This window comes from Nicotiana tabacum, chromosome 19, assembly GCF_000715075.1.
Source record: "Nicotiana tabacum cultivar K326 chromosome 19, ASM71507v2, whole genome shotgun sequence".
Taxonomy (NCBI): Eukaryota; Viridiplantae; Streptophyta; class Magnoliopsida; order Solanales; family Solanaceae; genus Nicotiana; species Nicotiana tabacum.
Genome location: NC_134098.1, coordinates 129,546,118 through 129,618,206, shown reverse-complemented (window position 1 = coordinate 129,618,206; position 72,089 = coordinate 129,546,118). Strand labels below are relative to the sequence as shown.

The 72,089-nt window shown below is 36.9% G+C and overlaps 2 protein-coding genes and 1 pseudogene across 2 annotated transcripts; 1 reads left to right on the top strand and 2 right to left on the bottom strand.

Moving 5' to 3' along the window:
• Positions 1-8,493: 8,493 nt before the first annotated feature.
• LOC142173301 (germin-like protein subfamily 1 member 17) lies at positions 8,494-9,530 on the bottom strand. The gene is made up of 2 exons (XM_075238626.1): positions 9,332-9,530; positions 8,494-9,228 (listed from the first exon to the last, which is right to left on the bottom strand). Exons 1-2 carry the CDS (start codon positions 9,453-9,455, stop codon positions 8,666-8,668), a joined length of 687 nt encoding a protein of 228 aa, XP_075094727.1. The 5' UTR covers positions 9,456-9,530; the 3' UTR covers positions 8,494-8,665.
• Positions 9,531-17,192: 7,662 nt separating this feature from the next.
• Positions 17,193-18,188, top strand: LOC107805836 (germin-like protein subfamily 1 member 14). The gene is made up of 2 exons (XM_016629925.2): positions 17,193-17,372; positions 17,458-18,188. Exons 1-2 carry the CDS (start codon positions 17,249-17,251, stop codon positions 18,018-18,020), a joined length of 687 nt encoding a protein of 228 aa, XP_016485411.2. The 5' UTR covers positions 17,193-17,248; the 3' UTR covers positions 18,021-18,188.
• Positions 18,189-40,190: 22,002 nt separating this feature from the next.
• Positions 40,191-42,657, bottom strand: LOC107805837 (germin-like protein subfamily 1 member 7; annotated as a pseudogene).
• Positions 42,658-72,089: the final 29,432 nt, after the last annotated feature.

Here is a 72,089-nt window from a genome sequence, read left to right as displayed (position 1 = left end):
AACTGATACATTATGAAGATTATCCGAAGGCCCTATGGGTAGTGGGAGCGGTGCCTGTCCATTCACCCAGACATGGATATCTCTATCAATTGTTGCTTCAATACTCTTACTTCTTCAACCAGTCCCGAACCTTATTCGACCAATTGTCCATGGACATCATCATTATCTGACTCATTCTCACTATTGTTTGCCATTCTACTTTTTCCTTTTGATCTCGTGTTGTAAGGGTGAGTCGCCAGTTTAAACCACAAACCAACAACCTCTGTTTAACTTTATCTCAAATGACAAACAACAAACGTGTTAGAGTTAGGCATTTTGCAGATATTAATCACACGTTGTATGTCATGCATCTAATGCCATTTTCATTTCTAAAATGAGCTTGAAAGGCTTCATGCTTCATCCTGGCTTATTGGTTTATTTCCTCTTGAATTTAACGCTCTTTTTTCTTTCCTCTTTTTTTTTAAGTTTCTCTCTATTTGTTTTTCAGATTAATTATGACTTTGATCGCATCCGATGGGGATTGCCTACGTATCATGATGTCGCACAAATCAGAGCATTACGTAGTTTAGGGAGATCAAAATAAAGTAAATAAACTAACTTTGTTTTTTGTGGGAATTTTTAAAAGAAAGACTTCTAAAGAAGAAATAATTTTTTTTTTAAATTGGGGGCCGGACCCGATGAATGTTGCTTACGTATCTCACATCCGGTGAGAATCATACCCGCGTAGTTCGGTAATACCGAGAACAAAGAACATGAGCTAGTTCTTTTTTTATTTGGGAATTTTGGAAAGAAGACTTCTTAAAGGAGAAAGAAAATATTTTTTGGGATTTTGATTGATTTTTCTTTGAATTTTTGGAAGACAGACTTCTAAAGAAGGAAAAAACATATTTTTGGATTTTGATTTGCAAATTTATTTTTATTTATTTTTTTTTTATGAAAGACTTCGGAAAAAATATTTTTGGATTTAATTTTTTTTTTTTTGAATTTTCTAAGGAAAGAATTCTAAGAAGGAATTAAGAAAAGGAAAAATATTTTTGAAGTTTTTAAAAATTGGGGGTCGGAACCGATGAGGTTTGCCTACGTATCTCACATCCAGTGAGAATTAGACTCGCGTAGTTTGGTTTAAATAAATGATATATAAAATAACCATTTTGAAAATAGTGATTTTACACATTAGAACCCTTCAAACGTTTATTAAAAAAATGAGTACTTTATGAAATTTTGAAGAAATTTTCTCTTTCTCTCTCCCTTGTTCAATCAATCTATCGTAAAGCCGGTCAACATTTGAGTAAAGCCTATCAAATAATATTACATGTAGCACAGAAAAATGAACATGTTAGTCTGAAAAATTGGTACATGTTCTAGACGGGCCCAGGCCCTGTGCCGAGTCCCGCTAAGTCCAATGCACATGATGCAAATAAAGCGTAGCCTACTAGGGATATTCATTGCTTGTGGCTCTTCTAAGTTTTCAAACCCTAAAGGAGATGGTATCTAGACTTGGCTTACCCGGGTGGACGACCCGAGCCGAGGAGCGTCAAGTGTCACCAGTAGTAGAACAATACTGGCTAGCTAACTGCTCTCCCGCCTAAATATTTGTGACTAAATCCTTCACCATAAACTGGTATGCTAACTGGCTTTATCTCAAGACAGAAATTTTGTAATGTTGGTAGGCAAACACAACATAACTACCTATCAGAAGACTCAGAGGGGTGCGAGAGAGGATACAATTTATATCACAGTTCAAATAAATATTAAAACGGTAAATAAGCGACAAATAGCACATTAGGCTCCTAAACACAATAATATCCAAAACATGATAAAAGCCAAATAAGAATCAATGTACAAAGCTCGAATTCTTATTAATTGTCCCCAGCAGAGTCGCCAGAGCTGTCACACCTCTTTTTTCCCACGCAGCCCTATTACGAGGTTGAGTTAGAAGAGTTTTTCCAATTGAAGTGACGTTTTGAAAAGGGATAATTTATTATTTAGAGTCGCCACTTGGAATTGAGTTTTGGTGTTCCAGGTAACCTTTTATTTGAATCCCTCATCAAATGAAAGGTTTGACTCCTAATTTATGATCTACAGAAACAGAAGAATGAGTAAGGAATTCTGTTGACCGAGGGGAAGGTGTAAGGCATCCCTCGAGTCTCGTGGTTCTAACGCGGTCACTTTTATTGACTAATGTCAGACTTAAATCAATTCTTGACTATTCTTGTATTTTATTAATTATGATTTGTCTATCTATTACCACTTCCCTTAATTTATTATATTTTTATTTACTGTTTTGACCTAGATGCGGTATGCACACAAGGTATTTATTTTTTTTGGATGTTAAACTAAGGTATGGAAATGTACACATGGTTAAAACATAATTATTGTAAATTTAAAAGTATCAAGACGCGAAATGCGCACATGGTCCTTTTATTATTTAAGCATATTAATCCAAAGTTCGGGCATGAACACATGGACTAATATTGAAAGTGCGTCTAAACTTTTTCTAGTGTATTTAGAGTTATTCTAATTTGAGATTGTGGGGAGGTCGTGATTTATGGAAGTTTTTACTGAGAAGTGTATGATTTATTGAATTATTCAAGAATTTAAGCGAAACAATGTTGGTAGTAAAAGAGAAATGGGTCGACCTGATCATTCACACCAAGACTTGAACGACCAAATTCATTTAATAAAATAACATAAAATTAAGCACCTTGGACCTTTCTCGTTTATTAGGCCAATTATTAAGTGTTGCATCAAAATCAATAAGAGCCCAAACTATAAGCGGATATGAAAATAATACTGCCTTACAGAGTGTTAGAACCAAATAAACTAATTTTGCATTATCTAATCAGATTACATCTAAGTCCACCCCATAATGTATTTTCTTTCTTTATTTATATTATTTAAGACTAAAAGAGAAACTACAAACCAAGGCAGTAGAACCAAATTCACGAATTTCAGATGATCATGCAATAATATTCAAATATAAAATGCCATAGCAATATTTAAATAAAATTAGATAAGAGGATAAAAGATGAACCTTTGAATAAGCTTTCCAATATATTAACAAGAGAAGTTCAAATGTACAGCAACAAATCATTTGGAAATTGCGAACTGCGTACGAAGACCTCAACGAACTTTGAACCTCGACTCAACTGTTTTTATCCCGGACTAAACTACCAAAAGAATCGATTTTTCTGCAGTTGTTTTTTATAGTTTTTGCACCTGATTTTGCTGTGTTTCAGTAGTGTTTTGGGGCTATTTTGGCTGCATTTTGATGTGAATAGTAGCTGATTTTGGGTGGCTCTAATGGCTGGGTTTGGGATTGTTCTGAGGCTGATTTCAATTGGTGTTTGTGGTGGGGGAGAGCTGGTTCTAATGGTGAGATGATGATGAAAAAGAAAAGCTGAAATGATGGAGTTAGCGGCGAAACAGAGAAGATGACGGAGCTCACACGGTGTATATGAGGAGGAGACAAGCTTTTGTTTTTGATTTGTTAAGATGAAAGAGCTACAATGCTGCTAGCTCCTCTTCTTTTCCTCCCTTTTTTTTTTCAGTTTCGTTGTCCTCCTTAAAATATTGGACCCCCCACCCCACCCCTCTTTGATTAAAGCTTTTACTCTATATATATGAGTATGTCTAGTAGTGAGGATAAAGATGCGCAGATAGTTTTAAAATAAATGTGTGTGATCATGTGTGTGCTAGTGAGACGTGAAAGGTGAGGGGAGTTAGAGGAATGGGACGTGAGATGGTCATTGGGGAAGTTTTGTTAAACAAAACTTTATCTATTTTGACCTATTTTAACTTTTTTATTTTTATTTTTTGTCATTTATTTTGAAAGATAAGGTAGATTATGAAAATGATAATATTGATCAACCACTTTTTACACCAAGAAAAGAAAAAAAAATATAAGAAAATAAATATTTACATATAATTTAAATAATACTAAAAATGCCATAGCTTACTTATTAAAATACTAATTAAAATAAACCAACTATTCTTTGTAAATTTTTATTTTCTCTTTAAAAGTAGAAATGAACTATATTCTATAAGTATGTGAATTTTTTTTTTTAATATAATAATTTTTTTCAAAAAAATAGTACTATTAAAAGAAAGACAAAAGTTTAAAATTTCAAGATTAGACCTAAAAGAAATATTTACACTAAAATAGTATAGAATTTGGTGTGGTCAAAAATTAATTGTTCACACATATTGCCATAAATCCAGTTTTCCATGAGCGTACCAAACACATTGAAGTGGATTGCCATTATGTTATGGATGTTCTTTCTTCTAGGTTGATTTCTCTTCAGCATGTGCACACTTCTGCCCAACTGGCTGATATGCTTATCAAGGTCTTAACAGGTGTTCCTCATCATAGACTTCTCTGTAAGCTTGGTGTTCACTCACCCTCCAGGTTCACTCACCCTCCAGCTTGAAGAGGGGTGATAGACCCTTAATGCTAAGCCCAGAACCTGGCTGAGCTTCTACAGTTTGGGCCTATTCCTTACTGGGCTAGTTTTCATTTTATCATACAGGGACTCGGCCCTTGTCCGGTTAAATTACAATTTTAGCTACTATTACTTGTACATATAAATAGAGTTAGTTGACTCTATTCTTAATTAAGAGATTAGATTTTATTTAGCCCAATCTCTCTCATGTCTTCTCTCTCACCGACTTAGACGATTAGGGTTTACTTTTCGATCCAATCTCAAATTTCTCGATAATTTTCATGGCTTAACATAGGGTTATATGTTACTTAATAGAGAAGAGAAATCTCATCTTAAATTGGGATGAATTATAACTTGTGGTATTAATGATTTTTTTTTTTTGCAAACCCTGATAGTAGTATTGAGCTATGGTTAAGTTAGATTCTTTTTTGTTTGTTTTGTTGAGAAGAATTAGGGAACAGTAAAATTCTTTGGTGGGCTTTCTGCGGCACACATCGGGATAAGTTAGATTAGTCGGACTAGTGGGTACCTGACACCTGATAGTTAGACCAAGGGAGGGAGGGAAGGACAAACAATCATGCAAATATTTAGTATTAAATTGAAAGGGGCCCAAATAGAGCAGAAGTTTGGGATTGATGCACATGTGATTGAGTTATAAGGTTTCAACTCCAGGGGAAGAATGTGGACAGGAAAGGCAGGACTTTGAGGACTTGCATTTAGCTATCATAACCAAAAGAAGAAAGAAAAAAGGATGAAAAATTGATCCCTCCCCTGCATCTATGGCTCCGTGGAGCGAGGACCAAAAAGCTTATGTTTGGCAGCAGAATCATTAGCTATCATTGGTAATGGGTCGTAATCTTGTATATCACCGTATACCTAGTTAGTAGATCTTTTAAGACCTGTATATCTTCTTCGTAGCATTATGCTTGATGGGAATTGAAGATGGTGCAATACCAGTTATCTGAATCAGGAATTGCATATTTCTGTATTTTCACAAACAGGGATAAATTGGTAATATGCTGCTGACTAGTGAGCTTCAAAATAAGGCTTGAAAAGCCCTATAAAACCTTAGTCCAATAAATCTTGCAATTATAAATGTTATACAATGTTAGGCTACATGTACGAAGGGTACATGGAGTTGTGTGGAAGCATCTATAGTTTTCTGAGCGGACTTGTATATATCTAGTATGAGCGGATAAATTATCTTATACATAGTAAGAAAATTAATATGAGCAGAAAATTATCTAATATATCTGCAATGCCACTTAATTCGATACAATGCCGAGCATTCTCAGCTTCAACTTATCTGAGATTGCAGTTGCTATATTTTTCTCAGTTGACAGTGATAGGTGTTGATCATATCGACCATTATAGCAAGGGTGAACTGGGCATGAGGACAACATAACATTTGAATCCCCTAAACTAGATCATGTATCTACCATCTACTCTGTTTATCTGCCAAATTTAGTCTTATTAATGGTCCAATTAATTTTTTTTTCAGTTGTAGCCAGATCTTTTCTTCAAAAGTTATTCAAGTATTCGGCTCAATTGAATACTTATATTCTCACCAATTGAAATGTTTACTCTTCCGCACAAATATATCCTTTTATTTTATCGTGTTTACTTTTCTTCGGGAAATAAGCTTGGGAGAAGTTAGCGGCTATGAACACTGAACATGGGATTTTATGTGAGAATCAAGCTTGTACTCCATATATTCGACTTTAGATTTCATCTACAAGTAAAAATAACTTGCTAAAAGAAAAAAGAAAAGAAGAGGCTATGAAGCCAAATAAATGATATGAGAGGAAAAGAAGTTGCTCGTTATATATATGTGTGTGTATACCAAGTTTATGACATAAGATATCAACATAGTTATTAGATGCTTAATTTGTTGTATTCTAATTCCTGACAACACCTCTTACGATTGCTGCAAATTGTGTTTCTTATCATGATTTAAATATTCTCTAATGCATTTATTCTATTCTTCTGATTTTGTTCAGTTCCGAGGCCTTATAAAGGCACGCAGGCCTTGAGAAAGATATGTGTTGTTTAAATTTGATTGATATCGTCATACATGTGCTCTGTTAAAATATTGCACTCTTTTTAAAATTCAAAAAAATAACTCTTTTTGTGATATTAAACCATAAGAAGTGGATAAAGGGTTAAACTTTAATCTGATTCTCTTTTCATCTGGATGTAGGTGTGATGCCCTTTTCTGCTACAACTGTGGAAGGAAGACGAGTTAGCGGGTACAGGTGTGATTGTGATTCTAGGCACTCCAAATTTTTGATTTGTTCTCTGTTTTCATTTGTTATCCTGTTTCTCCTTTTCGTATGCTTGAATGCCTGGAATGTCTATCACTATACTAGTACAAGGCTTAAAAACTAGACTTGTGTATAGGCATTTACCTTTGAGGTTCAGTGAGAAATATTAGAAAATTTGCACCGTGTGTGCAATTGAGACACAGAAAACAACATAAACAAGAAAACAGAAACCGCAAGGAAGTTTGGACAGATGGAATCTAAGTAGAGTTAAGTTCTCACCGATTATTGACTTGCTAATTCAGATTGTTTCAAAAGCCAGCTATGGTTTTCTGGTTGCTACATGTTTGCAGCTATTGCATCCCTTAATTCAAACCACATTTTAGGGGTGCATATAGGTCGGATTGGTTCGAATTTTTCAATTATCAAACCAAACCAATAGTGTCGGGTTTTTAAATTTATAAACCAAACCAAACCAACAAAGTCGGATTTTTCAATCTTGAGTTTTTCGAGTTTTCGGGTTTTTTTCCGGTAAAGTCTTCATAGCTATGTAACTTGTGCTCCAAATATTTCTTAAGTCCTAGTAAAATACAACTATATAGTAATGTATTTTCCAAGAAACTAACACGATAATATGAGATAATTCATAGCATTATACTAAAATATTCAATAACAAAGATAAAATAATAAAATTACATAAAATAAATATTGCTAATTAATAAGCCATAATGAAAATTAACATAATCTAAAAATTCTATATAGGTCATGCCAAAATAAGTATAGCTAATAAGTACTAATATTAATTACATAACTAAGCACTAAAGAAAAAGATAAACTAAGTTATGCATTTTCATTATAAATCAATGTAAAACTAAAATAATTATCCAACACTATCGTCATTCCTAGTATTGAATTAATTTCTTTTGTTAACATTAGTATTGATTTGAACTTTGTTTGATTTACTACATTTATGGGCTTTAAAATTTATTTACCATTCAAGAATGTTAAGTCTAAACTTGAAATAATACGTTAAAAGATAAAACTGTAAAAAAGTTTAAAAAATATTTATAAATTACATTACAATAAATATTTATATGTATAAAATATTTTTAAAAACTATATAAATGTACTATCGGGTTGGTTTAGTTTCGGTTTGACTTTTTTTTAGTTAAAACCAAACCAAACCAATTATGACCGGGTTTTATTTTCCAATACCAACCACATCGAATTTTTTTTTCCGGTTTGATTCGAATTATTGATTTGATGCGGTTTATCGGTTTTATTTGTACACCCCACCACATTTTATGAGAATTTCCAAGTTTCTTCCAAGCTTCCAGAATTCCGTCCAGGGTTAATTTACTGTTCAAGTAACGTCAACATACACTACTTGTGATTATTTTTTGCAGAATACAATCTGAAATAACACATGTATAAGCTACATCTAAATAACAACACGTAAAATGTCCAAACCCTTTTTAACTTGTTTAGTTTACCATCTCTTAAGTTGTTATTTCTCATGTGTTTCTAGTGCTCCCTATCATAATTTTTTCATTCCCAAGACTCAAACATGATACCTCAGGTTAAGAATGAATAAATCTTATCTATCATCCCACCTAAAAAAAAAAAAAAGAATTCTTTTATGTGTATAGATTGCGACAAATAAAGTAGTCTTTCTTTAAGCAAAGAAAAAGTGGATAGTGACAGTTAATGGTAAGGATACCACTCCCGCTGCCGCAAGAACTAAGCAATTTGTTTTTTTTCGCTTGTACTTTGTTCCAAAGAGGGATGAATATCACAAACAGTAAACTTATTTTTATTCCATAACGAGCCATAACATATCCTCATCCAATACACCACACTAAAATGGAGAGGAAAACCAGTCGGAAACATTACTTATTTATGTGACACAAGTAGTTCACATAACCATAACTATTTGTAGATTGATAGTTTGCTACTATTCTTTTAGTTGTTATCCCACCAGAATTGTGATTGGAGGTAATCCACAACTTTCTTTTCAACTTGGAATGCTTTCGTAAGAACATCAGGATTGATTGGTGGGTCTGAACCAAATACTGCATTCGCGATAGTGATGACTCCTGGATTTTGACTACTGAGTCCGGCAAATGCAACAGCCTTAGTCTTTCCCACATTAAACTGAAAATGAATGAGACCTATTGGGAAAACGAACACATCTCCAGGATTTAAAATCTTGGTAAAGAGCTTGTTCTTCATATTTGGACCAGGGTTTGAAAGGACAAAGCCAACGTATAGTGTACCCTCAAGAACAGCAAGAATCTCAGTTCCTCGGGGGTGTGTATGAGGTGGGTTGAGACCATATGGTGCATAATCGATGCGCGCTAATGAAATGCCCAGAGTGTTGAGTCCAGGTAAGTTGCCTACGTTCACAGCAGTTACAGCAGATCCAAGTTGATTTGAGGTATTTCCAGGTATGTTTAGACCCGATTTAAAGAAATCATTTGCCATAACCTGCTTTGGATCCTTGCAAATTTTTCCGTTCACAAAAACTGCAAAGGAAGTTTTAATTAATTAAAAAAACACATAAAACTTCATGAAAATTGCTAAGAGCAGATTGATTTTTGAGTTTAAAGTAATTATTTGATCATATACCAGCAGCCATGGAGTCATCAACAGCAACACAAATATCCTGCAAAGGACTAGGATCAAATGCATGGCTCATTGAAAATAACACAGCCATTGTTGCAATGGTTAATATCAATACTTTGAGAGCCATTTCTACTAGAAACTATCTTATGAAACTATTCAAATGATCTTTTTCCGTTGTTGATTTGTGACAAACATAATAAGAAAACATTTCGTATTTATAGATGAATATTTTGTTTGAATTGGTCGTCAATTTCCCCTAATCAAATTGTGGATTAGACTTCTGCATTACCAAGTCATCAATGGTAAATTTATTAAACACTTGAATACTGAAGCTTCCTTCAACAACTACACAGACCAAATCTTATTCACCTAGCAGTAGCAGGTAGAGAAATTAAGATTTGATAGAAACTTCCCAAGGAAAAAAAAAGAACGTTTATAACCCCCACTAGATGTATACTGAGATGCCTTATATTGCACAGACGACCAAATAACGTGTACACAATAATCGGAAATGATTTGTTCTAAATCTTCATTGACGTCAGTTAATTACTAAATTACTGATATCCTTGTTAAGTTTGAAAATTATTAGATCAACCACTACATTGATTTATTAAACTACTGTATTAAATTCAAAGTCAAGTAAACCGATGACTACATTGTTCTGCACGTGAGAGGACAATTCATTCATCTCCAACATGACAACCTTGAAATTTCTTATTTTTAAACTAGCACTACGTATTAACAACCTTATCATTGTTATTTTAAAAATGGAGTAACAGAACTAATGAGTGAAAATAAATATTCACGGAATAATATAAAGTTGTTTCTTTGTACGGTCTAGAACATAATTTCCCTTGTCAGAGACTCAGAACATGCAGTTTTTGAGTCCTATATAATACCCAAAAAACAAAATATAGGAAAAAAGAAAGAAAGATACAGTAGTAATTAAACCAACAGAAGTCTTCCTCCTTTTTCTTCACCTGCTAATGTTTTAGTATTCAAAATATAACAGTTACTTTGATGACTTTGAGGTGGAGGCTTCTAATAACACACACTGCAACACACAAATGCGTGTGTGTATGTACATCTAAATTATTAAATCCAAAGGTCTTCTATTGTTTGGTTGCGCTTGCGTATACAATCACAAGTGTTTCAGAAAGTAATTAATAATATAACAAAGAACCAAAAAAGAAATGGTTATTAATTAGTTTCTGCCATCTTGCCACCTTTGTACCTGTAACCCATGTATTCCAACATTTCATTATTCTAGTAAATCGTTTACCATTTTACGCATAAGAGGGTCGGCATTAATTTTTCAGCTTTCTGTTTGTAGTTACGAATTACGATTATCAGCATATTACAATGTCACGACCCAAAATCTCAACTTGTCGTGATGACGCCTATCTCGATACTAGGCAAGCCGATAATCTCGATAAAACCACAATTTCTCTTAAGTTTGAAAATACAATAATTTAATACAATATAAAATCTCATAAATACTAACACGAACAATCCCCAAAACCTGGTGTCACTGAGTACATGAGCATCTAATATGGATACAAATCTGGAACATAAGGTCTATAATAGTCTAAGTCCAAAATACAGTAAACAAGGAGATAGGGAAAGAGAGACAAGGTCTGCGAAATACGGCAGCTACCTCTAAATCTCCTGAAAATCAACTGCGCAAAATGATCAACACCTGCTATGTCCGGGAATACCTGGATCTGCACATGAAGTGTAGGGTATAGTATGAGTACAACCAACTCAGCAAGTAACAGTAATAACTAAGGAATTGAAGATAATGACGAGCTACACAGTTACAGTTCACTTTTAGTAATTCCAGCAAAGAATAGACATACTTTCAAATCCGGCAGTTTAAGTCAAATCAATTTTATACAGTTCAATTTTATGTAATCCGGATATAAAATCTTTCAGAGATTTTACAACAATGACAGATAGCAATCAAGTGCAATAACAAATGCAAAGCAAGTACAACCTCTCAGGCAACCGTCACTCAACTCATCACTCGGCTCTCAGCCCTCAGCACTCACACTCAATGGGTACCCGTGCTCACTGGGGGTGTACAGACTCCGGAGAGGCTCCTACAGCCCAAGCGCCATAATCTGCACGGACAACTCACGTGCTATAATATCCTGCACGGACAACTCACGTGCCATAATATCCTTACCTCACCGACAGGCCCTCGGCCTTACTCAGTCCTCAACCTCTCTAGTCTTTCGGGCTCTCAGAAATCACAAAGATCAGCCCAATAACATAATGCATCGACAAATATCAAGAAAGACTGAGATATGATACGCAAGTAAAATCATGACTAAGCACAAGATAGAAATTAGCAATTAATTCAATAAGTACGTGCCCTCTATGGGTCCCAACACTACTATCACATAGCCTAAGCATGATTTCTAATATGATTTATAGTCAAATTTCTTCAACACATAGAGAGCATATAGCTAACAATAAATTATTCAACTTTACAATTTCACGGGACGAACCAAGTCATAATTTTCTCGGTGCACGCCCACACGCCCGTCACCTAGCATGTGCGTAACCTCCAAAATAATCACATGACACAAAATTCTGGGGTTTCATACCCTCAAGACCAAATTTAAAACTATTACTTACCTCAAAGCATGAAATTCTTTACTCTACTACGCCTTTGCCTCGCAAATCGGCCTCTGAATGCCTCGAATCTAGTCACAAATAATTCGTTTCAGTCAATAAAATTTATTGAAATTAATTCCATAAGAAAATGCTAATTTTTCGTAAAAATCTAAATTTTTAGCTCAAAATTTGCATGGGGCCCCCACATCTTGGAACTCGACAAAAGTTATAAAATCTGAATGCCCATTCAACCACGAGTCTAACCATACCAATTTTATCAAAATTCGACCCCAACTTGACCCTCAAATCTTCAATTTAAACTAAAAGGGCTTTCAAACTTTTCCAACTTAATTCACCAATTATATGATAAAAACAACCATAGATTCGAGTAATTTAACCAATATTTAGTTAAGAACACTTACCCCGTTGTTTTTCTTGAAAAACTCTCGAAAATCGCCTCTTCCCGAGCTCCAATCCGTCAAAAACTGAAAATGGGACGAAATCCCATTTACAGAACTTTAACTCTCTGTCCAGACCTCTCCTCTTCGCAAACGCGACAGGTCCCTCGTGTTCGCGAAGCACAAAATGTGCTTCCCAATATTTGCTTTTAGCTAACGCGAGACATTGCTCTCGAACGTGATGCTTTACGGAGCCCTTCTTCGCGAACGCGAAGGAAAAAATCCATGGCCGCTATTTTTCCCTTCGCGAACGTGATACCCCAAACGCGAACGCGATGCACAACCCAGCTCCTCTTCGCGAACATGAGATCCCCTCGTGAACGCGAAGAGTAAATCCTGCCTGCCTGAAATTCTTCTTCGCGAACGCGAGGGCCCACTCACGAACGCGAAAGAGAAAATCCGAAAAATGCAGCAACACATATCAGCAATCTCACCAAGGCCACAAATGATCCGTTAACCATCCAAAACTCACCTTAGCCCCTCGGAACCTCAACCAAATATACCAACAAGTTCTAAAATATCATACAAACTTAGTCGAACCCTCAAATCACCTAAAACAATGTTAAAACCATGAATTACACCCCAATTCAAGCCTAATGAACTTTGAAATTTCTAATTTCTATAAACGACTCCGGAACCTATCAAATCACGTCCGATTGACCTCAAATTTTGCACACAAGTCATAAATGACATAACAGAGGTATTTCAATTTTCAGAATCGGATTTTGACCCAAATATCAAAAAGTCAATCCCCAGCCAAACTTTCCAAAAATTAAACTTTCGGTATTTCAAGCCAAATTCCTCTACGGACCTCCAAATAATATTCCGGACACGCTCCTAAGTCCAAAATCACCATACAGAGCTATTGAAATCATTAAAATTCAAATCCGAGGTCGTTTACACATAGTTTCATATCCGGTCCACTTTTCTAACTTAAATTTTTAATTATGAGACTAAGTGTCTCATTTCACTCAGAATCCCTGCCGGACCCGAACCAACTAACCCGGTAAGTCATAAAATAACTATAGAGCATAAATTAAACAGTAAATGGAGGAACGGGGATATAATACTCAAAACGAGCGGTCGGATCGTTACATACAATTTTATAAATGACGATCAAGTTGTACCCTAACATCTACCCATTAATTATATCTGATCATATTTTATGTAATTAATTGACTATTATTCGCGAATGAAATCATTTTCTTCCGTAATAATTTTTCAAAAGTTAAACTGGAGATTTTAATGTTAATGATTCAAAATGGATGTTGTTTTTATTAAGAAGAATTAACCTGAATAGCCGTTTATTCAATCTCTTAAATTAAAAATAGCCTTCAAATATATAGTATATGTATAGTTTATGTGTAATATGTGTATAACCATGTATAATTAGTATATAATCCATGCATACCGGCTACGAAAACCAAATAGTGAATTTGGTCGGCTTTGTGGAAGCCAGAAGTAGGGGTGGATTTACATTGAGTGAAGTGGTGTCACGTAACACCGCTTCGTCAGAAAAATTAACCAAATATATGTGTCAAAATGATATCTGAACATTCAGACGGAATGAAATAATTTAGGTGACACCACTGAGGAAGTAAGTAGTTTCCAGCGCAGCGGTAAAGACTCTAACCTTACTTCGAAAGGTTCGCGGGTTCTATCTTTTGGGCTGAATAATTTGGTTATTTTTTATTTTAGCAAATCAATGTAAAAATGGTTGGTTTGGTCACCGCTCTTCAATACACTGCCCTAGCCTGAAAATGAACATATCGTGCTAAATTCATCTCTACTTATTTGAGACAAAGGTAGCTTTTTGTTTAGCCTTTTTTCTGAAATATTTTTTTCACTTTTTTTGTGTTTCTCTTTTGAACATTAAAATGACATCAATGCATTTAACTTTATTTTTATTTGTATAATATTATAATAATTTATTTATGTGTTCATTTATTTAAGTGTGACACCGCTTGCAAAAAGTTTTGCGTAGCCGGAAGGTGACAGACTTTGCATGGGAATTAATGTTGGCTATTTATAAATGAAATTTCTTGAATTAGTCCTCAAATCTCCCTCAAATAAACAACGAATTAAGCTTCTTAATTACCAAGTCTTCCAGGATTAGTTTATAATAAACCAAAATCGTGAACGCTTCTTCAACAACGTAACTACACAGACTAAATCTTACTTTCCCTAGGCATCCACCCTGCTAATGCCCCGGGCTAAGGGTGTACGCAGACCGGAGTGGTTCGGACTTTTTAATTACCAAATCAAACCAATTGTCTCGAATTTTTAAATTTATAAACCAAACCAAACCAACAAAAGTCAGATTTTTCAATCACGTTTTTTCTCGGGTTTTTCGGTTTTCTCGAGTTTTTCGGATTTTTTTCGGACAAAATCTTCGTAGCATAAAATTTATAATTTGTTCTCTAATAGTTCTTAGGTCCTAATAGGATAAAACTATATAAGATGTTACCCAATAAACTAATACAAAATAATGTGAGATGAGTCATAATTATACTAAAATACTCAACAAATCGGATAAGATAAATATTGCTAATTAATAAGTCATAATAAAAATAAACATAATCTAAAAGTACTAATTCATATTAAAATAAGTACGACTAATAAGTACTAAGTATTAATTACATGACTAACTAATATTAAAAGTGAGTTATGCATCTTCACTATCTAAATCAATGCAAAACTAAAAAAAATAAATATCCAATACTATTGTCATTTCTAGTATTAAATTGATTTTCTTTTTTTAGCATTAGGTATTAATTTAATTTTGCTTTGGGCTATATTTGAGTTACTAACATTTATAGGCTATAAAACATATTTGATTATTCAAAGGTTCTAAGTCTAAGCTTGAAATAATATACTAAAATATAGAATTATTAAAGAGTTTAAATTATATTTATAAATTACATTACAATAATTATTTTTATGTATAAAATATTTTTAAAACTTGTATACATGTAATGTCGGGTTGGTTTGATTTCGGTTTGACTTTTTTTAGTTAAAACCAAACCAAACCAATTTTGTTTTTTTTTTTTTTCTAAACACCAAACTATAGTCTGGTTTTTTTTCTCGATTTGACTCGGATTATCAGTTTGGTGCGGTTTGTCAGTTTTTTTTGTACACTCCTGCCCAGGGCCAATGGAAATGTTCAGTATTAGAAGAGTAAGAAAGTAAAACTTTGAAATAAGAAAATTAGGAGTTAGAGATAGTAAGTTAAGGGAAGGGTGTTGCTTGTTGTTGCTTGTTGGCGGAGCCATACTAGCTAGTTAGTCTGTAAGGGAGAGAAATATTTTACTAATTCAAATAATTCACATTTATTTACCAATTCAAACTTCCCCATACTTGGCCAATTTCTTTTTACTACTAACATAATATGCAAGTATAATCAATTTCTAATTCTCCAAAGTAATAACCAGCCTATGTTACGTATTTATTCAGTTACACCTAATGGTGAGAAGAAAAGAAAGCACAAACATGTTAAGCTGAGAAGCACCACCCGAACCATACTTGAAAAATTAAAAACGGTATAGTCGCAATCTGTCCATCCATGAAAGTGAAAGACAAAAACACAAAAAAGAAAAAAAACGAGGAAACAAAGTTAAGAATAATTGATTCATATAAGCATATTGGAGTATTGGTACGTTGTTTTTAAGGGAGTTGGTACTTATATTACCAATTCTTCGAAACCCCCACTTTAGAAAATATAGTAAACATTTTTTCTTCAAAATAACATTGAAAAGAAATTTAACTCTTCATTAATTATCTTTAGTTTTAATAAAAGTTGTATGATTATCATGAAAGTAGATTTGCAAACCCCGGCCTGAAAGGCTTTTGTTAAGAACATTACGTTATAGAGTCACAGCAGACAATATAAGGTGGTCTGTATCACCTTCAGCGAATAAACCTTGCGGTTGGAAGGAAAAAAATTAACCTTGCCGTACAAATTTATTTACACTTGTTTATATCAAAATCGACAAATGTACGAAGAGTTTGCACATTTATCTCTTAGTCATGTTTAATTAATATATATTCTCACCTCATTACGTTTATTTAAATAACGCACTCCTGTGATTTAGTGTAAACACAAGTGTTCTTGATTGTAGAGGAGAGAGAGTAAGAAAGAAAATAACATAATTAAGTACAGATAAACACAAGTGTGTTGAAAGAGTAATATTTCTACACAAATTTTTGTACCATCAAAATTTTATTAATTTTAAGAATGCAATAATCGATCCAGTTATTGATTTGATAAATTTCAAATTTACCAAAATGAATACTATCAGATTTGAATGTTAATTAGGAGTTAGGGATAGTAAGTTCAAGTTCAGATATTCCTGTATTCTTTTGGCTGCTAATATGTTGTTTATAACGTCTACATATTGTGTCGATTCAATTCTTATTATTTCTATAGTTAGAAAGTTTCTATCATATCTCAACTGCTCTTCCTATTATTGTTTTCTTTTTTCTTTTTTTTTCCCATCATTGTCATGACCATTAATCCCAAACTGGTCTGGAGGATTTAACTTTTAATTAAGCCATCGAAAAATATGATTAAGTCTTTGATAATAGTTGCTAACTGTTTGTACAATCTAAGAAAATTTAAGATTTAGTCGTAATTGTTGTTGACAGAACATCATGACACAAATATTTAAAAATTCACCATTGATAACTTGGTAATGCAGAAGCCTAATCCACACTTTGTTTAGGGGAAGTTTGAAGACTGATTCAAACAAATTTTCGTCTATAAATAGGCACACCTCTCTAATCATATTTCTTACAGATAAACAAATTGTTTCAATATATACAGAGTTGTTTCTAATTTGCAATGGCTCTCAAGTCCTTTATATTAACCATTGCCATTTTGGCTGTTGTCTCTTCAATAAGCCATGCATCTGATCCTAGTCCTTTACAAGATTTTTGTGTTGCTGTTAACGACTCTATGGCTGCTGGTAAATTACCGAACTACAAATTTGATTGTTTGTTTTCACTTGTACTTGTTGTTATTTTCACTTTCTAATAATTATTTTTACGCAGTTTTCGTGAATGGAAAAATATGCAAGGATCCAAAGGTTGTCAATGCCGATGACTTCTTCAAATCAGGCCTAAACATACCTGGAAATACTTCAAATCAAGTCGGATCAGCTGTAACTGCAGTGAACGTCGGCAACTTACCTGGACTTAACACTCTAGGCATTTCATTAGTTCGTATTGATTATGCACCATATGGTCTCAACCCACCTCATACTCACCCTAGAGCAACTGAGGTTCTTGTTGTACTCGAGGGTACTCTCTATGTCGGTTTTGTCCTTTCAAATCCCGGACCAAATATGAAGAACAAACTCTTTACAAAGATTCTAAAACCTGGAGATGTGTTTGTTTTTCCAATAGGTCTCATTCATTTTCAGTTTAACATTGGAAAGACGACGGCTGTTGCATTTGCTGGACTCAGCAGCCAAAATCCAGGAGTTATCACTATTGCTAATGCAGTTTTTGGCTCAGATCCACCAATTAATGTTGATGTCCTCGCCAAAGCATTCCAAGTTGATAAGAAAGTGATCGATTATCTCCAATCTCAATTCTGGTGGGACAACAACTAAATTTAGTACAAAGACAAATAATACTATGATGTTTCTGCTTGTTTTTTGAATTTAAGAAATCATAAATAAAATTCAGGATCTAGTCCTTTGGACTGGTTTTCCTTGATCTTTGTATTGGATGTACTAAAGTAGGAATGTTTTAGTAAAAGTTATGTTTTCTGACCCACACACCATTTTATTTTGCTCTACACTATTATTTGCATGCTTATGCTAAAAACAACTGAGGCGTTTCTGAATACAATCGATTAGCTCTCAATTATTTGCCAAAAAAATTAGAAAAAGATACAGTAAGCAAGTGTTATTTAAGTCCTTTATTTTTGTTGTGTTTATTCATTCAAAGATGGAAAGTAAGAAAAAATGAATTAATCAAGCCAGACGCTACGTAAAAAATTAAAAAGGACAGTTGTTGACTTTACTGTCAGCATAGGTTGACTGCTTTAAAAATACAAATGTATACCAAATCAAGTAGTAGCAGTTGTACAACGAAGGTTGATATCAACATCACGTGCTAAGAAACAAGGCAGGAGTTTTCAGTGGCAAAAGTAAGACTATATATCGCCAGCTCCGGTGGCGACCTATCTTTAATTTAATTTCTGGCATATTTGTTTTACTTTTGTGGCGAGGTTAATTAATCGCCAGAAAACCTAATAATAAAATAAATTAGCCTATGTGATGAAGAATTTGACCACAAAAAGTAAACAAAATATGTTACAAATAGATTTGACGGAGCCATTACTTAAAAAAAACAGCATATAATTCGGCAACGTGGTGCTTACTTTTGGTGTCGACTAAAATGGTCGCTATCATCGTCATTGAAAACTCTCGGTGTGGATTGCATTTCATGCAAATGCTCTTTTGCCATTTCCAAGATTCGAGTTTATGGACTTGCACACATATTTTGTATTAAGAATAATTGTATATTGGTTGCTATCATTAAAAGGTTGATCACCCAAATTAAAAGTGATCTGCTAAGGTTTTGTTAACTAACTATATTTGTAAGATAATTCTTGAGAAGATAAAATAACATATAAATAGAAATGTAAAAGAAACAGGATTTAATCCAAGCCCACTGAATTCACAGTGATTCCTTAAGGAATTTAATCCCCTTCTAATACCCAAGGTTGTGGATTATTTCCTCCCAGGATAGAACGAATTACACACTGGTGTAGCGATACTTCAAACACCAGTGTTTCAGCGAACACAAAGATCGGTAGCAAATCACACTTACTGTTGCTTTGTTTGTAGTTAAAACAGTGCAGAAGAAAGGAGGAGAAGTCAGAAATTCGTATGGAAAATCTGAGAGAATGGACTGGTATTTATAACCAATATTGAGCTCAAACTGAAGAGGTGCAACTCTTCAAAACTTAAGAGGTGCAACTCTTCAAATCCGAAGAGGTGCCAACTGTTTCTTCAAATCTGAAGAGGTGCAAACTGTTCTTCAAATCCGAAGAGGTGCAAACTGTTTCGGTCATATTGTAAATGTCTTTTACAAAAGCGAAGGGCATATGCTATTACATTGGATTTAATATTAATATTCCTTTTACAAAAAACCGGATATTTAATAATATTTATGGTAATATTTACTATTAATAAATAAATTTGGTCCAAAAAAATTAATCAATCAATCAATCATTTAACCGAAGCCGTAACCGAAGCCGAGCCGAGCGAGCAAGCAACGACGACGGCGCGAGGCTTGCCTTATTCTTAACTCTTTAAGAGCTAGAAGAAGTGCAATTGTATATATACCCATCAAAATCTTTTCCTCTTCCAATATGGGACAATGTCCCTTTGTCAAGGAGGGAAACTCAAATATTTTTAATTTTTCTCCATTTTCCATTCACCCTCTTTTAAGCTACATTTAAGCTTAAAATCCAATAATTTTAAGTTACATTTAAGTTTAAAAACCAAACAATCCCCCACATGAATGGGGAATGGCTATATCACCGAAATATGCATGAAAAAACTGTGTGATTCGCAAGCAAGGATTAATTGCATCTGTATAAGTAGGTTTCCCTTTGAACTTTCCGTAGTGAACTTATGTTGGATATACTCGGTCAATCGGTAGATTTGATATCTTTCAACCGTCGAACTTTGGTGTATACCTAGACAACCATAAGTCACACAACCAACCCTTAACCGTCTTTGGCTCTCATTGTTGTGTTCGTTTCAGCCATGAACACCGCCTGATTTAATAAGTGCGTAGAGAATTGGCCTTACAAAATTCCCCCTGAAGCGGCTAACACTTCACACTTACATAGGTGATTCCTAAATGTGTCATCCCGTAGATACACTATTTGATATACCCCGTATCAAATTTAAAAATTATTAAAAAGCCTTAATGCTTTATCCTTGGTACTGAACATTGTCACATCACGAGAATGGACCAAGCTTTTAGTTGACAATGTTGAACCATCATTAATGACTTTGTTTGATCTCCTTGAACCTAGATATTGGGATCTCCAGTTTTTTAGGTAGAGTTACAACCACAATGGCTTGTTCTCGGCCATAGTCATATTCCCTTCGATGATTTCTCAACTACCTCTCTAGTTAGGCCTTTTGTAAGTGGATCTGATACATTATCGCTTGACTTTACGTAGTCAATCGTGATAATTCCTCTAGAGAGTAATTGCCTAACAGTTTTATGTCTTCGTCGTATATGACGAGATTTACCGTTATACATCACGCTCCCAGCCTTTCCAATTGCCGCTTGACTATTGCAATGTATACATATTGGTGCCAATGGTTTGGGCCAAAATAGAATGTCTTCCAAGAAATTCCAGAGCCATTCAACTTCTTCACCGGCTTTATCTAAGGTTATGAACTCAGCTTCCATTGTAGAGCGGGCAATACAAGTTTGCTTGGATGACTTCCAAGATACTGCTCCTCCACCAATAGTGAATATATATCCACTAGTGGACTTAGAATCAGTTGAACCGGTGATCCAATTTTCATCACAATATCCCTCAATCACCACAGGATATTTATTGTAGTGCAAAGCAAAGTCCTGGGAATGTTCTAAATATCCCAAAACTCGTTTCATTGTCATCCAATGAGATTGACCTGGATTTCTCGTGTATCGGCTCAATTTGCTTATAGCACAAGCTATATCTGGTCGTGTACAATTCATGATATACATTAAGCATCCCAACACACGAGCATAATTCATTTGTGATATGCTTTGGCCTTTGTTCTTTGCTAATGCAAGATTCACGTCAATTGGAGTCTTTGCAACTTTAAACCCTAAGTGCTTGAATTTTCCAAGTAATGTCTTAATATAATGAGATTGTGACAATGCCAGACCTTGAGGAATCTTATTGATCTTAATCCCCAGAATTAAATCAGCAACTCCCAAGTCCTTCATATCAAACTTGCTAGTAAGCATACGCTTAGTTGCATTTATGTTGGCAATGTCATTACTCATTATCAGCATATCATCCACATATAAGCAAATAATGACTATGTGATTTGGAATATTTTTAATGTACACACATTTATCACATTCATTTATCTTAAAATCATTTGACAATATGGTCTAGTCAAATTTCGTAGGTGCTTGTTTTAGTCCGTAAAGAGACTTAACAAGTCTACATACCTTCTTTTCCTTACCTGGAACCATAAACCCTTCAGGTTGTTCCATGTAGATTTTTTCCTCCAAATCTCCATTTAAGAAGGCCGTCTTAACGTCCATTTGATGAATTTCAAGACCATAAACTGCAGCTAATGCTACTAACATTTGTATGGACGTAATTCTTGTAACTCGAGAGTATGTATCAAAATAATCAAGACCTTCTCGATGTCTATACCCTTTGACTACTAGTCTTGTCTTATATTTATCAATAGTGCCATCATCTTTTATTTTCCTTTTAAAAATCAATTTATAACCCAAAGGTTTATTTTCAGGAGGAAGATCAACCAATTCCCATGTATAGTTGTTCAATATGGATTCTATTTCACTATTGGCTACTTCTTTCAAAAATAATGATTCCGAAGAAGACATAGCTTCTTTAAATGTTCGAGTCATATTTTCCAATAAGAAAGTCACAAAATCTTATCCAAATGAAGTAAACATTCTTTGACGTTTACTACGTCTTGGATCCTCCTGATTAAATGTACTTTCTTTTTGTTTCTTCCCGAGGTCGTTTAGATACTTCACCAATCGACTCACATTCCTTTTTATACGGGTATATATTTTCAAAGAATTCAGCATTATCTCATTCTATAACCGTATTATTATGAATGTCAGGATTTTTTGATTTATGAACCAGAAATCGATATGCTTTACCATTGGTCGCATATCCTATGAAAACACAATCAATGGTTTTCAGTCCTATTTTTACTCTTTTGGGTTTAGGAACTTGCACTTTTGCCAAACACCCCCACACTTTAAAATAATTCAAGTTGGGCTTCCTTCCTTTCCATTTTTCATATTGAATGGATTGTGTTTTGCTCTGGGGTACTCGATTTAGTATCTGGTTAGCCGCAAGAACGGCTTCCCCCCACAAGTTCTGTAGCAAACCAGAACTTATCAACAATGTGTTCATCATCTCTTTTAATGAACGATTGTTTCTTTTCGCAATCCCATTGGATTGGGGCATGCAAGGGGCCATTGTTTGATGAATTATTCCATATTCTAAACATATTTCTTCAAAAGGAGATTCATATTCGCCACCCCTATCACTTCTTATCATTTTAATTTTCTTGTTAAGTTGTGTTTCAAGTTCATTTTTGTATTGCCTTAATGCATCTATTGCTTCATCTTTACTATTAAGTAAGTAAACATAGCAATATCGAGTACTGTCGTCAATAAAAGTTATGAAATACTTTTTTCCACTGCGAGATGGTATTGACTTCATGTCACAAATATCTGTGCGAATTAAGTCTAAAGGATTTGAATTCCTTTCAACTGACTTATAAGGATGTTTAACATACTTAGATTCCACACATATTTGACATTTTGATTTGTCGTATTCAAACATAGGCAATACTTCCAAATTAATCATTTTCCGCAAGGTTTTGTAATTGACATGACCCAAATGTATATGCCATAATTCATCTGACTCAAGTAAGTAAGAAGAAGCTGAAATTTTATTATTATTCTCAATAACCATTACATTCAGCTTGAAAAGGCCCTCAGTGAAGTAACATTTTTCCTACAAACATTTTATTCTTACTTATTACAATCTTATCGGATACAAAAACACACTTAAACCCATTCTTAACAAGAAGTCCAGCAGAGACTAAGTTCTTTCTAATCTCGGGAACATGAAGGACTTTGTTCAAGGTCACCACCTTACCAGAAGTCATTTTCATAAATATCTTTCCAGATCCTTCAATTTTGGCCATTGCAGAATTTACCATAGAAAGCGTCTCTTCGGGTCCAACAAGAGCATATATAGCAAACGCTTCTCTAACAGCACAAACATGGCGAGTGGCTCCAGAATCAATCCACCACTCCTTAGGATTTCCCACCAGGTTGCATTCAGAAAGCATAGCACACAAGTCATCGATATCTTTGTGCTTTTCAACTATGTTTGCTTGACCCTTCTTCTTGTCATTCTTTGGAGCACGACAATCTGCAGATCTGTGTCCATATTTTCCACAGTTGTAGCAATTTCTGTTGAACCGCTTCTTGCTTAGGTTGCTTTTCGGTCCATAAGCCTTCTTCCTCTTTCTATCTTCAACAATGTTTGCTCCCATTATTGTTGAGTTTCCATGGCCTTTCTTTTCAGCAGCTTTGTTATCCTCTTCGGTTCTCAACCGAACAATGAGATCTTCAAGGGACATCTCTTTTCGTTTGTGTTTCAAGTATTTTTTGAAGTCCTTCCACAAAGGAGGCAACTTCTCATTTATTGCTGCAACTTGGAACGCTTCATTGATGACAAGACCTTCAGCGAAACTTTTGTTAGTAGAAACAATATAATTAATACTTTCAACATTAGTATTAATTTGACTTATACCTTCAGTAAGGAGATCGTGAATAATCACTTTTAATTCTTGGATTTGGGTAATAACAGACTTGCTATCTACCATTTTATAGTCCAAACATTTAGCGGCAATGAATTTCTTTAACCCGACATCTTCTGTTTGTATTTCCTTTCAAGCGCTATCCACAGTTGTTTTGACGTCTCCATATTACTATAGACGTTATACAGATCGTTCTCTAGTCCGCTAAGAATGTAATTCTTGCATAGAAAATCATAATGCTTCCACGACTCAGTCACGAGAAAGCGTTCATTTTCTGGAGTTTCGTCAGGCAAAACAGGAACATCTTCCTTAATGAACTTCTGCATACTTAAAGTCGTCAAGTAGAAGAACATCTTCTGCTGCCAGCGCTTGAAATCAATCCCAAAAAATTTTTCGGGTATTTCTGTCGGTGCCAATGCCGGTGTTGTTCGGCTTGTCGATGCATTGGTAGTTACCATAGGAACAGTCTGGTTTCCATTGTTATTCGTTATTTCTGTAAAAGAATGACACAAACAAACGTTAAAATCACGTAGATTTTAATCTCCACTGGAGTAGAAAACCACATAGGTTTTAGTCTCCAGAAACAGTGAGTATAACACAAATATAGAAAATATTAAATTCCTTAAGTTTGTTAACGAACTGTATTTGTAAAATAATTCTGGAGAAGATAAAATAACATATAAACAGAAATGTAAAAGAAACAGAATTTAATCCGAGCCCACTGAATTCATAGTGTTTCCTTAAGGAATTTAATCCCCTCCTAGTACCCAAGGTTGTGGATTATTTTCTCCCAGGATAGAACGAATTACACACTGGTGTAGCGATACTTTAAACACCAGTGTTTCAGCGAACACAAAGATCGGTAGCAAATAACACTTATTGTTGCTTTGTCTGTAGTTAAAACAGTGCAAAAGAAAGGAGGAGAAGTCAGAAATTCGTATGGAAAATTTGAGAGAATGGACTAGTATTTATAGCCAATGTTGAGCTCAAACTAAAGAGGTGCAACTCTTCAAATCCTAAGAGGTGCCAACTGTTTCTTCAAATCTGAAGAGGTGCAAACTGTTCTTCAAATCCGAAGAGGTGCAAACTATTTCGGCCATATTGTAAATATCTTTTACAAAAAGCGAAGGGCATATACTATTACATTGGATTTAATATTAATATTCAGTTTACAAAAACCCGGATATTTAATAATATTTCTGTTAATATTTACTATTAACAAATAAATTTGGTCCAAAAAATTAATAAATCAATCGATCATTTGACCAAATTCGAATCTGAAGCCGTAGCCGAAGCCGAGCCGAGTGACGACGACGACGGCGCGAGGCTTGCCTTCTTCTTAACTCTTTAAGAGCTAGAAGAAGTGCAATTGTATACATACCTATCAAAATCTTTACCTCTTCCAATATGGGACAATGTCCCTTTGTCAAGGAGGGAAACTCAAATATTTTCAATTTCCCTCCATTTCCCATTCACCCTCTTTTAAGCTACATTTAAGCTTAAAAACCCAATAATTTTAAGCTACATTTAAGATTAAAAACCCACAATCCCCCACATGAATGGGGAATGGCTATATCAAGGAAATATGCATGAAAAATCTGTGTGATTCGCAAGCAAGGATTAATTGCATCTGTATAAGTAGGTTTCCCTTTGAACTTTCCGTAGTGAACTTATGTCGGATATACTCGGTCAATCGGTAGATTTGATATCTTTCAACCGTCGAACTTTGGTGTATACCTAGACAACCATAAGTCACACAACCAACCCTTAACCGTCTTTGGCTCTCATTGTTGTGTTCGTTTCAGCCATGAACACCGCCTGGTTTAATAAGTGCGTAGAGAATTGGCCTTACAAAATTCCCCTTGAAGCGGCTAACACTTCACACTTACATAGGTGATTCCTAAACGTATCATCCCTTAGATAAAATATTTGATATACCCCGTATCAAATTTAAAAATCATTAAAAAGCCTTAATGCTTTATCCTTGGTATTGAACATTGTCTCATCACGAGAATGGACCAAACTTTTAGTTGACAATGTTGAACCGTCATTAATGACTTTGTTTGATCTCCTTGAACCTAGATCTTGGGATCTCTAGTCTTCTAGGTAGAGTTACCGCCACAATGGCTTGTTCTCGGCCATAGTCCCATTCCCCTCGATGATTTCTCAACTACCTCTCTAGTTAGGACTTTTGTAAGTGGATCCGATACATTATCACTTGACTTTACATAGTCAATCGTGATAATTCATCTAGAGAGTAATTGCCTAACGGTTTTATGTCTTCTTCGTATATGACGAGATTTACCGTTATACATCACGCTCCCAGCCCTTCCAATTTTCGCTTGACTATCGCAATGTATACATATTAGTGCCAACGGTTTGGGCCAAAATAGAATGTCTTCCAAGAAACTCCGGAGCCATTCAACTTCTTCACCGGCTTTATCTAAGGTTATGAACTCAGCTTCCATTGTAGAGCGGGCAATACAAGTTTGCTTGGATGACTTCCAAGATACTGCTCCTCCACCAATAGTGAATATATATCCACTTGTGGACTTAGAATCAGTTGAACCGGTGATCCAATTTTCATCACAATATCCCTCAATCACCACAGGATATTTATTGTAGTGCAAAGCAAAGTCCTGGGTATGTTCTAAATATCCCAAAACTCGTTTCATTGCCATCCAATGAGATTGACCTGGATTTCTCGTGTATCAACTCAATTTGCTTATAGAACAAGTTATATCTGGTCGTGTACAATTCATGATATACATTAAGCATCCCAACACACGAGCATAATCCAATTGTTATATGCTTTGGCCTTTGTTCTTTGCTAATGCAAGATTCATGTCAATTGGAGTCTTTGCAACTTTAAACCCTAAGTGCTTGAATTTTCCAAGTACTGTCTTAATATAATGAGATTGTGACAATGCCAAACCTTGAGGAGTCTTATTGATCTTAATCCCCAGAATTAAATCAGCAACTCCCAAGTCCTTCATATCAAACTTGCTAGTTAGCATACGCTTAGTTGCATTTATGTTGAAAATATCATTACTCATTATCAGCATATCATCCACATATAAGCAAACAATTACTATGTGATTTGGAACATTTTTAATGTACACACATTTATCACTTTTATTTATCTTAAAACCATTTGACAATATGGTGTGGTCAAATTTCGCATGCCATTGTTTAGGTGCTTGCTTTAGTCCGTAAAGAGACTTAACAAGTCTACATACCTTCTTTTCTTTACCTGGAACCACAAACCCTTCAGGTTGGTCCATGTAGATTTCTTCCTCCAAATCTCCATTTAAGAAGGCCGTCTTAACGTCTATTTGATGAATTTCAAGGCCATAAACTACAGCTAATGCTACTAACATTCGTATGGACGTAATTTTTGTAACTCGAGAGTATGTATCAAAATAATCAAGACCTTCTCGCTGTCTATACCCTTTGACTACAAGCCTTGTCTTATATTTATCAATAGTTCCATCATCTTTCATTTTCCTTTTAAAAATCCATTTAGAACCCAAAGGTTTATTTCCAGGAGGAAGATCTACCAATTCCCATGTATGGTTGTTCAATATGGATTCTATTTCACTATTGATTGTTTCTTTCCAAAACAATGATTCCGAAGAAGACATAGCTTATTTAAATGTTCGAGGCTCATTTTCCAATAAGAAAGTCACAAAATCTTGTCCAAATGAAGTAGACGTTCTTTGACATTTACTACGACTTGGATCCTCCTGATTAAATGTACTTTCTTTTGTTTCTTCCCGAGGTCATTTAGATCCTTCACCAATCGACTCACATTCCTTTTTATACGGGTAAATATTTTCAAAGAATTCAGCATTATCTGATTCTATAACCGTATTATTATGAATGTCGGGATTTTCTGATTTATGAACCAGAAATCGATATGCTTTACCATTGATCTCATATCCTATGAAAACACAATCAACGGTTTTCGGTCCTATTTTTACTCTTTTGGGTTTAGGAACTTGCACTTTTGACAAACACCCCCACACTTTAAAATAATTCAAGTTGGGCTTCCTTCCTTTCCATTTTCATATGGAATGGATTGTGTTTTGCTATGGGGTACTCGATTTAGTATCCGGTTAGCCATAAGAACGGCTTCCCCCCACAAGTTCGGTGGCAAACCAGAACTTATCAACATTGCGTTCATCATCCCTTCAGGTTGTTCCATGTGGATTTCTTCCTCCAAATCCGAAGCCGAATCCGAATCCGAAGCCGTAGCCGAAGCCGAGTGAGCGACAACGACGACAGCGCGAGGCTTTCCTTCTTCTTAAATCTTTAAGAGCTAGAAGAAGTGCAATTGTATATATACCCGTCAAAATCATTTCCTCTTCCAATAAGGGACAATGTCCCTTTGTCAAGGAGGGAAACACAAATATTTTTAATTTCGCTCCATTTCCCATTCACCCTCTTTTAAGCTACATTTAAGCTTAAAACCCAATAATTTTAAGCTACATTTAAGCTTAAAAATCCAACAAGTTTAAAGTTAAATGGGTCTATAAGACACCTCCTAAAGTATGAGGTATTATGTGTAGATACTCATATATAATTTCTAATTTAATGATGGGCTAAATTAGAATTACATAAATATGTACAACTATAAATGGGTTATGGTCCCCAAATCAGACATAAGGTTTTCTTTTCTAAATATCCCATCATTGGAAAAGTACGTCTTGATTTGGAAGACCCCTAACCGCAAGACGAGGTGTTTCATCCGTTCTTTTGGATTTAGGTATGCTTCCGCATCTAGTTTTTATTCTCGATGATTTGACATGATAGTTCTTGGGTAAAAGATGATATTTTTCATCTTTAAAGTAAATTGGTTCTAACAATTGGTATCACGAGCCTCTGTCATGTTAAATTATTGAAAACTTTTACATAAAAATATATTGAGAAATCAAAAAAGAAAAAGTTTGTACTGGCGGCGCTACTTTAGGAAAATGATTTTTGTATTCTACAAACTACAAAGTAAGGTCTTGTTTTGGTTGATTAATTGATATTTTTATCTAAATTTTGTTTATTAAATCCGAGACTCAAAACTCAAAAATGAGTAAAAATGATTAACTTCCGATTTTATGGGTTCTGTCCGAGCATTTTCGCATTTGTGGACACTTAACTGCATCTGTGGTTTCCTCTTCTGCGAGGCATGGCTCGCTTCTATGAGCCCGCATCTGCGATCTATAATCCGCAGGTGCGATTACACCAGAAGGCCAAAATTTCAGATTTTTCTTAAGTCCAAATTTTGATCCGTTAACCATCCGGAATCCACTCGAGGCCCCCAGGACCTCAACCAAATACACCAACAAGTCCTAAAATATCATACGAACTTAGTTGAGATCTCAAATCACATCAAACAACACTAAAACCATGAATCATACTCCAATTCAAGCTTAAGGAACTTAAGAATTTTCAACTTCTACATTCGATGTTGAAACATATCAAATCAAGTTCGATTGACCTAAAATTTTGCACACAAGTCATAAATGACATAACAGACCTATTCAAATTTCCAGAATTGAATTCCAACCCCGATATCAAAAAGTCAAATCCGTGGTCAAACTTTGAAAATCTTTAGCCCTTAAATTTCTAGTTTCCGTTAAATGGCCATAACTTGAGTTAGGGACCTCCAAATTACATTCTGGGGATACGCCCAAGTCCCAAATTATGATACGGAGCTACCGGAACTGTCAAATTAATGATTCGGATCCGTTTGCTAAAAATATTGACCAAAGTCAACTTAATTAAGTTTTAAAGCTCTATTTCACCTTTTAATTATTCTTTTCACATAAACACTTTCTGGAGAATTATACGGACTGCGCACGCAAGTTGAGGAATGATAAATAGTGTTATTTGAGGTCTCAGAATACAAAAATAATTATTAAATTTAAAGAAGACCTTTTGGGTCATCACATTCTCCACCTCTAAAACAAATGTTCGTCCTCGAACGAAATTAGAAAAGTACCTGAGCTGGTGAAAAGGTGTGGATATTTACTTCGCATGTCCGACTCGGACTCACAATGACCCATACTGCATCGAACTTTCTCTGAGTTTATGGTAGCCCAACAATAAAATCCATAGTGATACGCTCCCACATCCACTCAGGAGTTTCTAACTTTTGAAGCAAACCACCAGGTCTCTCATGCTCGTACTTGACTTGTTAGTAGTTTAGACATCGTGATACATATGCAACTATATCCTTCTTCATTCTCCTCCACCAATAATGTTGCCGTAAATCTTGATACATTTTGACGCCACCTGGATGAATAGAATACCTGAAACCGTGTGCCTCCTCAAGAATTAATTCACGAAGCCCATCTACATTAGGCACACAAATACGACCCTACATTCGCAGAACTCCATCTTCCCCCCACAACAACCTGTTTGGCATCACCGTGCCGCACCGTGTCCTTAAGGACAAGCAAATGAGGATCATCATATTGTCGCTCTCTGATACGCTCATATAAAGAAGATCGAGCGACTGTGCAAGCTAGAACCCGACTGGGTTTCAAAACATCTAACCTTACAAACTGATTAGCCAAAGTCTGGACATCTGCTGCTAACGGTCTCTCATCAACCGGAATATAAGCAAGGCTTCCCATACTCACAACCTTTCTACTCAAAGCATCGGCCACCACATTAGCCTTTCCAGGGTGATACAAAATGGTGATATCATAGTCTTTCAACAACTCCAACCATCTTATCAAATTGAGATCTTTTTGTCTGAACAAATACTGAAGGCTATGATGATCAGTAAATACCTCACACGAGACACCGTAAAGGTAATGCCTCCAATTCTTCAATGCATGAATAATGACTGCCAATTCTAAGTCATGAACAGGATAATTCTTCTCGTGAACTTTCAACTGCCATGACGCATATGCAATCACCCTGCCATCTTGCATCAATACTGCACCAAGCCCAACGCGAGATGCATCACAATATACCGTATAAGATCCTGAACTTGTGGGTAATACCAACACTGATGTTGTAGTCAAAGCGGTCTTGAGCTTCTGAAAGCTCAACTCACATTCGTCTGACCATCTAAACGGGGCACCCTTCTAGGTCAATTTGGTCAATGGAGATGCTATAGATGAAAACCCCTCAACAAGTCAGCGATAATAATCTGCCAATCCCAGGAAGCTCCAGATCTCTATAGCTGAAGTAAGTCTAGGCCAATTCTGAACTGCCTTAATCTTCTTAGGATCCACTTTTAGGCCTTCAGTAGATACAACATGCCCCAAAAAGGCAACTGGGCCTAACCAAAATTCACATTTTAAAAATTTAGCATATAACTGATTATTCTTCAAAATCTGAAGCACAAATCGAAAATGCTGCTCATGTCCTCTCGACTGCTGGAGTAAATCAAGATATCATCAATGAACACAACCACAAAAGAGTCCAAATAAGGCTTGAACAGCCGATTCATCAAACCCATAAATGTTGTTGGGGCATTTGTCAGCCCGAATGACATCACTAGGAATTCGTAATGTCCATACCGAGTCTGAAAAGCTGTCTTAGGGACATTAGATTCCCTAATCTTCAACTGATGGTAACCAGACATCAAGTCGATCTTTGAAAACACCTTGGCATCCTGAAGCTGATCGAATAAGTGATTAATTCTTGGCAACGGATACTTGTTCTTGATAGTCACCTTGTTCAACTGCCGATAATTTATACACATTCTCATCGACCCATCTTTCTTCTTCACGAACAACATGGGCGCACCCCAGGGCAAGACACTAGGTCTAATGAAGCCCTTATCAAGCAATTCTTGTAATTGTTCTTTTAATTCCTTCAACTTTGGCGGGGCCCTACTGTATGGTGGAATAGAAATGGGTTGGGTGCCCGGAGCCAAATCAATATAGAAGTCAATATGTCTGTCGGGTGGCATCCCCGGCAAATCTACAGGAAATACATCTGGAAACTCACGGACAACCGGAACTGAATCCATAGCAGGAACATCCACACTAGAATCGCGAATATGATCCAAATAAGCTATACAACCCTTCTCGACCATACAGAGAGCCTTCACATAAGAGATAACACTCATGGTGGAATGGCCAAGAGTCCATTTCCACTCTATTCGAGGTAACCCCAACATAGCTAGAGTCACCGTTTTGGCGTGATAATACAATATAGTATGATAAGGTGACAGCCAATCCATACCCAAGATGACATCAAAATCTACCATGCCAAGAAGTAGAAGATCCACGCTAGTCTCAAGACTCCCAATAGTAACCACACACGAATGATAGACATGATCTACCACAACAGAACCTCCCACCGGTGTAGATACACACATAGAAGCACTTAGAGAATCACGAGGTACAACTAGATATGTAAAAAAATAGGAAGACACATAGGAATAAATAGATCCTGGATCAAATAGAATTGAAGCATCTCTATGGAAAACTGGAATAATACATGTGATTACGGCATCGGATGACTCGGCTTCAGGCCTATCTAAAAAAGCATAAAATCGGGGTTGGGCCCCCACCACTCTGAACCGCGTCCCTGGGACGACCTCTAACTAGTTGGCCTCCACCTCTAACGGCCTGACCTCCACCTCTAATGGCCTGATCTCCACCTCTATCTTCCTGACCCCTATCTCTAGCTTCCTGAGCAGGCGGTGAAGCGACCGGTGCCGGTATGATGGCACGAGAATCCTGCCGAGATCTGTTGCTCGACAACCTAGGGTTCCCACACTCATAACACCCATCCTACTATTGTGGCTGCTGAAGCTGACCCGAATGGCCCTGATAATCGTTGTAGTGACTCTGGAGTGGTGGTGCGCTGATAGGAGCTGAATGTGCGTTAAATGTTGGTTGCCCAGAGTAAGGCATAATAGGACCGTGACTCCCTGAAGCACCGTAAGATGCCTGAACTGCTGAATGAAACGGTCTGGGAGGATGACCTCTACCATAATTACCCCTGCCACCATATGAAGCACCACTGAACCCACCGAACTGACAAGGCCTCTTATCAGACCCCTGCCCTCTATTCTGTGCAAGAACCATCTCTATCCTCCTAGCAACATTAGCAACCGCCTGAAAGGAAATATCACTTTCGATCTCCTTGGCCATCTGAAGCCTGATAGGGTGAGTGATTCCATCAATAAACCTCCTCACTCTCTCTCCCTCAGTAGGTAGTAAATGGAGAGCATGACGGGCTAAATCCACAAAAAGGGTCTCGTACTGAGTAACAGTCATACTGCCTTGTTGTAGACGCTCAAATTGCCTGTGGAAATCCTTTCTCAATGTGATAGGGAGGAACTTCTCTAGAAGTAGCCGTGAGAACTGCTCCCATGTCAATGCAGGTGATCCAACTGGTCTGGTAAACGTATAACATCTCCACCACCTCTTGGCGGAACCTGTCATCTGAAATACAGCAAAATTGACCCCATTGGTCTCAACTATACCCATGTTTCGCAACACCTCATAACAGCGGCCAAGATAATCATGTGGGTCCTCAGAAGGTGTACCACTGAAGTGAACTGAAAAGACCTTAGTAAACTTGTCCAGCCTCAGTAAAGCCTCATAAAACATGGTGGGCCTATCATCGGCCTGTGCCGCAACAACTGGCTGAACTACCCCAACAGGTGGGGCTGCTGGATCCTGATACTGATTGTATTGCGGAATAATGCGAGATTTTCAAAGAAAGAATTTGAAAGGCTTGAGAAAGAAAAACTGTCATTTAAGGAGAAGGCAGATAAAGCTGTCGAAGAAATAAAATTATCTCAGAAAGATATCTCTAGTTTGTGCATGTACGCCTTGACCCTTCTATTAGCAGAAGGGATTTTGGGAATTGTTGTTAAACATTGAGAATCTTGTAGTATTGTTTTTCAGATATAGACATTGCTAAAACCCAAATGCCTTGTATCAGACTATTAAGGTGTGTTATCTCTATTATTAACTGAATGTTCAATACTATAAAAAAAACTAATTGTATTCATTTGTCACGACCCGAAATTCACGCCTCCGGGGCCGTGATGACGCCTAACATTTCACTTGCTAGGCAAGCCAATGTTAGAATAATATTAGCCATTTTTAAATAATTTTAAATTAATTAATAACAAAAAAACAAATGCGGAAGTAAATTCTGAAATATAGTGAATAATCCATAATAATAGCAATATCTGAATACCATCCCAGAACTAGTGACACAAGTGCATGAGCTTCTAGAATAATACAAACAAGGGTCTGAATAAGATTAAGCTATCTAAAAGAAAGCACACAGCTAAAATAAAGTAGAAGGGGATTTCAGAACTGCGGACGCTGAGCAGTTATACCTCAAGTCTCCTCTGGGTAGCTGAATCCGAGCAAGTCTATGGTACGCCATTGGGACCAAATCCAAAATCTGAACAAGAAGTGCATAGTGTAGTATGAGTACAACCGACCACATGTACTTTGTAAGTGCTGAGCCTAACCTCGATGAAGTAGTGACGAGGCTAAGGCAGGTCACTTACATTAACATGTATGCAATAATAGTAATAACAACAATAATAGAAATAAAACAAGTAACTCATTTCAATAGTTGAAGCCAACTCGGCAGTCATAGCCACTTATTATTTCAATCAATTTCCATTGCGGCGTGCAACCCGCTCCAACAATATAATTCTTCAATAAATTTCTGTTGCAACGTGCAACCCGCTCCAACAATATAAACTTAAAATATAATCTATTGCGGCGTACAACCCGATCCCCTAATATATTCCTTTTTATTTTCATTGCGGCGTATAACCCGCTCCAACAATATAATTTCATAACTTTTAAATATACAAAAAAATACTCCCATAAATACCACATTCAGTAAGAGATTATTAGGCAACAAGGCACACAACATTTATAAATTATTTCGGAAACAAGTAATGACAAGTAGCAATTAAGACACATAAATCAAATAAGCATGTAATAATTATTGCATGAATTCAAGAATTAATATTTAACAAGGAATATGAGAGAAACAATTATTATGAAAATTAATTCATGTCTTAAAAATAATTTATGATTTTTAAATAATTATGCAAATAATTAATTTAATGATGTATAGACACTCGTCACCTCGTCTATACGTCGTTCACATGAATTTCATATAACAAATAATTTAAGGGTTTTATTCCCTCAAGTCAAGATTAACCACGACACTTACCTCGCTTTGCAACCAAATTCAAGATTCCAATAAACCTTTGCCTCTCGAATTCGTGTCCAAAATCCTCAAATCTAGTCATAAACAATTCAATATACTCAATACATATCGTAGGAATTAATTCCATATGAATTTACTAATTTTCCGGATTAAAATTCGAAATTCATTTCAAAAATCAATATTGGGGCCCACGTCTTCGAATCTCAGAAAAACTTATGAAATCTGAATATTCATTCCAATACGAGTCCAACCATACAAAAATTATCAGATTCCGATGTCAAATGGACCTTCAAATCTTACATTTTCGTTTTTGGAAAGTTTTACAAAAATTCCTATTTCTTCCATCTAAATCCGAAATAAATGATGAATATAGACATGGATTTATGAATTATAATCACTCTTAGTTATAGAACACTTAACCAATCCAAAGTCGTGAAAACCCCTTTTGGAATCGCTTAAATATGAGACTCAAAATTCAAAAATGAGTAATTTGGTTAACTTCCGATTTTATGGGTTCTGTCCAGGCATTTTCGCATATGCGGACACTTGACCGCATCTGCGGTTTCCGCATCTGCGAACCCGCATCTGCGGTCTAAAATCCGCAGGTGCGATTACACCAGAAGGCCAAAATTTCAGGTTTTCTTTAAGTCCAAATTTTGATCCGTTAACCATCCGGAATCCACCCGAGGCCCCCGGGACCTCAACTAAATACACCAACAAGTCCTAAAATATCATACGAACTTAGTCGAGACCTCAAATCATATCAAACAATACTAAAACCATGAATCATACTCCAATTCAAGCTTAAGAAACTTAAGAATTTTCAACTTCTACATTCGATGCCGAAACCTATCAAATCAAGTTCGATTGACCTAAACTTTTGCACACAAGTCATAAATAACATAACGAACCTATTCAAATTTCCAGAATTAAATTCCAACCCCGATATCAAAAAGTCAAATCCGTGGTCAAACTTTGGAAATCTTTAACCTTTAAATTTCTAGTTTTCGTTAAATGGCCATAACTTGAGCTAGGAACCTCCAAATTAAATTTTGGGCATACGCTCAAGTCCTAAATCACAATACGGACCTACTGGAACTGTCAAAATACTGATCCGGATCCGTTTGCTAAAAATATTGACCAAAATCAACTTAATTGAGTTTTAAAGCTCAACTTTTAATCATTTTTTCACATAAAAACTTTTCGAAAAATTATACGGACTGTGCATGCAAGTCGATAAATAATGAATGGTGCTATTTGAGGTTTCAAAAAACAGAAATAATTATTAAATTTAAAGATGACCTTTTGGGTAATCACAAGAAGCATCAACACACCACTTACAAATTAATATTTTGTCCAAAGATGAAATATTAATGGAGTGATGGGTATCTTGAGATGGGGTTTACATTTATTCAAATTTATTTTTATTTTGATTTTAAGTATTATGTGAGCTTATTTCATTATTTGTTATTCTCTGATATAGCTGAAATTACTCCTGCAAATATTACTGCCAACATCAATTCAATTCCTATGTTGAATGGCACTAACTTCAAGTCATGGCAAGAGAACTCAACATAGTTCTCAGAATCATAGATCTCGACCTTGCGTTAAGGGTTGATTCTCCACCACCTCGTATAGATAAGAGTACCTCTAATGAAAAGAGGGAGATAGAAAAGTGGGAGAGATCAAATCACATGTGTATGATGATCATGAAGAAAGCCATTCCAGAAATATTCAGGGGTACTATGTCCGACAAGGTTAAGACGGCTAAAAGGTTTATGGCTGAAATTGAAAAGTATTTGTCAAGAGTGAAAATGTTGAGATTGGTACAGTCTTGACAAGTTTGATTTTAATGAGGTATCGAGACAAATGTAACATCAGGGAGTACATCATGCAAATGTCTCATCTTGCTTCTAAGTTGAAAGCACTTAAGTTGAATCTCTCTAAGGACTTGCTAGTGCATTTGATTTTGATATCCTTTCCACCACAGTTTAGCTAATGTAAGGTGAGCTATAATTGTCAGAAAGAGACTTGGGTCTCTAGATGAGGTCATCTTACACGTTGTTCTGGAAGGGGATAGACTGAAGCAAGAAAAGATAGAAAGTGCTCACTTAATCGTTGTGCCTAAGGACAAAAGAAAGGGTTTCCTGAACTATCGAAAGTCTAATGATGGTGAAAGATACATCTACGATGGTGACGGCAAATCGGTTGAAGCCAAAGCAATTGAAACTTTTAGATTATTGTTAAGAACCGATTTTATTTGAATTTGAACGATACTTATGTTGTACCCTTTTTAGATGAAATTTGGTTATGTTTCTGTACTAGAGAGGTTTGGTTATTTTTATTTATTTAAAAATAAAAAAAAATAGTCTCTTTCGTAATTCAAAATTGGTTGGTCCCAGTTCTTTATCGGGTTACAATAATTTATACTTATTTGATTTGATTACTTCGTTTGATGAGCCTTGCATGTTAACATAACTGGTAATAAGGGTAAATTAACCATCTAATAGCCAACTTCTTTATGTCATGAGAGATTAGGTCATATCTCTAAAGGAGAATTAAGAGACTTCTGTCCAATAAAATTTTATATACCCTTAATTTTTCAAAAATTTTATCCCACTACTAAGATTACTTTTTCCAATAATGTGAAGTTCTTTGAGGATGTTGAGTTTGTGGGGGGAGGGATTTAAAGACTTTGTCTTTGAGGAGGAACATATTGATATTCCTCTAATTGTTATTGTCAATGCTCACAAACAACTTTTTATACCTGACATTATTCAAGAAATAAATTTGGATCAAAGACAATATCATTCAGCCCGTCATTCAAGAAGTAGTTCCCAAAGAACAAACTCTACAAGCTCAAGAATAAATTTTAAAAAAAAAAATTATCTATGGACTTAAGAAAGTGTCTCATTAATAGTATTACTAATTTCATCAAGTTATTGTCTTATTTGGTTTCGCGATAAATCTTGTTAATTATTGTGTATACCACAAGTTTAGTGGAGTAAGTATATTTTTTTATTGTGTGATGTATGATTAGCTTTGTATGCGTCTGAATATCTCATTTAATTTAGGGATGTTGGGCAGATATTTAAGCAATTTATAAACTTATCTTTTAAAAGTAGTGTAAAGGTTCAAAAGGTAATTACAGAGAACAAATACTTTATGCTCACATAAAGGAAGTCGAAAAAGTTAAAGATAATCAGGTATTTGAATATCGACTTATTTAGATGCTGATATAATATGACATACTTGGTTGATGAGCTATATAAGGGAGAGTGTTAAAACGAACACTCATAGCTCTTTTCATCGAGGCAGTTAATTTATAATATATTATGGAATATCTGATTATGGAATATGACCGCAAAATTTTATCACTGACTACAATTTATGGATAAAGTTGAAAGCACACTTGAGTTATTTTGTGATAATAAGTTGGCAGTCTCGTATTCCAATAACAACAGGAGTTCGGTAAAAGTCAAAATACATTGACATAAAATTCCTAGTTGATAAAAAAAAAAAAAAAGAGTTCAGAGTGGCTAGGTATCTATAGAGTTTATTGGTACAAACTTCATGGTTGTGGATCCACTTACTAACGGACTACCAGCCAAGGTTTTCATGAGCATATTGCTCATATGGGTGTCATGTCATTTAAGAATATTCAGTTTCAGTGGGAGTTTGTTACCTCTTAAATGTTCTTTATGAACACAATTGGATTTTAGTTTAAGGTTTCAGGTAATGATTTCAGTTTAAGGATATTTAAGGTTATTTCTGCAAAAATAAAATATCCAGTTTATTTTTTACTCTGACTTATTTTTCAGTTGGACCAGTTGGAAATAGGCATGCTTGGATCACATTGCATGTAATTTTCATGCTACATATCCATACTTGATCTATGGCATTTGGTTATGTTGGTATTTATGATCAAGGAAGGTTTAGTTACGATAAATGTAATAAAAGCCGCCTTGGTCCAATATTGCATGATTGATGGACGAGATTGTTCGGAGGTACTTTGATTTATGATAGCAAATATGTTTGAGCTCGTAAGGTGACATACAATTATAAAGTTATATGTACATATATATGTGTCGTCCAAGTGGGAGATTGTAAGAGTTTATGGACTTGCACATATATTTTGTATTAAGAATAATTGTATGTTGGTTGCTATCGTTAAAAGGTTGCCCCAAATTAAAAGTGATCTGCTAAGGTTTAAAGTTAAATGGTTTATAAGATACCTCCTAAAGTATAGGGTCTTATGTGTAGATGCTCAGATATAACTTCCAATTTAATAATGAGCTATAAACATGTACAACTATAAATGGATTATGGTCCCTAAATCAGACATAGGATTTTCTTTTCTAACATCCCATCATTGAAAAAGTACGTGTTGATTTGGAAGACCACTAACCGCAAGACGAGGAGTTTCATTTGTTCTTATGGATTCAGGTACACTTGCGCATCTAGTTTTTATTCTCGATGATTTGACATGATAGTTCTTGGGTAAAAGATGATATTTTTCATCTTTAAAGTAAATTGGTTCTAACAGGATGTACATATTATCATCTTTACATCATAATTTTCTGTTTTTACTGGCAGTCCTAGCATAGTAGTTGTGGCTGTATATGAATGAGGTTATATATATAGTGATTCTCGCAAAGGTTTTTCTTTTGTTTGGGGGGAGGGGGAGGGGAGCTTGTCACTCCCTCCTCTCCTTTTCAGTAGAGTTGTCATTTCACTTATATTATCAGTAAAAGAAATAATACCATCATTCTAATAGAAAAATTCGTCAGATCAGTTGCACTAAGAAGGTTCTGAGTCATCACTATAGCTAATATTAAAAGTGATCAATATTTGCATGTTGTACTTCTGAATGTATGGGACCTAAACGGGAATGAAAATCAGTCCAAAAGATCAGATCTTCAATACTATTTGCGTGTACTATATCTTGATCTAACATATACGTAATTAAGAATATCATCAAATTGTATGTTTCAAGAAAACATGGCTAGTTGATTTTACTCTCTTTTAGTTGTTGTCCCACCAAAATTGTGCTTGAAGATAATCAATAACTTTTTCGTGAACTTGGAATAATTGTTAATTGGTGGATCGATCTGACCCAGATACTGCATTTGCAGTAGTGATAACTCCTGGATTTTGGCTACTGAGACCATCCAAAGCAATGGCATTAGTCTTACTCACATTAAGTTGAAAATGGATATATAAGACCCCAAGGAAAAACGAAAACATCTCAGGTGTAAATCTTGCTGAAGTGCTTGTTCTTCCCGTAAGAACAACAAGAACCTCATGAGTTCCTCTAGGATGTGTATGGGTTGGATTAAGACCACGTCGTGCAAAATCAATACGAGCTAAAGAAATGCCTGAGTATTAGGTCCAGCTAAATTGTTGACGTTTATAGCAGTTATACAACTGATCCAATTTGATTTGATGTATTTCCAGGTTTGTTTAGGTTTGGTCCGAAGAAGTCATCAGCCATGACAAGTTTTGGGTCCTTGCAATTTTTTCCATTAATGAAAACTGTATAAAAAGAAATTAGAAAATCCCAATCTACATTTTATTATAAAAGTAGGAACCTCAAAAGTGAAAAATTAAATTATCCAAATATCCTTCTAAATAACTTAAATATCATATTTATAAAAAAAATAAAAAATACTAAAACTCTTCGTACCCCTTCGTTAATTAAAAGTCACAACTGTTCCATTTCTTCTCCATTCTTATTTTTTCTGATATTCGTACGAGGCATCTTTAATCATTTTTTCTTCCCCCTCCCCCCCTTGGTTCTCCAAACAAGAGAAACAAGAAGGATGTTTGAGAATGTTTATTCTGGAGGCACCACCATACATACGCCTGATTCTGGTAAAGTTTTTCAATAGCTTTGCTTTGAGTCTAAAGATCCGTTTATGTTGGCTGCACTGCTACACCTTTTGCTTCTTATGATTGATACACTTATTCTTAAATGGACATATACTAATATATATAGGTAAAATGGCCTCCGTGCCACCGTAACTTGTACTTGTTTTTCAACCCGGTAAATGACCTTACAGGTTTCCCATTTAAACACTTATACTTGACGAAATGAGTACCAATAAACACCTCTGACCATTGACCAAGCCTATGAGGCAACAATATATGTGACATGTGTCACGTCCCAAACTACCCATAGACGTGATTAGCACCCGACTAACACTACCTTCCATGCGAACCCGTTTCTCATACATTTAACCATTAAAACAAACACTAAGAGAAAAGTAAGTGCATGTCTCAAAGTATTATGAATAATTAAAGATGAAATAGTTATCAACTAATATCTTAGCAAATTGATAGAAAAAAACCAACAATCACTCAATATATCAAACTCTAGCCCAAATTCTACTCCAAGACCATGGAGCATCTAACAGTAATATGAATTTAACTGGCGGATATGAACAACCCCAAGGAAAAGGAAATTAACTAACACGAATTACATAAAGCTGAAAAGAAAGCCTCCACGAACAATGCGGTGGCTCACCTTAGCAATAGGATCCACTCGAACGAACTCGTCAGTCACTAGCTCTATCTCCCGCAACGGTATCTGCATAGAGATGCAGGTAAGGAGTGAGTTATACATAGATATAACCCAATAAGATCCTCGACCTGCCACATTGAATACCTCTGGAACAAGTATTAGAAAATACAAATACGCCACAATAAGAACGATATAATAAATACGATGATTATACAATAACTAAATATATACATATCAACGGAGTTAATAAGAATTAACCAACAAGAGTACACAGACAGTACACACTAAGGACTTATCATAATTGCAATGAAAGAAATTTACCAACACCTTTACAAGTCCTGAATGACACCACAATGCATCAAATATGTAACGAAGCATACACAATGCTTACTGAAGCATACACAATGCCCCAAATATATATCAAGAAGCATACACAATGTCCCAAATATATATCAAGAAGCATACACAATGCTCGGGTGATGTACAAAGGCCTACACAATGCCCAAACATCATGGCTCACAGACGTATCAAACTATCAAACGCAATATCATGGCTCACAATCATATCAAACTCAACACCATGGCTCACAGCCGTATCACGCCATCAAACAACTTATAAAAAAAATTCTTATATTTTTCATAAAATAATGTATTTGCGGTTAGTCTAAAACCACCGATTCTGCCAAGCGCACGATTGTCCCAACACATGGACCAGGCAGAGAAAAACACATTTTCAAAACGGATTTTAGAAAAGAAAGCATCAAAACTTAAAGTCTCACTTACCTCACTAACGACATGTACCCCAACCTTGCGACATTCAAAACATCAGCCAAACGGCATTTAATAGCCTCTATCTCTCGATGCAAAGTAATAAAGCTCGACTTCTTATCAATCCAAATGCTCAAACTGTGTGAAACCTATAAATTAACATATGTCTAGTGTTACCTCTCCCATCAACTCCATAATCCATATCTCTAAACAAATATCTGTCGCAAATTCACGTTTCTATTCTCAATATCTTTCAGCTTCTGCCAAGTATACTAGAAACCTGTAAGGAATAGTAATCAATAGGTTTACTTGTCTATCTCTTCATATTAGTTTTACAAGAATACAACATATGAATTTAGCATCTTTGCTGTTACACCCAAACAATTTGGAATATAATTCTGATCCAAAACGATTAGTTTGTTACTTTTTCTATTCTATTTTTTGAAGCAAAATTAAAAGAATTCTACTGGAAAACCCAGATTGGGAGTTTTAAGTACATACCCGAAATTATCAGTAAGTATACGAGATTTCTTAGTTGGTAATCTGTGTAAATATCTAATTTTTGCTATTTCTATTTCTCCTGCATTATATTTTTTCTAGGTTTATTGCGTGTGTTTATAGACTTTAGCATTAGATTATTAATTAATTTGTTAAGAGGTTTAAGGATTTGGATTAATGCCCATTTCAGTTGAGTTATGCACAAATTAGGCCTAATTCTTTAGCCCAATTCGGTCGACCCAGTCCAGTAGATGGTTGGCCAAGACTTGGTTCAAAACGGCATAGTTTCATGATGAGTCTACGCCGTTTCATTAAGTGAAACCAAGACTCAATCTCACCCATCCATTCCCTCGTGATCCAACGTCTCTAAGTCAATCCCCTCCCTAAGTATTTAAAGTTTAGAATCCCTGAAAATTGCCTCTTGTTTCCCCTTATTTCCTCTCTTCTTCCTCTCTTTTCACTTCCCCCCATCTCCCTCAAGACCTCGTCGTCCACCGCCCTACTCCGCCGCCGGGAATCGCCCACCGGCGACGGCCGTCCAACAAACCACCCCAAAATTTCACCACTTCTTCCTCTCAACCTCCTCAAGCCTCATATCCTCCAAACCTCCACCAATATTTGTAGATCTAACCCCAACTGAAACCCTAGCCGCCCTAATTTTTCTTCTTTCTTTCTCAAATTCGTGACAAATCCGACCACTCCACCCTACAAATCTTACATAAATGTGTAGATCTCAAGGAGATCTACACTTTCCCTCAAGATTTACCCCGAAACTCTAAATTTCTACACCACCACCGCACCATTGCCGTCGCACCACTGACTCTGTACTACCCCCAAACACCGCGTCTCCGTTTAAATCCACTTCTCGACTCAAAGACGCTCGTTTCCTTTTGGCAAGACGCCGCAACTCATTTTTTTTAGCGTATGCTAGAAAGAAACACGCATTTCGGGGTCGGACAACCGCTATTCAATGATTCCGATATCATCTCATCGCTCGATTCGACCTCGAATGTCCCTAGATTTGGGTAAACTCAAACCCTAATCTTTTCCTCCATGTTTCTGATTTTTTTTTTGTTTCCTACTATTTGACTGTAGTTTTTAATATAGTGTAAAATTCATTGTTATTTCATCTATCTTCGTAGTAATTTCGTGTATTCACTTGTTTATTAGTTTGATTAGCAGTTATTTATCTCTTGATAATTAGGGCTATTTAGTTGTCAATGTGTTGAGTTTCTGTCTATTCAACTGTGTTGTTTAGTCATAGTTGTTTTAATGAAATAATTAGTTGATATGTGATATGTTAAGCGGATGGTTTCAATTAGTTAGTTTGGATAACACACTTGTTTTGTTTGATCTTTAGTTATTAGATTCTGAGTTTCCCTTAGTTGGTTTATAGTTCAATTTCTAAGTCTAGTTATGTGTCTTTCTATCTTAGTTTGGTTTGAATCACATAGGTTGGTACTAATATTGTAAGAGCTGAAATTTAGGTTATTTTATCATAAAATAGGGCACTAGTAGCCTACTTTTTACTAGTAAGGTAACAGAAATGATATTTTTTCTCATTGCTTCTACTATAGCAGATTTTCAGGCTGTCCTTTCACCCTTTAGACAGCCTTTGAACAGTGTTTAGCACACAAAGTCAATTCTTTTTTGACAGACTTTTGGTGTACCAAAATGTCACGACCCAAATTTCCCCTTCGTATAACGCCGTGATGGCACCTAGTCTCTACGACTAGGTAAGCCTAACATTCGCGAAATAATAAAATAAAAACAAAGTTTTAACACCCAACCGTTCAAAAATACACAGCAAATCCCAAAACCCGGAACATCGTGAATCATAACCTACAGAAGGAAAAATCTAGTGTCTCTATACATCAGAATTCTAACAAGGAAAATACAGAAGATAATAGACATAAGAAAGAGTAGAAGGGGACTCTGAGGTATGCGGACGCAGCAGATATACCCTGAAGTCTCCAAAGTTGTCCCGGCTCACTGATAGTGCGGCTGATAAGGTGTACTTTGATCTGCACACACGCAAAAAATATGTGCAGAGAGTAGCATGAGTACACCACAATCGATATCCAGTAAGTGCCAAGCCTAACCTCGGTCGAGTAGTGACGAGGTCAGTCAGGTCCCTACTGGTAATTATATAATAAAATAATATAGAGTGTAATACCGCAATAAAATAAGGGCTTAAATTTAACATCAATGGAATCATAGAAGGTAACAGCTCAGTACACAGAAACACAACAGGGGATCTCCTGAGATACCGTCTCATAGTCCCAAACGTAAATGAGCAGGGGGATCTCCCGGAATACCGTTCCGTAGTCCCTAAGTAAATATGCAGTACATGGGGATCTCCCGGAATACCGTTCCGTAGTCCCAAAGTAAATATGCAGTGCGAATGATAGAAATACAACTACATCACGAAATTCTTACAATTTAGACTAAGTGGCAGTCAGGGAAGAAGTAGGAAATTCACTAAGCATGCTGCACATAATTCACATAAACAATTAAGACACGTAGACATGTTGTATTAGACTAAACATGATAGTTACACATATTGGAATAACTCAATTAAGAATGAAAATAGATTAGTATTCATTGAAATGGTATAACTCAAAATAACAGGAAAATATGTTGCTACTCGATAAGAAAATCGGGTTTTACCACAACTAGCCCATGTACATACTCGTCACCTCACGTACACGGCGCTCACATAGCACAATAGTTCCAAATCTTAAGGGCATTTCCCCCATGCAAGGTTAGATAAGCTACTTACCTCGAACCAAGCTCAATCAATCGGTCACAATACCTTTTCCATGAGTATCCGGCTCTGAATGGCCCAAATCTAGCCAAAAGCAATTACATATCATAAATACAACAATAATAGACTCATCTAATTAACGAAATCAACATTTTAACGAAAATTCCGAAATTAACTCAAAATTATCCGTGGGACCCACGTCTCGGAACCCAACAAAAATTACATAATATGAACACCCATCCAACCACGAGCCCAACCATATAAATTTCACCAAAATCCGATATCAATTCGAACCTCAAATCTTCAATTAAAGTCTATGAAGATTTGTACCATTTTCAACCTAATCTTTACCCGTTTGATCTTAACAATCTTTCCACAACCTTATTGGTATGTATACATATTACTCTTACACCCGAGAATCATATTATTAATCACCCATCTTTACTCCAAACTCGAAATTGAAGAATTGAGAAAAGAAATTCTTACCTCTTTGAAGCCCTAGCAAGATCCTTGTGAAATCTTCAAACCTTGAACAAGAATTGATGGATAAATGATTAAGTCTTCACTTTTTCTCTCTAAAATATCAAATTTTGGCTCAAAAATGAGCTTCAAGGGCTATAAATCGAAATTGGGTCGGGTCAAAAATTAGAAAGAATGGAAGCTCTGACGCAGTTATGCGGTCGCATTTGCGATCGTATAACAGGTATACGGTTCACATACCGGCCGCATAATTTGGCCTCCAAAGTTGGGCGTTACTGGCCCAGTCTGCGGTCATTTTGCGGTCCGCATACTTGTTTTGCGGTCACATAATGCACCGCAAAACAGGTTTGCGGTCGCATAGTGTACCGCAGATTTTTCTCAAATCTTGCCCGTCTACTGATCCACTTTGCGACCAATATGCGGTCCACATAGTGATTTTGCGACCGCATAGTGGTCGCAGAAATGACCCTTTTTCCGACAATAATTTTCTTTACACATCGGTGCATTGTTCAACCTAAAAAGTCAACACCCGGTCAACCTTTTCAACTTAAATTCTAAACATTTGAACTAAGTGCTTCAAATCATTTTAAAACCTCACTGGACCCAAACCAATTACCCGTCAAGCCAAATAACAATTGAAATTCACAATTTGAGCAGTAAATGGGGGAACAAGATTATAATACTCAAAACGACCGGCCGGGTCGTTACACAAAATCTGTCCAAAAAGTGACTTTCTTTGCCTACTTAAGGGTTGTCCTTTCCTCACTTTACACATGCACACACACACACTATGATACTAAGAGATCATCTTTTACACTTAAAAAGACACATACGTATCTTTGAGAAAAATCACCAGTTAAATACTAATAGTAAGCTGAAAATTATGAGCTTTGTGAGTGTTTCTTAGAGTGCAAAACCTTTGAAAAAAATAGAAAGATCCCTTAAGCAATTTGTGAAGTTTGTTTAGCTACTAGTTTCAAGCATCCTTGTTGGTTTTGTGGGCTGTTTTAACACTGAAAGGTTGCTGTCTTTATTGTTGTTTTTGCTGCTATCCCTGCTGATCTTACTGTTGTACTTTTATTATTCTACGACTCAAGTAACACTTTAACCTTATGTTGCAGATATTTTCACATTAACAAGAAGATTTGAACTCATCTTGACTACTGGGAGCATCTCCATCTAGATAAATGAATGTTAGATAGTTTTTCTTGATTGTTTAAGTATATCTTGTTGGATTCATATGTAAAAATGAATCCCTGAATGCTAAAATAGTCTTTATTCATGTGTAGCTGGACTTTATTATCTAATATAGTTTCAATGCATATAAAATGATATGTTTCAAGTAGGTTGTAACGTGTTTAAGAACTATTTTTACACCTTGTGTAATTCTGGCAAGTTTATGTTAGGCCATTCTTTAAAGAAAAGAACAAAACAGCCATGCCTGAAAGCTTTTAGTTTATTGTGATAAATTTTAGATTCTACATGTGACCATTTCTGTAAAGACCTTTATTTGTTGTTAGAAAGTGATTAAGTCATTAAACAAGGGGTTGAAGTTGCAAATTAATTGAAGGTTTTGGTTTAGAGTAAAATGGGTCAGACACGTAATTTAGCCCAAGCGGGCTGCCTGTGCTAATCTGTAGCTGATGGCCATTGGGCTTTCAACTTCTGCTTATTCCAGAAGCCCAATAATGGGTCGAAGTTGGTTCTTCGCAATGCCTTTTAAAAGTTTATTAAGCCATTTTTCTTTTCCACTGCTGGCCCATTTCCTTTTTAGTAATGTAGTAAACTAACTTTTGTATACAAAGCTGGCCCAATTGATTAAAAGCCATGTCTGCTCAAATAGATTAATGTACTAGACTAACTTTTGTAAATTGATTTAAACCCATGTTTGCTCAAATAGATTAATTAAAAGTGGTACTTTCTCTTAGTAATAGTAATCTAATAATTTAATCACCTCTTAATTAATTAATTAATTTAAACGCTAGTCAAATAGTAGGCGCGCTTTAACTTCACGGAATCGCTAGCGTAGCGTGAAGTAATGTTCAATGAATTAATTGAATAATCTCATACCTTATCCAATAGTTTTAGTTAATTTTTAATTTATTTATTTTCCATAATTGCGGATTCGCTTGCGTAGCGCGATAGTAACCTTTTAATAAATTTTAAAATTTAATTTCTTCGAACTTAATAATTTTTTTCAAAAGTAATAACGTACTAATAATCCTTGTCATGACTGCGGATTCGCTTGCGTAGTGCAGTTATGACAAAATTAATAAATTCGTCTCGGTCGCACATTCGCTTCCGTGGTGCGGTTAGGACAATTTAATATTATTCAAATATTTTTTTAATAATTAAAAGCGGATAGGTAAAACATGAAAATTCAATAAAATATAGTTTGTCCAAAATTAATTCAAGCCATTTTAGTCAATAAAACGACCGTGCTAGAACCACGGGACTCGAGTAATGCCTTATACCTTCTCCCCGGTCAATAAAATTTCTTATCCGAACTTTATTTTTGCGGATCATTTGGAAGACTTGCTTGCATTGTTGATCGGCTTTAGAAAATTAGTTGAGCAGAATTAAAAGAAAAAAAAAATTATTCTCCTAGTTTGGTACAAATAATCACTTTTTACTAAGATTTTGTAGTAGTCTGGCGTAAAGATTAATTTTTGTAAAAATCAAAAAGAGAAAATAGTCGGTTTCATTAAACTACGCGGGTCTGATTTTCACTATCCAGTGGGATACGTAAGAAACCTCCATGGGGTCCGGTCCACATATTTCAAAAGAATAAGCATAAAAATCACGCATGCGCATGAAAGTTTTCGAAAAAAATAAGAAGAAATAATTAAATATAGCTATTTTTCGTCACCTTTTTACTGTTTTTCCCTCGTATCCGACCATTTTGCCAAGACAACCTTAAAATCTTCCTCAAAAGTGCTAAAGGGCCGTTTTTGTAAAAATAGCTACTTTGTCCATTTTTTTTTGCTTTTTTACCATTTTGCCCTTATGCCCGGCCATTTTGCCGAGACAGCCTAAAACCTTCCACGGAAGTGCTGAAAGGCTATTTTTGTAAAAATGACCATTTGCTTTTACCTGCTTTTCACTGCGTTGCCTTTGTATCGGGCCTTTTTGCCGAGACAACCTTAAAATCTTCCTCGAAAGTGTTGAAGGGCCATTTTTGTAAAATAGCTATTTTGTCCATCTTTGTTCACCTTTTACCATTTTGCCCTTATGTCTGACCATTTTTGCCGAGACAGCTTTAAACCTTCTATGGAAGTATCGAAAGGCTGTTTTCATACAAATACCCATCTTATCTAGTTTTGTTCCGCCGTTTTGCTGAGACAGCCTTAAAAGTTTCCTCGAAAATGATGAAGGGCCATTTTTGTAAAATAACTACTTTGTTCATCTTTGTTCACTTTTTACCATTTTGCCCTTACGTCTGGTCATTTTTGCCGAGATAGCTTTAAACCTTCTACGGGAGTACGGAAGGGTTGTTTTCACAAAAATAATTATCTTATCTAGTTTTGTCTGGCCGTTTTGCCGAGACAGCCCTAAACCTTTCACGGAAGTACTTAAGGGTTATTTTCATTAAAATGATCATTTTATCTAGTTTTGTCTGGTCATATTTGCTGAGACAACCTTTGAATCTCTCTCGGGAGTACCGAAGGCCCGTTTTAGTAAAAATAGCCATTTTATTTATTTTGTCTACTTTTTATTATCTTGTCCCTATGTTTGGCCATTTTTGCTGAGGCATCCTTTAAGCCTTCCATGGAAGTATCAAAGGGTCGTTTTCATAATAATATCCATTTTTCCTACTTTTATCATTTCACTTTTGTGTCCGTTAATTTTAAAATAATAATAATAAAAAATAGATTGAGTCCTAAATTGGCATCGAAAAAAATATCATAATTTGCATATGGTTTAGGTATGTCCTGACCCCTTTTTATCTTATTCGTAGGTTTACCATGAATTCTCCACAATGAAGCAGTCAGAAAAGGATAAGGGACGAGACACCTCCTATGTTCTTGATTAGAGATAAGACCCCCAAGTAGTCTCAGTAATTGGTGTGCTAGTTTAACCACATGGGAACATAATCAACTTTTTAAATACCTCAAGTTCCTCACAAACATAATGAAAGTTAAGCCTAATATAGATTTAATCGAGGCCCTGGTAGGTTTTTGGACCCTGTGAACAATGCCTTCAAGTTCAAAGATTGTGAAATGACGCCCACATTGGAAGAATTAGGAGGGTTTACAAGATTGAGGAGAAACCTTCATGGGAAGAAGACTGCGGCTCCGAGAAAAGTTGGTGTGAATAATTTCTTGAAGAAGTTATGCCTCCGTCGAATTCCCATGGGATGCTTGAACGAAGGTTGGGTTCCGTTGGAATACTTGTATGACAAATTTGGAGATGTGAAAGGGTTTGAGAACTTCTCGGGCTCAGAATTCGTCAACTAATTGAGTTACGATGCATGAAGGGAATTGAGAATCTTTGCGTTTATGATGTCATTTCTGGGAATCATGGTCTTTCGAGAGCGTGGTGGGCACATCAGAATTTGATTGGTTGCAATTGTCTCATTTCTGCAAAGTAACGAGGATCATACCATTCTTCCCATGATCCTAGGAGATAGTTTTTGAGCTTTGACCCACTGCCGAGAGAGTGAAGATTACTTCGAGGGATGCAATATTCTGTTATAGATGTGGTTCATAGAGCACCTTTATCATCATCCTATAATAGTAAATTTCAATGATAATTGGCTGAACTACATCGGATGTCACCTAGACAGGGCCGCGAGCTGTAATCTTCCGGAGGCGGTGAGGGCCTGGCGGACATTACTTGGTTCATTGTCTGTTGATAGAATCACTTGGAACTATTATTAGTTCCCTTCCGCTAGGGTCATGCACAGGATGATGTACCACCCGTTATTTATACTCATGGGTTTCAGAGGTTTCCAATCCTACTCACCACTACGTGTCATGTGCCAACTAGGGAGAGAGCAGAAGAGGCCCCAAGATGATGATACTCGTCCGTTTGTATGGGATTTCAAGGGAGAGGAACTTCCTAGGGAGTCATATGCATAAACAGTTTGGTCCGGTAGTAGGTTTTCTGACTTGGACGAGATAGTATCCAATCGTGAACGTGGAGAAGTGAGCCTCGCGTATCTTGAGTGGTTTCATAATCAGGCGATCCCGGAGCTAAGGCCAGAAAGATCCATAAGGAATACATTTGATTGGGAGGCTGAGATTCGAAACATAGTTGGGTTGGCTATGGAAGAGATGAAAAAGGATTATGAATCAACCTTTGGAGAACTAAAAGAAGAGCTTGGCATCATTAAAGTGGACATGGATCTACAGTATGATGCTTTCGAGAAAGAGAAAGCTTAGTGGGAATGAGAGAAGCAAGTACTCAAGGCCTAGATTAGGCAGAAAAACAAAGTCACAACTGCTCAGCAACAAGAAGAAAGAGAAGCACAATCCAAGGTGGTCATTGATCATAAGCGTAGAGGTTTTGCTCCATTAATTCAAGGTCTAATGGATCAGATAGGGGGAATTGAGTCAAGTAAGGAGTGTCAGATCGCCTAGTTTGAAATAGAAAAACATCACTACCAAAAGGTGATCGATCGATTAGAGGGGGAGTCACTAGAGGCTCGGCACCAGAGAGATATGGCCTTAGAGCGCGAGCATGATACGCTGGATCTAGTCGAAACCCATGGTCAGTGAAATCAAGAGTTGCATTAGGCTCAAGAGAACATTAAAGGAACGATCCACGAGGTAGCCACATATACCTCCCTAGCATGCAGGAGTTGCTAGGGAATGACGCCTGAGCGGTTTGCAGAAGTATTATTGAAGGTCGCCCGTCACATATCTGCAGACTTAGAAAAGATATACCATGATGTTGGGGGTCAGCCTCAGGAATAAGTTTCTTACTATAGTGATGCCAGTGGATTCTCCTGCAAAAATTAGAGTCTACCTTTTAGTTAGCAGTCCACTTTGATTGTTCTTTTATTGTCTTTGAGTATGTAAGAGTATTTTGGTGTTTTGAGTCTTGTTTTTGTTTCTTTCTTAAAAAGGTATGCTTGGGTCGAGTCTGGTCTTGTTTAAATGTCTGTCTTTATGTAATTTCTATTTTTAGTCTTCTATTAAAAAAAAAGAAATTTGAAAATCAACGAAAAAGATTTTGTTTTAAAAAAATTAATAAATGAACCAAAAATAATTTTATTTTTTGTAGATAAGTAAAAAAAGAAAGAAATGGTCACGTCCTGAATTACGTAATGATCTGATTCATGTGGTGACCTAATACATAGGCAAACCCCGAAAAGTTTGATCAAAATATTTTTCAAAAACTCTAAAATGAGGGATCAAAATGAGGCGAGCGAAAGAAAAGCGAAAAAAGAGAGAAAGAGAGGGGAAACAATAAGAGAGTAAATAAGTAACAATCGTATAAGCCGGAATGAAACATAAAGCCTTCCATAAACATGTTAGAAATGATGATAATGTTAGTAGCATGGCATATTACATGTGATTCATATCTGTAAAACGCTTAACCCTAACACATTTGTTGTCTTTTATATAGTAAGCTTAAGATGGTTGGTTTGTGGTGAAACTGGAAACAAATCATTACTTCACCAGATCTAAGGGAAAGGTAGCAATGACTAACAATGATGAAATTGAGTTGGTTAGTGACGACCCCCAGGGTCAGTCAGTTAAGCAAGAGTCAGAGGAAGTACGAAGATTGAAACTGTAACGATCTGATGTGTATCAGGCTTAGGTCTTCGGTCAGCCTCCGCCTCAGAGGGAACTTTAACTGTACCCCTAGCTACTTAACCACTGCTCCATGCAACGAGCGATCACATTCTACCACCAGGGTATGTGCCAAATTACAGCTTTCTTGCTGCCCCTGGTACCTCTAATGTGCGACCTCCAGCCGCACCGGTTAGGAATACCCCCATCGTCGTGTGTTGCACGCCGACATATACAATGCCACCACCACCTCCTGTGACGAGGCCAAATAATGAGCCATCATCCCATGCTTATGATGGCCAATACTACTCTCCAAATATGGCTTTCAAGGTCTTGGCTCCATACAATCGGACTTCTCGGTACGAGTCACCATTGGAAACTGAAAAGGCTGCCAAGACGGGTGAACCAGATGAGATGGCCAGAAAAATGAAAAGTCTTGAGCTGAACATAAAGAACATATAAGGACTAGGTGGTCACAAAAGTGTTTCATTAAGTGATCTATGTATGTTCCCTCACATCCATTTGCCACTAGGGTTGAAGACCCTGAAATTTGAGAAATATGATGGACACAACGACCCTATCACCCCACTTGAAAAGGTTCTGCAACCAGCTGAGGGGTGCAGGAGAAAAGGAAGAATTGCTGATGGCTTATTTTGGCGAGGGTCTGGCGGGGGTAGCCTGTGAATGATTGACCAAGATATCTCCCACTGGTATGTTTGGGATGACATGGCCGAGGACTTCGTCAAACAATTTCAGTACAACATTGATATTGTGCCAGATCGTAATTCCCTGTCCAATATGAAGAAAAAGGTTGACTGAAATCTTTTGGGAGTATGCCATCAAGTGGAGGGAGCAAGCAGCAAGAGTTAAGCCACCCATGAATAACCACGAGTTGATCACTATTTTTCTGGAGGCTCAAGATCCTGATTACTTCCAAAATATGATGTCCGCAATGGGTAGACCTTTTGCATAAGAGATCAAGATAGGGGAGATGGTCGAAAATGGCCTCAAGATTGGATGAATTGTAGGCCAAACTGCTCTCAAAGTCACCACCCAAGCAATCCAAAATGGGTCGGGACGTTTGACAAATAGAAAGAAGAGAGATGAAGGGTTCATGATGACTTCGGGGTCCAGGGAAGTTCAAAGGGGGAAACACACCCTTATATGCAAGTTCAACAAAGGCAGTCCAATTACCCTCAACATTATTATCCCCTACCAATTCCTCAATACTCTATGGGCCCACCACATTACATAGTGTTTAATGCCTAGTCTTATGCTCGGCCTCCCAATCAACAGGTACCGGCACCAGGCCCAAGGATCCCCCGACCTTAGCAGCAAAATTTTCGAGCACCCTACAATGCTCGTCCTAGGCAGGATTATGGTCGAGAGCAAAGGCTGGTGGAAAATTTAACTCCATTAGCTGAATTATACTCTAGTATGTTCCAAAAGTTGAAGCAGATGGGCGTGATTGGACCCATTGCTCCCCACCTTATGCATCCCGATTCACATGGATTTCAAGCAAATGTTAGGTGCGAATATCATTCAGGTGCCCCGGGGCATAGCACTAATGACTGTTGGACTCTAAAAGGGGCCATAGAAAGACTCATCGTTGAAATATTGATTGGGGTAACAAATGGTAAGGACCCTCCTAATGAGACAAATAACCCGTTACCAGCACAAAATCATGTTCATTTTGTAGGAATGATTGGCTGAGATCAAGAATACAAGCCGGTTTGTCGAGCATAAATGACAGTGGGAATGGTTCAAGAAGGAACAGGACTAGAAGTAAGTCCAAACCGAGACGTGTCATTGATTTTGAAAGGTGCCCGGAGCTCAAAGAAGGCAACTTTATTTGTTCCAAACATCTCGAAGTTGGAAGTCCGCTCCAGTGTTCCAAGACCAAGGTTATATGTCCTGGGAGGCTACTCCGTCATGAGGAAGAATCAAGGTGGTATAAAAGGTATAATAGAGCCGATCATAATCAAACTCGTCGTGCATCCCCGTGTGACAAACACGAAAACCTTGGAACTACAACAAAACTGTGGTGACCTACAAAGGAAAGAAAATCATAGAAAAAGTGGGGAAAACTGGAGGTTTGACTCGATCGGGGAGGTGTTACTCTCCAGAAGATTTGAGAAAGGCCAAGCAAATTAGAGAAGGCTAAATGCCAATAAAGAAACCAGTCACCAAAGAAGAGGTGGAAGAGTTTTTGAAACATTCAGAAGAGAATGCCCGTGTACTAATCACGATCCTGAACGAAGCACACATCTCAGAGAAGACTATAGTGAATCAGTTAGAGAAGATGGCCAATAGATTTTTGAGGTGAACATAATCTCCTTTACTGATAATGAACTCCCCGAGGAGGGAGCCAGGCATAATAGGTCTTTTTACCTGACTGCCAAATATGAGGGGCACTACATAAAGCGAGTCATGGTTGATGAAGGCTCGAGCGTAGATGTATGCCCTATGTCTACCTTGCAAAGTATAAAGATCAATACAAACAGAATTCGGCCCAGCAATATCCGTATTCAGGCTTTTGAAAGCTCAGTGAGAGACACTATTGGGGAAATCAACCTCACCATGACAATTGGGCCGGTTGATTTTGAAATTGTATTCCAAGTAGTGAACATGGAAACTTCTTATAACTTTCTTCTTGAAAGGCCATGGATCCATATCACTCGAGTTGTGTCATCCACTTACATCAAATGCTCTAGTTCGAACATGACAGGCAAGAAATCATTATTAACGGAGAAAACGAGTCATCTATTTACAAAGACCCGTTGATCCCGTGTATTGAGGCTAAGGAATGGTGTGAGTCCATTGTCTATCAGGCTTTCGAAGTGGTCGTTGTGGACCATGTTGAAGAAGGAAAGTCCATTCTGCATCCCCGTCTCTCTGCCACATCTGTAATGGTGGCTGCACTTATACTAAGACATAGTTATGAGCCAGGAAAAAGCTTGGGGGCATCATTGCAAGGAATTTCGGAACCCATTTCTCCCTTTGGTAATAAGGGTACTTTTGGTTTAGGTTTCAGGCCAAGACAAGTAGATGAAGACAAATCCAAGCACCGCAAAAGGCATGGGTGGGTCTTGGAGAAATCCCTCACATTTTCTATGCTTTTGTCAAGCCACGACTCTAAGAGGGTCAAAACTCCTCGGCGCAGGAAAACATTGATGAAATTTTCCATGGCCTCAGCAATTCCTTTGGATACGTTATGGGGCAACATAATGTGACGGGCAAAAAGGAACAAGCACTCTATTGTTTGAGCAAGAAGTTCACCAATTATGAGGTTAACTATACCCTTTTAGAATGGACATGATATGCCTTAACTTGGGTCGCTCAGAAGCTGAGGCATTATCTGTTGGCCTATACTACTTACCTCATTTTCCAAATGGATCCTTTGAAGTACATCTTCCAAAAGCCAATGCCAACTGGCATGCTCGCAAAATGGCAAATTATGCTCATAGAGTTCGACATCGTCTATGTCACGCGCACCGTAATGAAAGCGCATGCTTTGGCAGATCATTTGGCAGAGAATCCAGTTGATGATGATTACAAGCCACTGAACACATACTTCCCAGACGAAGAGGTCAACTCAATAGAGGAAGTATTCCCGGACAACAACCACGTATGGAAAATGTATTTTGATGGGGCTATCAGTATCAACGGAGTTAGGATTGGGGAAATCCTCATCTCACCTATTGGACAACTCTACCCTACAACGACACGACTTCGATTCTTTTGCACCAATAATACGGCAAAATACGAGGCTTGCATCATGGGTCTAAAAATAGCCTTCGACCTGGATGTGCATGAACTATTAGTTATGGAAGATTCTGACTTGCTTATCAGGCAAGCCCAAGGTGAATGGGAGACTCGAGATATCAAGCTTATTCCATACAAACAATGTGTGCAAGACCTAAGTAAGAGATTCAAGTCCATCGAGTTCAGGTACATTCCCAGGTTTAATAACGAGCTAGCCGATGTCTTGGCTACCTTAGCCTCGATGCTCCCTTATCCAGGCAACACTCATATTGATCCATTGAAAATCTAAGTTCGGAATCAACACAGTTACTGCAATACAATTGAGGCAGAACCAGATGGTGAACCGTGGTATAATGATATAAAATGATTCCTGAAAACAAGGGAATACCCAGAGCATGCCAAGGGAGATCAAAAAAGAACTATAAGTTGGCTCGCTGGTGGTTTCTTCCTGAATGGGGAAATTTTGTACAAAGGACCCTAGATTTGAATTTGTTGAGATGCATAGATTCCATAGAAGCTTAACGGATCATGAGTGAAGTGCATTAGGGGCTATGTGGACCTCACATGAATTGATATGTTTTGGAGAAGAAGATTCTGCGGGCAGGGTATTATTTGCTTACTATGGAGCGAGATTGCTTCAGTTTTGTTCGCAAGTGTCACCAATGCCAGATTCATGACGACCTGATTCACTCGCCTCCGTCGGAATTGCATCCCATGTCCTCTCCTTGGCCTTTAGTTGCTTGGGGAATAGATATTATTGGGATAATCGAGCCAAAGGCAAAGGCTTTAAATGGGCAAAGATTCATTTTGGTTGCAATAGATTACTTCACCATGTGGGTGGAGGCCGTCAGTTTCAAAGCAATCACCAAGAAAGCAGTGGTAGACTTTGTTCATTCCAACATCATTTGTCGCTTTGGTATCCCAAAGACCATTATCACTAATAATGCAGCCAATCTAAATAGTCATCTGATGAAGGAGGTATGCGAGAAATTTTAAATTCTGCATTGCCATTCTACCCCTTACCGACCAAAAGCCAATGGAGCTGTTGAAGCGGTAAACAAGAACATCAAGAAGATTCTCAGGAAGATGATTCAAGGGTCTAGGAAATGACATGAAAAGTTACCTTTTGCTCTTTTGGGTTACCGCACGACTGCTCGCACATTTGTTGGAGCAACTCATTATCTGCTGGTATCTGGAACGGAAGCTGTAATACTGGCTGAAGTCAAAATTCCCTCTCTCTGAATCATTGTGGAATTGGAGATCGAAGACACTGAGTGGGTCAAGACTCGATTAGAATAGCTAATGCTGATTGATGAAAAACGGCTAGCAGCAATGTGTTTTTGCCAATTATACCAGCAAAGAATGACACACACTTATAATAAGAAAATGTGCCCAAGGAACTTTGAGGCAGGCCAGCTCGTTTTGAAACACATCCTTCCACACCAGGTAGAAGCTAAAGGAAAGTTCGCCCAGAACTAGCAAGGACCCTATATCAACAAGAAAGTGTTACCAAAAGAGGCCTTGCAATTGGTAGATGAAGAAGGACGGGTACCAGACACGACTATTAACACAAATGCGGTCAAAATATGTTATGCTTGATATATACCCACTGCGGAACTTTCACACATGATTTTCTCAGATCGAAATGACGAAGTGCTATCATTTCTTACTGTCCCAAATAGGTGTTACCCTTTTGATAACCCTTTTGAGCCGTATTTGTCTTCTTTTTTTTCTCCTCTTTTTGGAACTTGTGTACTTGTAAAAGCACAAATAGAAAAAAAGAAACAAAAAAAAAAGAAAGCAAAAAAGAAAAAAAGAAAAAAAAATCAAACAACAAATCTTCTGAGTTAGTGAACTACGTTCAACCAAATTCTAAAAGGATACGTAGGCAGCATTACCCTAGATTCGGTCCCATCATAATAAAAATCCATATCCCAACACTTCAAAACTGGGGTAGAAGTTTATTTTATTTGTTTCGGTCTCTCTGTAAAAAAAAAAAATGGTTCCCGAAAGTTGTAATTCAGTTCAAGGTTCTTTTAGCCTTTTCCCGTTAAAACATTCTGATCGATCTCCGGGAATGGTGAAGTCACCATGCCAAGATTTTGAACAACCTGCCGCATGCAGTATCTTAGTCGAGGCCGGGGTAAAATAAAAAAGAAAAAAAATGAGAGTCTCATCGGTAAAAACCCGTATAGGCACCGTAAGGCGACAGTGAGCAGAGAAATGAGAGAGTCTTATAGGTAAAAACCCATATGGGCACCATAAGACATCAGTGGTTAGAGAAATGAGAGAGGACAGTTAGCGAAAACCCGCAAAGGGTGCTACCGGCCGAATGAGGGTCTACGGTACTCCGACATGAGCACAACCAAGAACTCGGTTTCAAGATGAACATTTACGACATATTTTGAGAATTAGACAGCTCAAATGGATCAGGCGTCCGGTCTAAAATACATGTCATGATTTATTGAAGTCGGCACATACCTCTAGATAAGTCTCCATATTCCTCTCCCGAAAGGAACACCTTTTGTTGAGACAGAATTCCTTTTTCGCTTTCAATTGATCTTCTATTTTTATCCATAATTTTCCTTTGAGTCTTTTGGGGTCTAATCTTGCATCAAAAGCAAAGCAAAGAAATGGCTGCAAAACTAGCTACAGTTTTTCCGTAATACTGAGCACAATTTGGGGCATATACGATATTGACGAAGGCACGAATCCATATGTGATCTCTTTTGATAAGGCAGACAAAGTGTCTCAAAGAAACTGAAAAGGTCGCCTAAGCAAGATTTGCTTCATGGGAAAAGTTGATAAGCATTACGGACACAAACTGGTACTGGGTGTAAGACAACTAAGTTTGATTTTAAGGGAAAATTGCCTTGCCTTAGGGACCGGGGTTAGCGGTACCATGGACATTCGGGTATGAAACAACCAAGGATAACGTCATAAAGCCAAGGTCTCCAAAAAGCGATATAGAGTATCCAAATACCACACTGACAAAATCAGTTCTTCGACACCGGAGTGGCCGTGAATTCAAACTACTCATGGCATCAAGGCCACAAACCGACCACCACTTTGAAAATTCATAATGTTTCTTTGTTTGAAGCAGGAACAAAGCAGTGCAGAATGGCGATTCTCGAAGGACGAATGTCACCAAAGGTAAGTTCCTCAAAATCTCTGTTTTTCTTTTATTTTCAGCATGCATCACTACTGTTCATACCTCCCATTTACGTAGCTTAACTCAGGCAGAACCTTTTCGCCTAGGGGGATCTAGCTTATATTTTCGGGTTAAAGTACTCTTCGCTCAGGTTGTTTTACGTAACTTAACTCAAGTCAAAATTTTTCGTCTAGAGGGATCCAGCTCATATTTCCAGACATAAGTACTCTTTGCTCAGGTTGTTTTACGTAGCTTAACTCAGGTAGAACTTTTTTGCCTAGAGGGATCCAGCTCATATTTTCTGGATATAAGTACTTTTTGCTCATACTGTTTTACGTAGCTTAACTCGGACAGAACTTTTTCACCTAGGGGGATCCAACTCATATTTCCGGGTAGAAGTACTCTTTTCCCATGCTATTTTACATAGCTTAACCCAGGTAGAACCTTTTTGCCTAAGGGGATTCATCACTTTATCAATAATACAGGGCTCCAACCCCTAGTTACATTTTCTTTCAGTAATACAAGGTACCAACCCCTGGCTACATTCCTTCCTAGTGATACAGGGTGTCAACCCTGTTTACATTTTATTTCAGTAATACAGGGTACCAACCCCTGATTACATTATTTCCTAGTGATACAGGACGCCAACCCCTTGATATATTCCTTTTCGGTAATACAGGGTGCCAACCCCTGGTTACGTTTCCTTTAAGTAATACATGGTGCCGTCCTCTAATTCCATTTCCTTTGATAATACATAGTACCAACCCCTGGTTACATTCCCTTTTGGTAACACAGGGTACTACCCTGTGGTTGTATGTCCACACATAGCTAGCTTATACTACTTTCTTTGTCTTCCTTTCAACAAATTAGATAGTTTATTGCTTTTCTCTAACAACTCATAAAATTTTTCGAGTGCCAAAATGGGGCAGAAAATTTTGTTCGTCTTTGATGGCTTTGTAGGCCCCGCCGTAGAACACAAGTGACGATTAAAGCTTGTAGTTTCAGCTCTCATCAGAAGAAAAAAAAAGATTTATGATCACAAGATAGTTGGAGTTAGCTTTGATAATGTGTCAACAACCCAGCGTCTCAAGGTCTATCTTCTCAATTTTGGATTAGGAAAGAAAGCAACTGAGTCATAATCTTTTCTTCAAAGGACATCAAGATCCAATCTAAGGTCAAAACAAGCGAGCGGGTCAAGTATCAATATTTGACTTTAGAAGACACATAGATAGGAATTTTTTTTAAGTCTTAGCTTGCAGGCATATGTAGGTCTCTTCTATTTCTCTTTTGATGTAAGCATCAAGTGACAATAACAACAACAACAACAGTCTTAACTTCAGTGTCCGGTAGTCCCAGCTACCAAAATTTACCCAGAACTATACTGACCTGATTTCTTTATATCCAAGGATATGTAGACAACCTCGGAAGCAAGGTTTGGTCACGTTTTTCAAAAATACTTTCATTGGAGTGATACACAAGCAAAATTAGCTATGACATTCACTTTCTTTGCACAAAAACTCTTCATGTTCTCGAGCAAAGAGGGGCAACTGTAAATATCTAATTTTTGATCTTTCTATTTCTCCTACATTACATTTTTTCTAGGTATATTGTGTGTGTTTATAGAATTTAGCATTAGATTATTAATTAATTTGTTAAGGGGTTTAAGGATTTGGATTAATGCCCATTTCAGTTGAGTTATGCACAAATCAGGCCCAACCTTTTAGCCCAATTCGGTCGATCCAGTCCAATTGAAGGTTGACCAAGACTTGGTTCAAAACGACATAGTTTCATGATGAGTCTAAGTCATTTCATTAATTGAAACCAAGACTCAATCTCACCCATCCATTCCCTCATGATCCAATGGCTCTAATTCAATCCCCTCCCTAAGTATTTAAAGCTTAGAATACCTGAAAATTGTCCCCATTTTCCACTTATTTCCTCGCCTCTTCCTCTCTTTTCACTCTCCCCCATCTCCCTCAAGACCTCGCCGTCCACCACCCTACTACGCCGCTGGAAATCTCCCACTGGCGATGGCCGTCCACCAAAACAGCCCAAAAATTCACCACTTCTTCCTCTCAACCTCCTATCCATGAATCCAAGCCTCATATCCTCCAGACCTCCACCAATCTCCGTAGATCTAACCCCAACCGAAACCATAGCTGCCCTGATTATTCCTCTTTCTTTCTCAAATTCGTGACAAATCCGACCACCCCACCCTACAAATCTTACATAAACGTGTAGATCTCAAGGAGATCTACACTTTCCCTCAAGGTTTACCCCGAAACTCCAAAATCTGTCACTGCCGCCGCACCACTGCCGTTGTACTACCGCCAAATACCGCATCTCCGTTTCAATCCACTTCTCGACTCAAAGACGCTCGTTTCCTTTTGGCAAGACGTCGAAACTCATTTGTTTTAGCGTCTACCCGAAAGAAATACGCGTTTTGGGGTCGGACAACCGCTATTCGAAGGTTTCGATATCGTCTCGTCGCTCGATTCATCCTCGAATGTCACTAGAATTGGGTAAACTTGAACCCTAATATTTTCCTCCATGTTTCTGATTTTTTTGTTATTGTTGTTTCCTACTGTTGATTATAGTTTTTATTATAGTGTAAAATTTGTTGTTATTTCGTCTATGTTCGTAGTCATTTCGTGTAATCACTTGTTTATTAGTTTGATTAGCAGTTGTTTATCTCTTGATTATTAGGGCTATTTAGTTATCAATGTGTTGACTTTTTATTTATTCAAGTGTATTGTTTAGTCATAGTTGTTTTAATGAAACAATTAGTTGGTATGTGATTTGTTAAGCTGATGGTTTCAATTAGTTAGTTTGGATAATACACTTGTTTTGTTTGATATTTAGTTATTAGATTCTGAGTTTCCCTTAGTTGGTTTATAGTTCAATTTCTAAGTCTAGTTATGTGTTTTTCTATCTTAGTTTGGTTTGAATCACATAGGTTGGTACTAATATTGTAAGAGCTGAAGTTTAGGTTATTTTATCATAAAATAGGGTACTAGTAGCCTACATTTTACTAGCACGGTAACTGAAATGATATTTTTTCTCATTGCTTCTGCTATAGTAGATTTTTAGGCTGTCCTTTCGCCCTTTGGACAGCCTTTGAACAATGTTTAGCACACAAAGTCAGTCCTTTTTTGACAGACTTTTGGTGAACTAAAATCTGTCCAAAAAGTGGCTTTCTTTGCCTACTTAAGGGCTATCCTTTCCTCACTTTACACACACACACACACACACACACACTCTATGATACTTAGAGATCATCTTTTACACTTAAAAAATACATACGTATCTTTGAGAAAAATCAGCAGTTGAATACTAATAATAAGCTGAAAATTATGAGCTTTGTGAGTGTTTCTTAGAGTGCAAAACCTTTGAGAAAAATAAAAAGATCCCTTCGGCAATTTGTGAAGTTTGTTTAGTTACTAGTTTCAAGCATCCTTGTTTATTTTCTGGGCTGTTTTAACATTGAGGGGTTGCTGTCTTTAGTACTGTGTTTGCTGCTATTCTTGTTGATCCTACTGTTGTACTTTTATTATTTTGCGACTCAGGTAACTCTTTAACCTTATGTTGCAGATATTTTCACATTAACATGAAGATTTGAACTCATCTTGACTACTGGGAGCATATCCATCTAGATAAATTAATGCTAGATAGTTTTTTTTGATTGTTTAATTATATCTTGTTGGATTCATATGTAAAAATGACTCCCTGAATGTTTAAATAGTCTTTATTCATGTGTAGCTGGACTTTATTATCTAATATAGTTTCAATGCATGCAAAATGAGATGTTTCAAGTAGGTTGTAATGTGTTTAAGAACTACTTTTACACCTTGTGTAATTCTGGCAAGTTTATGTTAGGCCATTCTTTAAAGTAAAGAACAAAACAGCCATGTCTGAAAGCTTTAGTTTATTGTGATAAATTTTAGATTCTACATGTGATTATTTCTGTTAAGACCTTTATTTGTTGTTAGAAAGTGATTAAGTCATTAAACAAGTGGTTGAGGTTGCAAATTAATTGAAGGTTTTGGTTTAGAGTAAAATGGGCCAGACACGTAATTTAGCCCAAGTGGGCTGCCTGTGCTAATCTGTAGCTGATGGCCGCTGGGCTTTCAACTTGTGCCCATTCCAGAAGCCCAATAATGGGTCGAAGTTGGTGCTTACCAACTGGCACAAAGCCTTTTAAAAGTTTATTTAGCCATTTTTCTTTTTCACTGCTGGCCCATTTCCTTTTTAGTAATGTACTTGACTAACTTTTGTATACAAAGCTAGCCCAATTGATTAAAAGTCATGTTTGCTCAAATAGATTAATTAAAAGTGGTACTACAAAGCTGGCCCAATTGATTAAAAGCCATGTTTGCTCAAATAGATTAATTAAAAGTGGTTCTTTCTCTTAGTAATAGTAATCTAATAATTTAATCACCTCTTAATTAATTAATTTAAACGATAGGCAAATAGTATACGCGCTTTAACTTCACGGAATCGCTTGTGCAGAGTGATGTTTAACATTCAATGAATTAATTGAATAATCTCATACCTTATCCAATAGTTTTAGTTAATTTTTAATTTAATTATTTTTCACAATTACGAATTCGCTTGCGTAGCGCGATGGTAACTTTTTAATAAATTTCAAAATTGAATTTCTTCAAATGTAGTAATATTTTTCAAAAGTAATAACGTACTAATAATCCTTGTCATAACTGCGGATTCGCTTGCGTAGCGCGGTTGTGACAAAATTAATAAATTCATCTCGGTCGTACATTCGCTAGCGTGGTGTGGTTAGGACAATTCAATATTATTCAAATCTTTCTTTAATAATTATAATAATTAAAACTGAATATTATTTAATAATTTAATAATTATTTTATTTTATTTTATTAATTTAATATTATTCAAATCGCTTGCGTAGCGCGATAGTAACTTTTTAATAAATTTCAAAATTAAATTTCTTCGAATGTAGTAATTATTTTCAAAAGTAATAACGTACTAATAATCCTTGTCATGACTGCGGATTCGCTTGCGTAGCGCGGTTATGACAAAATTAATAAATTCGTCTCGGTCGTACATTCGCTAGCGTGGTGCGGTTAGGACAATTTAATATTATTCAAATCTTTCTTTAATAATTTTAATAATTAAAAACGATTGGTTAAACATGGAAATCCAATAAAACACAGTTTGTCCAAAATTAAATCAAGCCATTTTTAGTTAATAAAGCGGCCGTGCTAGAACCACAGGACTCGGGGAATGCCTGACACCTTTTCCCCGGTCAACAGAATTCCTTACCCGAACTTTATTTTCATGGACCATTAATAATAGAGTCAAACCTTCCTTTGACTAAAGATTCAAATAAAATGTGACTTGGAACACCCAAAAATCAGTTCAAAATGGTGACTCTGTAAATAAAATAATCTCTATTCAAGTTTGTCACTTTAACGGAAAACTCTTTAACTCACAACAATTGATAACACATCTTTTTGGGTTAAAAAGGGCGTGACAATCTGATTTAAAACATTGCGTCAACTTTCTTTCCCCCTTTGTTGGCTTCTCCGTTCACTGCTGATGCCAGTGCCAAGCACTCTCCCCTCCCATTCCTTTTTGATTTCTTATGTTTGCAGGGAACTCAATTTGATTTGTTTCATATGGGATTTTTTTAATTCCTTTTTTTCCCCATTGATCACTGAAGCAACATAGATGATCCTTATACCCCAAGATTCGCCTAAGGTAATGGTACCAAGTGATACCCAAGTAGAAGCCTTAGCCTTTCCCCAATTACAGTGACGTGATCCAAGACTTTTGTTTACTCTTATTCTACACCCTAGGTCCTACGTAGCAGCAAGAAAGATATGGGCTTAGCCTACTTCACTATTATTTATGATTCAAAAGCAATGCATTACTCACTAACATGCACAATTATAAAGTAAAAATAGCACGGGCTAGTCAGTTTTCGGACTGGTAATTAAACAATAGCCATCGTTTGCAAAGTCATTGAAAAATAGCCTTTATTTTGCTACAACACGGACTGATCCAACATAATATACTGGAAATTGGTGTACCTGTGTATGAATTTCCAGCATATTATGCTGGAACTCCAATACGCGGAAAATTTCAGCATAATATACTGGAGATTAGAGCATCTGTATATGAACTTCCAGCATATTATACTAGACCGGTATATTATACTGGAACTCCAGTATATTATACTGGAATATACTGAAACTCCAGTATAATATGCTGGAGTTCCAGGATATTATACTGGAACTCCAGGATATTATGATGGAATATTTTTTGGATTTTGAACAGTATTTTCATTCAGATTTATCTTTACATGAAAAGTGGCTAAATTTCGATTACTTTTGAAATTGTGGCTATTTTTCAATTACCACTTATAAATTTGACTATTTTTGAATTTCTCCCAATTATAAATTAAGCTCACTAGCCACTTATCAATTCAAGTGATATGTTTTTCTCATATCCTTCAATATATAAATATTATTTCTAGATGTAAATACATACTATCCACCCAATTGTGAACTAAATAATTATAATGGTCTCTATAAGTATTTCTAACAATTCTCTTTAAATAAGAAACTCTAATTAAGACAATAACTTAAATAATTTGTAATGTTAATTGAATGAATTTCACTATCTCCAATAACTTCATATGACTAAATCTAACAATGGACTATCATAGTTCTAAAATGAATCACGAAAATTAATGGGATGTCACAACACGGCAATAGTGTGTGCATGTCACGCAAATCAGACGCGTGAAACCAATTTGCTTGAGTAATTAAAAATGAAAAAAAAAGATAAAAAGTATAAAAGGATAAAAAATTCACAAATACCCACCCAACACCCCATCTCCCCATCCCTTTTCCCTTTCTTTTCTTTTCTTCCCCCCGACATCACGTGTTTCTCTTTTTTTTCATCTCCATTAGAGGTTTTGAATCTCTTCACTGTACAACAATGGTGTACCTTTAAGAATGGAGTAGAAATGACACTTTTATAATTAATATTAATGACATAATTTTTAAAAATCCCAAAGTTTTCTTATTTACATAAAGTCCCCTCTCCTCCTCCACCCCCTATTCCAAAAAAGTCTCCCTCCTCTTCCACCCCTATTCCTCCTCCCACTCCTCCCCTCCTCCTCTTCCGGCTCCTCTCGCCACTCCTCCTCTTCCCCTTGTTCCTCCATCTCGCAACGCTCCTCTCTATCCTCCCCTTGTTCCTCCATCTCGCAACACTCCTCTCTATCCTCCCCTTGTTCCTCCATCTCGCAACGCTCCTCTCTATTCCTCAGTCACTCTTTATCTTCAAACATTTGGGAAGATATTTCAAACATATGTGGAGATGTTTCAAATATCTGTGGAGCTGTTTCAAATATCTGTGAAAAAAAAATCAATGAGAACAACACTAGAAAAATAGGAAAAAGCAGAAGAAATATTCTGAGAGATGTTTCAAACATCCCTGAGGATGTTTTGTAGAATACTCATTTATGGGGATGTCTCAAAATATCTAGAGGGGTATTTTATAGAATACTCATTTCTCTCAAAATATCTCGAGGGGTATATTACAGAATACTCCCTTTGTAAAATTTCATATCTCGTACTCCCTCTGTTTCAATTTATGTGAACCTGTTTGACTAGGCATGGAGTTTAAGAAAAAATAAAGACTTTTAGAATTTGTGGTCCTAAACAAGTCAAAAAGAGGTCCAGAGTATTTGTGTAGTTATAAAAGCATCTCATTAAGTAGAATTGGAATTTTAAGTTAAATTATTTCCAAATTTAGAAAGGGGTCATTCTTTTTTGAACGCACCAAAAAGGAAATAAGTTCATATAAACTGAAACGGGAGGAGTATATTTTAAACCACTAGAAGAAAAACAAAAGAAAAAAAAGAAGAAGAAGAAAAAGATAAAAATGTGATGAAGAGGGAGAAGAAGAAAAAGATAAGCAACGTAAGTGTGATGACCCAAAAGGTCATCTTATATTTTAGAACTCGAATCTGCACTCTTAAACCTTAAAAATCTCATTTTTACCCTTCTCTATTTGCGTGCACAACCTGGGCAGGATTTCGAAAAGCTTTTATGGTGAAAACTAATGAAAATAAGAATTTTTGCCTTAAAAATTGATTTTAGTTGACTTCGGTCAATATTTTTGGTAAACGGGCCCGGATCTGTACTTTGATGGTCTCGGTAGGTCCGTATCTAATTATGAGACCTGGGTGTATGCCCGGAATCGAATTCAGAGGTCCCTAGCTCAAGATATGAATTTTTGATGAAAATTAAAAGTTTGGAAATTATTTATTTTTAAGAATTGATTTATATTTGGTATTGTTAGTATCGGGTCCGTATTTTAGTTTCAGAGCCCGGTGCAGTTTTATTATGATATATAAGACTTGTCTGTAAAATTTGGTGAGAAACGGAGTTGATTTGACGTGATTCGGACGTCCAGTTAAGAAGTTATGGATTTTAAAGTGTTCTTGAGAATTTCATTTGATTTGGTGCTAAATTTAGAGTTCTAGGTGTTATTTTGGCGATTTGATCACGCGATCAAGTTCGTATGATATTTTCGGACTTGTGTGCATGTTTGGTTTGGAGCCCCGAGGGCTCGGGTGAGTTTCGGATAGGCCACGGGATGTTTTGGACTTGGGAAAAATCTGGTTTTCCGCAGATTCTGGTGCTTGTCATATCCTTCTTCGCGTTCGCGAATGTCCTCTATCGAACACGAAGCGTAATCTGATGAGGCTGAAACTTCTTCTTCATGAACGCGAAAGACTGGTCGCGAATGCTAAGTGATGGGGGCATGTACCCTTCGCGAACGCAACCGGCTCAATGCGAACGCGAAGCACTTGGGGACTCGGGGGAGGGTTGGTCGTTCCTTCATCGCGAACGCGAAGGCCAGTCAGGCGTAACCATCACGAACGCGAGCAACGTCTCGCGAATGTGAAAGCCAGTCGGGTGTAACCATCATGAACGCGAAGGCTTGACAGCCAGTACCCTTCGCAAACACGCCTGTGGCCTCGCGAACGCGGTGCACACTATCGCCCAGTGCATAAAACCGACTAAAACACTGGTTTAAGCCATTTCTTCAACATTTTTCAAGAACCAAATGGTTCGAGGCGATTTTCAAGAGCCATTTTCTTCCCCAAAGTGTTGGTAAGTGATTCTAAACCATTTTTCTTCAATTACCCATTACATTCCTTGAATTATTAACCAAAAATCTAGAGTTTTCATGGTAGAATTAGGGGTTAGGGTAGAAAATAGGGATTTCGAGAATTTGGGGATTTAGACCTCAATTTGAGGTCGGATTCCAAAACTAATTACATATTCAGGCTCGGGGGTGAATGGGTAAAAATATTTTGGTCCGAACCTCGAGTTTTGACCAAGCGGGCCCGGGGTCAATTTTTCGACTTTTGGTAGAAAAAATTGGAAAATTTAATTTATGCAATATAATTGATTCCTTTAGCAATATTTGATATTATTGAGTCATTTTTGAATAGATACAAGTAGTTTGGAGGTGAATTCCAACGGAAAAGCGGTGATTGAGAATTAAGTGGCCTTCGGAGCGAGGTAAGTGTTGTGTCTAACCCTGACTTAAGGGAATTAGGAACCTTAGATTATTTGCTAAGTGAAATTCATGTGAGTGGCATATATGTGAGGTGACGAGTACTTATGCACTGCCAACTTACCTATTTTTCCATGTTTTCTCTGTTTTTCGTATATTGTCTTTTTCTATGTCAAATTGCTACGTATTATACTAGTGTTGTTCAAATTATCGTTCTTATCATGTTCACGGAAATTTTCTGGTGATAATTGAGTTTTTATTCCAAGTTGAGATTGATAATATGGAACCAAATGTTGAAGTAAGGTTTTTATTTATTATTCTATCTCCCTGTTGTTATTTATGCAATGCATTATGGTAAGGGAGAGTGTTAATGCACGAAGGGTGATGCCGTGCTATATTGTGAGTGTTAATGCACGAAGGGTGATGCTGTGCCATATTGTGAGAGTTAATGCACGAAGGGTGATGTCGTGCCATATTGTGAGTGTTAATGCACGAAGGGTGATGCCGTGCCATATTGTGAGTGTTAATGCACGAAGGGTGATGCCGTGCCATATTGTGAGTGTTAATGCACGAAGGGTGATGCCGTGCCATGATATGAGAGTAAAAGCACGAAGGGTGATGCCATGTCGTTTCTATTAATTTTATGGTGAGATTGAGAGTAAAACCACGAAGGGTGATGCCGTGCAGTTTTCTTTACTGTATTCACTATTCCTATTGATTCATGGTATATTGACTGCTCCGGTAATTATTTTGTTGTAGTTCTTTATCTTGTATTCCCCTCAGTATGTTTCCCCCTCCCGACATTTCCTGTTTAGTTCTTCATTCCTGTTATTTGCGTATATACTGTTAAATTGTAGAGGTTGATTGTAGGTGCCTTGCCTTAGCCTCGTCACTACTTCGTCGAGGTTAGGCTCTACACTTACTAGTATATGGGGTCGGTTGTACTGATGCTGCACTCTGCACTTTCTGTGTAGATTTTGATACAGGCTCAGGTTGATCGAGATTTTCTATTGGTCAGTTGTCCGGAGACTCAAGGTAGATCTGTCGACGTTCATAGGCCTTGAAGTCCCCGTCTATCTTTTTATGTCCTTCTATTTTCTTCCATTCAGACAGTTGTATTTCTTTTAGACTATTACTTGTAGAAAATTCTAGAATGCTAGTGAATTGTGACTCCAGATCCGGGTGGTAGTAATTAATACAGTTTTTATGATATTCCGCACTTATTATATTTTATTTTAATTAATTATTATTATTTACTTAATGGAAATGAGGAAAGGGTTTAATGATTCTCTAACGTTGGCTTGCCTAGCAAGTGAAATGTTAGGCGCCATCACGGTCCTGTCGGTGAAAAAGTTCGGTTCGTGATAGTTGGTATCATAGTACTAGGTTGCCTAGGTCTCACGATTCACGAGCAAGCTTAGTAGAGTCTGGAGGATCAGTACGAAGACGTCTGTGCTTATCTTCTAGAGGCTATGAAGTTTAGGAACAAGTTTCACTTCTATTCTTCTATGTCGTGCGATTTTGTTTTCTCAATACTGATTGAACTCTTCTACTCTTATTCTCTCGTAGATGGCGAGAACACGTACCACTTCCTCAGCTGTGCAGCAGCCAGAGTCTCCAGTGACAGCTCCTATGCGGGGCAGAGGTCGAGGCCGTTCCAGAGGCCGAGGCAGGGGTAGGGCTCAGCCTAGGGCCCGAGCAGTAGCCCCAGCAGTGGAGCCTCAGATAGAGATTGATGAGGAGGTTCCAGCCCAGACTGTTCCTGTCATACCAGCTCAGGTTCCGGAGGGGTTCATTGCTACCCTAGTACTTCAGGACGCTTTGGTCCGTTTGGTGGGCCTTATGGAGAGTGTGGCCCAGACTGGCGCATTTCCCATGGAACTAATAGTCTCTCAGGCTGGAGGAGGAGCCCAAACTCCTACCACTCCCGCCCCGGAGCAGATAGCTCCCCAGTATCAGGCTCCAGCAGCTCAGCTAATCGGATTAGTTCAGCCGGTTATTGCAGCACAGGTCGGAGATGGGCCGGCTATGTCTTCTGAGGCTTTATGGAGATTGGACAGGTTTACCAAGCTCTTTCCTGTTCACTTCAGTAGTGCTCCTTCAGAGGACCCCAGGAGTATCTTGACAGCTGTCACGAAGTTCTATGGAATATGGGTATAGTAGAGACCAATGGGGTCGATTTTGCTGCATTTTAGATGACTGGTTCCGCCAAGAAATGGTAGAGAGATTACTTGTTGACCAGACCAGCTGGGTCGCCTGCTCTTACTTGGGACCAGTTCTCTCATCTCTTCATAGAGAAGTTTCTGCGCGTCGCCGTCAGTTTGAGCATCTCCAGCAGGGTGGTATGACGATTACTCAGTATGAGACCCATTTTGTGGATTTGGCCCGTCATGCCATTCTTCTACTTCCCATCGAGAGAGAGAGGGTAAGGAGGTTTATTGATGGACTTGCTCAGCCTATCAGATTGCATATGGCTAAGGAGACTGGGAGTGAGATTTCTTTTCAGGCGGCTGCTAATGTCGCCAGACGAGTCGAGATGGTTCTTACTCAGGGAGGTCAGGGGTCTGACAAAAGGCCTCATCATTCCGGTGAGTTCAGCGGTGCCTCACCTAGAGGCAGGAGTACTTTTGGTAGAGGCCATCCTCCAGGCCGTA

Bases quoted from the DNA above. Each gene is read 5' to 3' on its own strand.
- LOC142173301 (XM_075238626.1), bottom strand. From the start codon at position 9,455: ATGGCTCTCAAAGTATTGATATTAACCATTGCAACAATGGCTGTGTTA. The intron at 9,229-9,331 runs GTATATGATCAA...CTTCCTTTGCAG, and splicing joins TGATGACTCCATGGCTGCTG to TTTTTGTGAACGGAAAAATT.
- LOC107805836 (XM_016629925.2), top strand. From the start codon at position 17,249: ATGGCTCTCAAGTCCTTTATATTAACCATTGCCATTTTGGCTGTTGTC. The intron at 17,373-17,457 runs GTAAATTACCGA...ATTTTTACGCAG, and splicing joins TAACGACTCTATGGCTGCTG to TTTTCGTGAATGGAAAAATA.